Source organism: Mus caroli, unplaced genomic scaffold, assembly GCF_978045245.1.
Source record: "Mus caroli unplaced genomic scaffold, Mus_caroli_1 scaffold_11, whole genome shotgun sequence".
In the NCBI taxonomy this organism is placed as follows: domain Eukaryota; kingdom Metazoa; phylum Chordata; class Mammalia; order Rodentia; family Muridae; genus Mus; species Mus caroli.
The window spans coordinates 41188286-41259508 of record NW_028227266.1 but is presented as its reverse complement, the minus strand read 5'-3'; the positions used below and the strand labels follow the sequence as shown (position 1 = coordinate 41259508).

The 71223-nt window shown below is 49.9% G+C and overlaps 1 protein-coding gene across 2 annotated transcripts; it reads right to left on the bottom strand.

The window, feature by feature from the left end:
- Nucleotides 1–38843: 38843 nt before the first annotated feature.
- On the bottom strand, nucleotides 38844–64532 carry Trim29 (tripartite motif containing 29). Of its 2 annotated transcripts, XM_085828255.1 has the most exons (10): nucleotides 63662–64532; nucleotides 55950–56045; nucleotides 54789–55022; nucleotides 53045–53243; nucleotides 50484–50585; nucleotides 48229–48321; nucleotides 45721–45816; nucleotides 44383–44484; nucleotides 42919–42995; nucleotides 38844–39800 (listed from the first exon to the last, which is right to left on the bottom strand). In XM_085828255.1, exons 1-10 carry the CDS (start codon nucleotides 64466–64468, stop codon nucleotides 39738–39740), a joined length of 1869 nt encoding a protein of 622 aa, XP_085684381.1. In that variant the 5' UTR covers nucleotides 64469–64532; the 3' UTR covers nucleotides 38844–39737. The 2 variants fall into 2 exon arrangements, with proteins under 2 accessions (XP_085684381.1, XP_021028227.1); XM_021172568.3 differs by lacking the exon at nucleotides 44383–44484.
- Nucleotides 64533–71223: the final 6691 nt, after the last annotated feature.

The following is a 71223-nucleotide window of genomic DNA, read 5'->3' as shown; positions in this document are numbered from 1 at the left end:
GTATGTGCATGTGAATAACAATACCCAGGGAGTCCAGACGAGGACACCCTGGGTGCTGCGGAGTTGGAGTTATGGACAGCTATATGCTCAGTGTCAAGAACTGAACCCGGATCTTCTGAATGCATCCCGTAAGAAGAGTATGTATTTTTAACTACTAAGCCATCACAGGGCAGCTCCTTGAAGCACTGGGTTTAGGATCTCCAGGGTTAATGGGATCCGATGCCCCCTTCTGGTGTGTCTGAAGACAGCTACAGTGTACTCATATACATAAAAGAAATAAGTAAGTCTTTAAAAAATGGAATTGCAGGGTTGTCTAGAAAACACTTTTAGCAGACTCCTGGGGTGGCTTACCCTGTTTTATCCTCACCTTCCCTAATCCATCTGCTGGAGTCAGCTGAGTTTAACGTACAACACTGAGTTTCTTAAAAACAAGGAATATGACCATCGTGGGGCCAGCCAGGCAGAAGGTATACCTACCCATCATCTACCTCCAACTCTACCTCTGGCCCCAGGCAGCCTGTTCTAGTGATTGGAGCAGCTTTCTTCAGCATGGCTGTCACCTGGATGTTATACCTGTGGGAACACTCTCTGACATCGTAGAGAAGAGGAAAGTCTCTGTTCAATGGAATAAACCCACAGTTGTTTCCAAACACTTAATTTTCCCCTCTGCCCATGGGATCCAAATTTTTATCTGGACAAACAGCAGTCTCTGTTTTCAGCTAAATGTGGCCATACAACTAGAAATCTCACAAAATAAAAAGCATTGTGCACAATATATACTCACTGATAAGTGAATATTAGCCCAGAAACTTAGAATACCCAAGATATAAGATACAATTTGCTAAACGCATGAAACTCAAGAAGAACGAAGACCAAAGTGTGGACACTTTGCCCCTTCTTAGAATTGGGAACAAAACACCCATGGAAGGAGTTACAGAGACAAAATTTGGAGCTGTGACGAAAGGATAGACCATCTAGTGATTGCCATATCCAGGGATCCATCCCATAATCAGCTTCCAAACGCTGACACCATTGCATACACTAGCAAGATTTTGCTGAAAGGACCCTGATATAGCTGTCTCTTGTGAGACTATGCCGGGGCCTAGCAAACACAGAAGTGGATGATCACAGTCAGCTATTGGATGGATCACACGGCCCCCAATGGAGGAGCTAGAGAAGGTACCCAAGGAGCTAAAGGGAACTGCAACCCTATAGGTGGAACAACAATATGAACTAAGCAGTACCCTGGAGCTTGTGTCTCTAGCTGCATATGTATCAAAAGATGGCCTAGTCGGCCATCACTGGAAAGAGAGGCCCATTGGACTTGCAAACTTTATATGCCCCAGTACAGGGGAACGCCAGGGCCAAAAAGGGGGAGTGGGTGGGTAGGGGAGTTGAGGGGGTGGGTATGGGGGACTTTTGGGATAGCATTGGAAATGTAAATGAGGAAAATACCTAATAATTAAAAAAAAACGAAAAAAAAAAAGCATTGCGTATTTAATCGCAAGGAAGGATCTGAAGACAGCTCAGCAATTAGTGCTTAGTAATGGAGAGGACCTACGTTTGGTTCCCAGGACCCATGTGGTGGTTCACAACCATTCATAACCCTATTTCTAGGGGTCGGATGCCCTCTTCTGACTTCTAGGGCACCAGGCACACACGTGATGCACAGACACACATATAGGCAAAGCATCACACATAAAAATAAAATAAAATATTTCAAGAGGAAGAAAGGAAAAGGGGAGAAAAATGGAAGGGAGGAAGGAAGGAAAGAAGGAGAAAGGAGAAAAAGAAGGACAGAAGGAGAAGGGGAGGGAGGGAAGGAGGGAGAGAGAAAGGAGGGAGGGTAGGAGGAAGGAGGGAGGAGCAAGGAAGGAAGAGAAGGGAAGAAAGAAGGAAGGAGGAAGGGAGGAAGGAAGGGAGAAAAAGGAAGAAGGAAGGAGGGAGGGAGGAAGGAAGGGAGAAAAAGGAAGAAGGAAGGAGGGAGGGAGGGAGGAAGGAAGGGAGAAAAAGGAAGAAGGAAGGAGGGAGGGAGGAAGAAGGAAGGGAGAGGGGGAGGGAGGAAGGGAGGAAGAAGGAAGGAAGGAAAAGAGGGAAGTAAAAAAAATTCTCAGCTTCCCTCCCAGCTAGAGCCGTGTGACTAAACTAAGCATATTTTATGTGAGTAAAAGATGCACAAGTTATAGACATAGCATATGGGAAAGAAACGTGCCCTGCATTGCCCTCTTCCCTTCTTACTGGTTGGAATACATACTCTTGTGCCAGCCACATAGGGCCGAAAGAGTAGGGCAACTGCACGTGTGCCAGATGAAAAGACAGAAGGAAGACGAGGTCTGGATTTCTAAGCCTTAGAGCTCAGCCTTGTATCAGGAGAGGGAAATGCAACTCTTATTCTGTAAAGAGCATTATCTTGGAGTCCATCACAGTGACCTTTGAACTTGTATCTTCATGTCAGGGACTTGGTCTTCGGAATGTGCTTACCATGGCCACTTACTTCCTAGCAAAGCCAGCTCCCTAGAAAGTTCTATAACCCCCACCCCAAGTCATCAGAGCAGAGCCTGGGTCCTGTGAGTCCTTGTCCCTAGGAGGAGGGACACTAGCACCAGGGGCCCCCATCCATATTCAATGGTGCCTCACATGAACTCAGTCGATACTCTTGAGGGGATTTCTTTAAATCCTTTCCTTTATTTAATAAAATTATTTTTAGTGATGACAGTGAGATAAAAGAAATGATAGTAATAGTCAGAAAAGAAACAGTGAGAAAACCTTCTTATTGAACCTCATCTATATAATCATTCCAATAAAAGAATTCTTAAAAGTAATATTTAGGTAAATAATTGTCTAGCAATTAATAAGTGGGTTTTAATAAAACCCAAATATTTGCAAATGGCTCACTTTATGCAAATATTGAATTGTGCCAATGACAGAGTATTTTATCTTATTTTTGAATTCGTTCTTTGGCTCTCAACAATCAGCAGTTAATACGTTTAAAAGAATAATGAATTTTAATTTTAAAGAGATTATAAAGATAATATGAAGAAATAATGAAGGTACTATTTTAAAGACATCAAAGTTAAGCAAACTATTTTACATATGAACTAAAAAACCTGCATTTAATAAAATTATTCTTCATGGTTTATACTTTCATTGTTTTTCAAATACAGGTAAAAATTCAAATGGTCCCATACAGAGACAGAATTTAAGCAACTAAAGACGCGCGCGTGCGTGCACACACACACACACACACACACACACACTTCTTTCTTTCTTTCTTTTTATTGGTTAATTGTGTTTTCTTTTTTTCTTTATGCATGGTCCTTGAATGCTAGGCAAGCACTGTACCACTGAGATATGTCCCCAGCCCTTGATGGTTTTAGTTTCTGTTTTGATATTTGTGGGTTGTTTTGACACATTTCACTAAAGTGCTACATAGCCCAAGTTGCCTATCTAAAAATCCCCCTGCCTCAACTTCCCCATCCCAACCCCATGTGGCATTCCAGGTGCATGCCATCACACCCAGCTGTTTTCTGGGCTCTCAGTACAGATGTGCCCAGCTGTTGATGAACATCTGCTCATCCAGCTATGAATACATAGCATCAGCGATACATACACAAACTGCCCCATTCCTGGAGACTGGTGCCTGAGAACAACCACCGTTGGCCCCCCACCACTGGGAGGTAGTCCAGGAATATCAGGCACCAAATGAAAACTGGAAATCCCCGATATTAACCCCCAGGTGCCCTCAATGTTAATTAACAAGTTCATGATTAAAATCTACTAAGGTGAAGCTTCTAGAAATGTTAACACTAAGCTGTAACCACAACAATTATTTAGGGCTTGGGATGACCAAAGGCTCTTGGGGAAGGAAGAGTTTATCACTGACATTGATGGAACTTCCAGTGGTCACAAACTACAGACGGACTCTGAGACAGTGTCTTCCTGGTCCTCTCTCAGGTCCTCAGTGGACCTCTGGCCTCTTGCTCCTCCACCTCACCTCACCTCACCTCACCTCACGTGGAGGCCTAAGCTCAGCTGCTCATCTTCCCGAGGAAACTAGAGCCTGAAGCTTGTTCTGTGTGCTTTACTTCCCGTCTTGCTGTTGCAGGTGAAGGTTTGTTCTTATCTTCCAGAAGGAAGGAACTCAGCTGAGAGATGTCGTTTAAGCAGAAGTTTATTTAACAAAGCAAAGCCAAAGGAGAGCAGACCCCAGAGAGCTTGGAGCGGGATGACCTAACTTGGGGAAGGAGATGTCAGCCCACTGTGCTCGCCACTGTAGATTTAAAAAAAAAAAAGAGTTTTATGAATATTTATGAGATGGCTGGTGGCATATTCAAGCAGATAAGGTGACCCCTTTCCCCCTTCCAAATCACAGTAGACCAGATCTCCCTTTTAGGGTATTTCTTCCTATGATCCTCTGAAGAGCCTACAAAGCGAGTAAAGGAGACTAAAATCACAATGCAAATGATATTATAATGAGCCCAGGTCTTCTGAGGATGCAGATCCTTCATTAGCGCAAAGGCCTGGCAACTGGGAAAGCACCAAAGTTCCTGATGTGATGAGAAGCAGCTAACTACATCTCCAAGGATGTTAAATGTGTAGCTGGGGTTAGCCCAAAATGTGCCTCGTAGCCTTGGATACTAAGCTGTTGGGGAAAAAAATGAAAAGAAAAACATGGCAGGAAGCAACACAGCAGCTCCTCTCATTAACACTGATTCTCTTCAGAAGGTTTGCCTGCTATCCTCTCCTGCCCCCTGCATGCCTTGACCATGCCAATCCCTTGGGCAGAGCACTCCTGGATCCACAAGAGCAGGTCATCCAATGAGGCGATGACTCTGTGAATCTGCCTTCTCAGGAACCCTGGTGTGAACTCTGAAACTTGCAGAGTTGTATGAGCCACAGGCTCCTATGCAGACACAGGCCTGGCAGCCAAGGGCCTCTATGCAGGCGCAGGCTTCTATGCAGACACAAGCCACTATGTAGCTATAGGCTTCCATGCCGCCTCCTTCTCCAGGAGTTATGACTGCAAGAGAATCCATTCCACATAAATCCCAGATCATAACACACCTTTAAGGAGATCTCATAAAGACTATAGCCATAGGCCTGAGCATCCACGTTCTAGGCTAGGAGAGTTTGAGAGGGAGACGTCAGACCTTTCCCCTTTGACACCAGCAGGGGCAGCTTCATCTTATCCAGTAACAAAGATTGTGGAGGGCTGACCTGTGCTCTGCACCCTTCTAGGCTTTGAGAACAGGTGATAGAGACAAACAAATCCACTCTTTGATAGGGTTCAACTCCAATGGCAAAGGCAGAAAGCTAAAGAACAAACAGGTATGGGAAGTGTTGAAACTGCACCCTGGCCCTGACCTCAGCTGCTCAGCCGCCAGGAGCTATGAGCAGCATGGTGCATCTGTGGGCCCTGGGGCCTGGGGGCCTCCCACGTTCAGAGGCAAATCTGTGGGGAGACAGGCAAAGCAAAAAGACGATGGCTACTTTCTTCAGAGGGGTGGCCAGGCACTGGAAAAGAGGGCATGCATAAGTCATTCACACTGGGAGGAGAGGATCAAATGGCAATTAGTATGAAGCAAACTGGCCATCTGTCAGGCTGGCTGCAAGGGACAGCTGCATTTGAGGGAGGGATGGGGCTCAGTGGTCTCTACAGTGATTCTCTATACAAGAGCAGCCTGAATGTCACAGGCTTTCCATTCAGCCTTATTACTTTGCTGTGTGTGTGTGTGTGTGTGTGTGTGTGTGTGTGTGTGTGTAATTTGGGTGGGGAGAGTCACTGCTCTCACGTATCCCAAAGGCTCTTCAGGTGAATCTCAGACGAGCATAAGCTCACTCTCAGCTGCTTTTCAACTCCCACCAGGGCCAACAGCACCTTAGGCTTGAGTCCCATCCTACCAGCTGTATGTCACCACTAGCGTACCTAGGGCCGATCACTGGGCAGAAATACTGCCACCACTGGGGCAGCTGGCCCTCAGTGCAGCCAGCCATCTGAATCCTCAGGCTCTCACCCACAGAGTCAACCAATAGCCGAGAGTGAGTATTCACCAAGCTGGTATGATGGCACAGGGCTGTAACAGTTGTGAGGCTAAGGAAGGAAGAAATAGCTAGCACCATCCTAGCCTTGTCAGAGCAAGACCCTTTTCAAAGCACGCACGTGTGCACACACACACACACACACACACACACGCACGCACGCACGCACGCTTAAATATTTCATCTGTACCGAATATGTACAAACATCTTTTTTTCCCTCTAAATGACAGAACAAAATAACTATTGACATAGTGTTCGTGTTGTAAAAGGTGTTATGAGCATTTCAAGGTGATTTCAATTATAGGAACATGTGCACAGGTTACATGCAAACACTATGCCATCTTATGTAAGGGACTCGAGTATCTACAGGCCCAGGTACCCAGGAGGTATCCACGAAGGGTCCCGTAGTACCACTGCGGTGCTTCTCTTACAAAGTCAGACAGGAGATGCTCACATCACAGAATGCAACTCAAGAATGGTACCGGACAAGCTTAACCAGTTAGTCAAGCAAATCTTCCACACTAGTCTTGTCTTGCCATGCTAAGGTCACTACTCCCCAGATTTGTAATGTGGAGGTATACTCAAAGGTTCCCTATCCCAGTGACCCTGCAAAGGATTCATGGTCCAGGGCAGGTCACTTTGTTCCAGTGACTCACTTCCCCTGACCCTGGCTTCCACGCAAACACAACTGCCAACTCTGCCTGCATAGAGATCTCTGAAGCTCTGATTCCGTGACTACAGAGGGAGTGTCTTCGAACCCACATAAAGGGTGCTGTGCAGAAAAGATTTCTTAGTAGCCATGTTCAATAGTACAGTTCATGGACACAAGGGGGCTTCTTCATCATAGGCCAAATACAGGTCATCACAGGGCTGGGAGAGGAAGGTGTGAAGTCTAAGCAGTCGTTGTGATGGTTGGACCGGTGAGTGGTCTGTCTTACTATTCCTTTGTCACTCGGTGAGTGCCCCACCGTTGTCCCATGAGATCTGCTTCCCACACCAAGCATCACATAGGTGTATCTCTGCCAGACAGCAGGTAAGGTAAGTACGTGTGCTGGCTGGTTTTGTGTGTCAACTTGACACAGGCTGGAGTTATCACAGAGAAAGGAGCTTCAGGTGAAGAAATGCCTCCATGAGATCCAGCTGTAAGGCATTTTCTCAATTAGTGATCAAGTGGGGAGGGCCCATTGTTGGTGGTGCTATCCCTGGGCTGGTATTCTTAGGTTCTATAAGAGAGCAAGCTGAGCAAGCCAGGGGAAGCAAGCCAGAAAGTAACATCCCTCCATGGCCTCTGCATCAGCTCCTGCTTCCTGACTTGCTTGAGTTCCAGTCCTGATTTCCTTTGGTGATAACAGCAATGTGGAAAGTGTAAGCTGAATAAACCCTTTCCTCCCCAACTTGCTTCTTGGTCATGATGTTTGTGCAGGAATAGAAACCATGAGTAAGACAGTATATGTCTTTCTATTCCAAGCCAATCCTATGTGACTCCATGCATACACACAGAGAAAGAAGTTGCCCAACAATTCTAATAGTCACAGATGCCCTGACCCCCATCAGAAAGGCCCGAGGGTCAGCATATTCCTCTAGTGCTCAACATATGCCAGTGTGTGTAATGTGCATATAGTAAGATCAAGATTCCTACATGTGTACTAACATCACAAAAAATAAAATATCTTGAGATTCCTAATTCCTGTTTCCCCTTCTGCTCTACAGAATTCTCTCTGTGTCTGTGTCTGTGTCTGTGTCTGTGTCTGTGCCTGTGCCTGTGCCTGTGCCTGTGTCTGTCTGGGTCTGGGTCTGTGTCTGGGTCTTGTCTGTCTGTGTCTGTGTCTGTGTCTGTGTCTGTCTGTGTCTGTGTCTGTGTCTGTGTCTGTGTCTGTGTCTGTGTCTGTGTCTGTGACTGTGTCTGTGTCTGTGTCTGTGTCTGTCTGTGTCTGTGTCTGTGTCTGTGTCTGTGTCTGTCTGTGTCTATGTCTCTCTCTCTCTCTCTCTCTCCCTTTTCTCTTAGACTATAATCATACTGAAGTGGGGAAGAAGAGAAAGAACTTATCCAGGTGTTGGGTATATCATGAAGCCACATATACTGGGTGTGGGGTGGGATGGGCTTTGTGTGCATTAAAGTGCAGAAAAAAGAGTGGGGTGGGAAAGAAACGCAAACAAATTCAGAATCCTCCATAGTAGGTTTGTTTCTTACAGAGGAATGAACTACAGAGTTCTTCCTGACAAGAAAGGATGTATTTGTTAGGTTTCTGCTGCTGTGATAAAACACTGACCAAAAGCAACCTGGGGGGAAAAGGTTACATATCCTGGTCACAGTCCCTCAAGGAAAGCCAAGGCAGGAACTGAAAGCAGACACCTGGAGGCAGGAACTGAAGCAGAAACCACAGAGGACTGCTGCTTGCTGGCTTGCTCACCCTGGCTTGCTCAGTTTACTTTCTAATACCACTGGGGATCACCTGCCCATAATGCCATCCCAGGGATGGCACCTGTACATCATTGGGCCTTTCTGTATCAGTCGTTAATCAAAAACTGTCCTACAGGTTAGCCTACAGGCAATCTGATAGAGGCATTTCTCAGGAAAGGCTCCTCTTCCCAGATAACTTTAACTTCTGTCAAGACGATGATAAAGGGACAAAGGACATGTGACTACAAAAAGGGTAAGGGCAAAAAGAATCCTGGGGGCACGTGCTTGAGTTTGATGTGAATTTATGTTCCCTGAAGGGTGTGTGCATTTGAATGCTTGCCCAAGTGTGCAAACCTACTCACATGCCTTTGTGTACATGTATGTGCATATGTGCGTGGATACTTTTATGCACATACATGTATTTCTAAGCTCCACTCATTAACAGAACCAGGAAGCCCAGACACCCCACACAATGATCACACTCAATGTACAGGTCCTATCTCTATTAAAAGGAGCCAGAGCTTCTTAAAGTAGCCAATTCCAGGACTAGGGCAATATTGAAATAGAATAAGCCTACCCCTTCTTCTTACTTTGTGTAAAACAAGAACATGCTCCTCTGAAAGAAGACACTAGTCACACAGTGGAGGAGTCACATTGAAAGGACATCACTGGCCAAAGCTGGGGTAATTTGAACAACAAAACAACAATAAACATTAATTCCTTAAAAAATTATAAATTTGTGAGACCATATCAATAATAGATCCATAACAAATAGATGACTGAAGATGATAGCAGACAGATAGGTAGAAATTTAGTGGGGATGGAGAGATGAGTCAGTGGTTAAAGAGCCCCGACTGCTCTTCTGAAGGTCCTGAGTTCAAATCCCAGCAACCATATGGTGGCTCACAATCATCTGTAACAACCATCTGTAATGAGATCTGACGCCCTCTTCTAGAGTGTCTGTAGACAGCTACAGTGTATTTTCATATAATAAATAAATAAATCTTTAAAACAGCAATTTAGTGGGGAGAAATTTTGTTTTAATTTACAATTTTGGTTTATAGGTTATCGTAGTGGTAAAGTTAGAGCAGGAGTTTAAAATAGCTGCTGGTGTCACATCCACAGTCAGAAACATGGAGAAGTAAATGCATGCTTGCTTGCTTGCCTGCCAGCCTGCCTGCCTGCCTGCCTGTCTGCTTACTTGTGTTCAGTTGGTCTGGACTCCAAGCCCAGGGAATGGTACCACCCACAAAGGACTAGGTCTTCCTACATCAATTAAGGCAACCAAAACAATTTTCCACAGCCATGCTCACGGACTGAGCTGATCCTGACCATTCCTCAACTGAGATTCTCTCATTGGGTGAGTCTAGGTTGTGTCAAGTTGACAATGAAGGCTGACCATCACAATGATGAATGGATGGACAGACAGACATTCGTTCTCATTGTAGAATAACAAGGGCTAAGTAGTCAAAGTGGACTGGCTAGGTAGAGTTTGTGTGGGAACTAGAGTTGGGAGATTCGTATTTTGTGGACCACCATGACCAGGATGGTCATGAATCACTAATGGACATTAACTCAGGAGAGTCTGGGATGGGAAATGTTTGATGGTGTCTTCCTGCTGACAGCTTAGATGGGGAAACAGTAATAAACAGTAGAGAAAGCCACAGAGGGCTAGGTCTTCCTAGCTTAATTAGATCACAGGAAGGAACAGATGGCTGTCGTCTGCTTCCAGATGTGATAGCCCAAGAAGAACTCAGCATCACCTGGGTCATATTGTCACTAAGAATACCAAGGATAAATCATGGAGAACCTTCAGACCAAGACAAAAGAGGAAACTTGTCAATTAAAACTGGGGACTGCGCAACCACCAACATCCTCTTTTCCCATTGGAACCAGAAAGAGATGAAAACAAGCTGGAAACCCTCAGGGGGAAAGCCAGCGGGTTTTAAAGAGCTGAGGGGGTAAAACACCTCAGAGTGAAGTTTGCCCAAAAGTCATTTGAATAGGCAGGAGGATGCTTATCTCCTACAAAGCTTGGCTCCAAATGACCAGACAGTGAGAAAAGCTGGCAGTGTGTATGGACCTGTAGAATGCAGTGTGGCATGTGCCACCAGAATCAGAGATATCAGTGGTGTGAGCCCCAAGGTTCACAGGGTGTTAAACTCTCCCGGGATCCTCAACAAAACCTTTATTAAACCCCACATGGCTCAGTTACAGTGGACCGGGAAACTATATATTACATGGAGGGTTGGAACCTGAAGAGGATAAAGAACTATAACCTACAGAAGCAAATTGCCTTCAGAGATGACTCTGTGATTGTTCAACTGAGTAAGTATGGCGTCATCTGCCCAGAAGATGGACTCACAAGCTCTAGAGTATTGGGAAAATGCATCAAGGACTGAGTAACTTCCTGTGAGCCTCCCCACTATTTTCTCCAGAAGGAGAAATAAAGGAAAAGAGAAACCATTTTGTAGAAGGCAGAGAGGCTGCCAACAGGGAGGACCATACTGCCTGGCTGGTAAGAGAATGAACCGGGATATCTTACAGGGGAATTCTGTAAACTGTTCAGTTAATAACAGTGAGTGTCGGCATTGTATTCTTCAAAATGATTAATATTACACAAAATAAGGAAAGGCTATGGGGATATTTCAGATTAAAGGAGGTTAAAAAGACATGAGAAACAAATCACCTGTCCCTAGACTGGATGTGTGCAGGGAGAAAAACACTACAGAGACCATGATTATCAGACCAGACAAAACCCAGAACAAACCTATAACATGGATGACAGGTTAACCCAGAGCAGTCTATCAATATAAATCTACAGAAGCCAGAGACCTGCCTGCCTCTGCCTGCTGAGTGCTGAGATTAAAGGCCTGTGCCACCAGGTCTGGCTAGCTCCATAAAATTGCTAATATACTGAGGTGTGTAAGAGATTGTTCCTAGTCTTAGAAATTGCACAGGGAAATATATTCATGATAAAGAGTCCTAAAACACATAACTTAGCCAAAGTACTCAGAAAAAACCCGGAGTGTACACACACTGATATATAACTGTGTGTCCTGTGTTTGGGAGTAGGAAACATAAGGACAAATAATAAATGGAATAAACTAAAAAGAGCAGATAAATCTGGATGAAAATAGATGGTTACTCTTTGCGTTACTGTCGTGTGTTTTTATTTTGTTTGTTTGTTTAGAAGTCTGACATTATTTCCTGTAAAACATTTTCAAGTGCCTGGGGTTTGTTGGTCTTCCAGCAGCTGCTTGAGACAGACCAGGAGGCCAGGCGTTGTTACAATGTTTCCCATTTGACAGATTAGGAGGTGAAGGCCCAAAAACTCTGGCTTGCCAGGGTCACATCACAGCACCTGGAGCTGGAAACCACACCTCCTGGTGCTGGTCTGGATTCCCCGCCAGGATGCCCTACCCATTTTGCCGGTCTCCTGACCAGCCACTTCATGCCTTTGAAACCCAACACAAGTCTCTTCCTCCACATCTCCTTGACTCTGTATCTCCCTTATAGAGTTACAGTAGGTCCTCTGAGTTACCCCCAGCCCATACCCAACTCTGCACTCTCATTTTGAAACTGATTTCTGAAACTCCCCCTCCTGTTTGTTAGCCTCGGGGCAAGAACCAAGGAATAGTCTTCTACCACAGTCCCTGCACCAGCTCTGTGAATAGCTGCTGAATAAAATGCCTGGCTGGATGAAACTCCCTCTCGTTTGACCTACACTCACCTCAATCAGGTCTCTGAGTGAGTCTTTCATCACAGAGCGAGAATTAAGCAGCATTAACATGAGCCTCTCTTGCTCCTTCCCAGCCTTCCAGGGAAGCAGACAAGTCCCAGAGAAAGGCATGGACTCTTCCCTCCTACAACCAGGGCTTCCTGTTGAATGGGGCACGGCATGGAGGAAGAACAGCTGCCCAATAGATAGAAAGTAACAAGTGGGAGTGAGTTAGGGCCTGGGGGAGAGAAACATGTCTGAAGGATAGCAGGATGCTACTACTGTAACAGCAATCATCTTGGGTCAAGGATCTACCCTTAAGGATCTGAGAGTTTCTGTGGAGTGACAGGCAACTTGGCTGAGTCAATCAGCCCTGTGCAGCCCAGACTGCATCTCTGAGAGGGCCATTTCTTTTTGGGGCTCCTGCTTCAGAGACCCTGGCCAAGGTCTCCCTCCTTGATTTTAGCATGCTCCAAGACAGAGGGCTGAGCTCTTCTAACCCTGGTTCCACTCGGGGTTAGAAGATGGAACTCCTAAATAAACCCCTGGATTTGAACAGAGGCTGAAATCTTATTTGAAGGGATTTGTTTTCAATTTCATTTTTTTTAAATGTGTTTTTAATAACAAGGCTATTTCATCAAAAGAGGGAGTGTTTGACTGTTTGAAAGACCGGGGTGATATCCTTCAATGTAATTTGGACCCTTTCTTGAACTGTTTTTTGTTTTGTTTTGTTTTGTTTGTTTGTTTTTGTTTTTGTTTTTGTTTTTGCCAACTCAGATGTCTCTGTAGTCGGTAACTCACAAAGCCTTGCTGTCAGTGGTGTGGAAGATATTCAGTTAGGAACATCTCCAAGGACAGGGATAGGCCTAGCCTGCAAAGCAGGAGAGTGAGCCCTTATGCTCTGGGCACCAACAGGTGACATCATGGAAACACAGTATCAGATGGGATAGGGTCAGGAGTGGCTGTGGAGGTCAGACAGGCCCAGCCCCCAGCTCTTCATGAGGATTCATGCCACCAACCTGCTGGGCTACTGATTGCAATTGCAACATTGTATCGTAGGTAGTTGGCCAAGAACTTTTTTCTTCTTACAGGGAGGAAGACTACACAGGGCAATGTGCCCCTGAGGCATGTCATAAAGGTTCCTTATTTGGAGATCATGGAAGAAGCCCTTAGGTGTGATGTGTATGTCCTATGTGACAGGCATCTTATACCTAAACCAAGAGTACCAGGGTTGTGGTACACTATTAATCTCTTGTGTTGGGATGCTCCAAGGGGTGCTGCTGGCTAGTTCAAAGCCAGGAATTAAAGTCCCAGAGCTTTATAAATCTGCTTACACACTTGGGTGTCTGTGCAGATCTCTCAGTACAAAGGGAGCTTGTAATTAAGGCCCATGGACACTCAGGGCTGCAAAAACCTCAGGAGACTACAGTAGGGGACGCAAGCCCTTGGAGGTGCCCAGAATATCATGGGTAGATCCCAGACATTGGACAGTTAGAGTTTGCTTTTTGCTTTTTTTTTTTTTCTGGTTTTTTAAAACAGGGTTTCTCTGTATAGCCCTGGCTGTCCTGGAACTCACTCTGTAGACCAGGCTGGCCTCGAACTCAGAAATTTGCCTGCCTCTTGCCTCTCAAGTGCTGGGATTAAAGGCATGCGCCACCACTGTCCGGCTTGATTTTGCTTTTGATTGTGACTGTGCCCTGATATTTTTCCCTCTTGAAGTAAGAAAGTATTTTACTGGATTCCACAGTTAAGAAACTTTGAATTGTAAAAAGATATTGAATTTCAAAAGAGATTGGATATTTTAAAGGGATTGAAATTTTAATGTGTAAGAATTTGTAAAGACTGTGGATTTTTAAAGTTATTTAGATCTTGGAAATGAATAAAAAGGTAAGGGTTGAGGCTTACTAGTGATGTGTTTGTGTGTTGAGTTGACAAGGGGTCAATGGTACTGGCTGATTTTGTGTGTCAACTTGACACAAGCTGGAGTTATCACAGAGAAAGGAGCCTCCCTTGAGGAAGTGCCTCCATGAGATCCAGCTGTAAGGCATTTTCTCAATCAGTGATCAAGGGTGGGAGGGCCCATTGTTGGTGGTGCCATCCCTGGGCTGGTTGTCCTGGGTTCTATAAGAAAGCAAGCTGAGCAAGCCAGGGGAAGCAAGCCAGTAAGTAACATTCCTCCATGGCTTCTGCATCAGCTCCTGCTTTCTGACCTGTTTGAGTTCCAGTCTTGACTCCCTTTGGTCATGAGCAGCAATGTGGAAAGTGTAAGCTGAATAAACCCTTTCCTCCCCAGCTTGCTTCTTGGTCATAATATTTGTTCAGGAATATGAACCCTGACTAAAATACCCCTCCTCTGTTCAAATCACCCCTAGCTTTCCATTGGACCCAAACGACCTTTACAAGTTGTCACAGGTACCAGGGAAGTCTGGTACCCTAGGTCTTTGTGGCCCCATAACACCACAATTCTCTTCCCTGTCACTCCACTGCAGCCCTAGGGGCTCTCCCAGGCCTCGATCCACACAGGCCCAAATGCTGTCTACTCGCTGCTCCCCCCACCCCCACCCTTTCCTGAATCTTCTCCCAGATGTCCCAGAACTCCAGCACTGGGCTCCAGCAGTGTCTTCTGGGAAGACCCCTCTGAGGTCCCAGCTTAATTGTCTCACCCCTCACTCCCATAGATAGTTGTTTCTGTTTTAGTTCCAGTCCTTATGCACACCCTCATCTATGAGAACCAACGGAAAGAAGAAACAGGCAGGCCCATGGCAAAGATTCTAGGTACATGGTCGAATGAAGGAGGATAGCAATGACATGCACCACCCCTCCTCCCATCTCTCTCCTCCCTCCCTCTCACTACCCCCCTCCCCCGCAGCTCTCCACCCCACCCCCACCCCTATCTCAGCTTGGGCAACTGTTGGTCCAGGTTTGCTGGACTCCGCTCCCAACTTCCTGTTGCCTTTCCACCCACTGCTGTTATCTGACTCAGTTCTCCCTGGTCATGACAAGACACCAAGCATGTGAACCTAACCCCAGCTTGTCCCTCAGAAGCAAAGGCACCCATCTCCAAAAGAGCTTGCTGAATCTGCTGACTCTTGCTTGGCTTGCCGTACCCAACTCCTACCCATACCTGTTTCAGGCAAAGAAAGTGCAATATCTTAAGAAAAGAAACAAACAAAACCAAAACCCTCCTCTTTGACTCTGTCCATGCAGGTCAGCTAGGCTTTCCACACAGCAGGTGACCCTGCACCCATAGAGAAGCCATTTCCTGGAGGAGTCTAGCAGGAGCTCTCAGGGTCTCTTCTTGGAGTTGTGACCACCCATATGACCAGGACCCTTTTCTCCTTTCAATAACTCAGCATCACGCCATACCAAAGCAAGGGAGAGGTAGAGCCTGTCCCCCTAACCAAGCAGTTATACATCCAGTCTTAAAGCACACAAGAAACCAGATGAGAAGCTCGGGATGTGAGGGGTTGCCCTGTTCTTCTAACACTTGTCAGTGTTAGCATCCAGAGCTGGTCTTAACAGCCCCACAGCCTCCTGCAGTTCTCTGAGAAACAGAGCAAACCAGCAACTAGAGGCCGGCCATCGGTGTGGAGATTTTCAGGGAGGAAGCCACCAGAAGGCCAGTGTTTACATCAGATTGCAAGAGAATATTTGCCTTCTTTCCCTTGGGTGCTGAGAAGGATAAGCCGACAGATCCCCACCCACAGTATCCCGTGGAGTCCCTAGTTCTGGAAGCCCCCAGAGAGAGGCAAGCTTGCCAGAATGCCAAGGAGATACAGAAAGCCCTGGCCCAGACTATTCCCAACCACTCTGAGCCAAACTCAGCTGAAATGAGATGCTTTTCAAAAACAATTTCTGGGTAAGTGGTGGGGAAAATAAGAACACTCTAGACGCACAGAGGAAAGAAAGGAGCAGCCACCCGAGTGCAGAGCCGGGGCCTCGTTCGTCAGTGGAGCGCGCCAGGACAAAGCTCATTTCTCACACACCTTCACACAGCAGCATCGGCTGGGACAATGACTTGTGTGGGTTGTCATGACGATGAAATTGAAACTGGGATAAACAATAGCTACTCAGCCAGCAGCCTAACCTCTGGGCTGACCTGTCATTCTGATAGCAGCCAGTGGGCCTGTGCAGACATGAGGAGCTGAGCATCCGTCCCCTGGAGAGGACTTTGATACAAGTGGCTAAACATACAGCCAGGAATCAACTGGGTCTTTTGCCCCTTCTTAGGCTAGACTAAGGAATGGATAGGAGTCCTCTGCAAAGGTCCCCCGAGCCTATGCAGGAACAGACAAGAAAGCATAGAAAGTTAACACACTAGCCCCGGAGGCATGAGGCAAATCAGCAAAGCTAAGAATGGCTACCCCATCCAAAGTTCAAGATCCCTCGGAGATCCTGGCTCATTGGCTGTGAGTAGCACTTCTAAGGATCAACAGGGTTCCTTGGCATTCCTTACCAAATGGACCATGGCAAAATTTAATTATTGTCTCTGTTAGAACATGAAAACGCCTTTGCAGTTCTAAGGCAGAGATGAGGCAAATGCAGAGTATCTGCTGCCTGGGCTCCTCCTGCCCCCTCTGTCTCTGGTTGCTTCAGACACCTCTGCAGAAGCTGCACGCCAGGAAAGAGAATACAATATGCCCCAAAGGGTTCAAGTTGGCTTTAAAAATGGTGTCGTTATTTATATTTAATAACAACTCCCTGAAAAGCCACAGATCCTAGGGCACGAAGGAAATGCAAATGCTAACTGATTGTTATTCTTACAGAAACTTAGAATTCAAAAGTTTAATCATCCTCATTAGCATAATTTGGGCGACTTGAGTCCATAACCTTATCCCTGGAGTTGATTATTTATGGCGCCCTGAACAGAAGTCGAAAATTAACTTTGATTTAATGTAACAATTCCATCCCCGGTATCATTCATAATGCAGATACGTTCGTCAAAAAGTAAATTGAACCGTTCACCCATCTCGGAGTAGGAAAGCAAGAAGACGGCAGAAAGAGAATCCCTAATCTTCCCTGTCTGTGGCTGTTACTGTTCTCCTCAAGTCTGTGCTTGCCCAGGGACTTGCTCTGCAGAAGTGTGAGATCATCAGGAAGGAGAGAAACGAGGTGATCAGGCGGCCAGGCCAGAAGAAGGAAGTAGAGGTCCCCTGGAAGATACATCTAGCTTCTCCTTGGGGGCGGGGAGGGGATGTCTAAAGGACCCTGCAGCTTTCTAACTGAATTCAGAAGACACTCAAGCCAGCTAACCTTGAGAAGGCTGTGTGGATGGGTGTAACATCTTTCGAGTGGGTGGGCGGCCTGACAATTCACTTCCGCCAGCAGTGTGTTATCTCATCTTTGCTACGGTGTGTAGACAGGACTTCGGGAAACTGAGGCTCAAGGCAGGGAAACAACTCGTCCTTGTCCCGTGGCTCTGGAATCCTGGCCCCTTGTGCAGAGCTGATGTCAGCTCATGGAGATGGGCTGGGGACGCAGCCTGCCTTATTCCCTAGAATAGTGCAGCTCAAGGTGAGGGTTTGGAGTGGCAATGAGAGGAGATGGCTTCCAGAGGAGGCAGGCACTACCCTTAAGATACCATCAGCTCCCCAACTTCTAAGAACGCAGAACTGGCATTTGTCACCCTATAGGAAAAAATTTAAGATGTAAGTTCCCACATAATTGAGAACTACCCCCTAGCTGACAGAAACGGAGCTAGCCAAGGGTTCTGAGTGGATTTGCTCCACTACACAGGAAGGTAGCACTGTGCCCCAAGCTCTCAGCTAAGAAAGAGCTAGATCTCCCGACCCCTACCCCCATCCCCCATCAGGACATCGAACCAGATCCAGGCTAGGGTGAGAATCCTCTTCCCTGCTTCCTATGTCTGGACCACTGAGGCTGCCCAGACATGCCAAGTTGGAGTGGCAACAGGTCCGCCTGCCAATAACCAACATCCTTTCCCTCCTCCCCACAAACACCACAGGTTGGCAATGCCAACACACTACTTTCCATGCCAGGCCAAGCTCATGCTTCTCACCATGGGCAGAATAGGATGCCAGCAGCCTGAGCCTACCCAAGGGCTGGCAGGAGACTGACCATATTCAGACAATTCCATTTGGCTCTTTAGCTTCTGCACTGGAAAAAGAAAACTGGCTGGAGAAGAGGTTGTCAGAAATATGGAGTTTGGGTATCCTTGGTCCCAACTTAGTGGGGAGGACAGTCATGGGTTGGCATGCTCCCCTATGCGTGTGCACGTGTGTGTGTGTGTGTGTGTGTGTGTGTGTGTGTAAATATGCAGGCGTGTGTGTGTCCACCTTCCCTGTTGCTTGTTTTTGACAGCTGTAAAATGAAGGTGGAGCTAAGCCAAAAGGCTCATTGTGAAAGAGAGCAAGCACATCTAGGACCTTGGAAAAGAATCCCAGCCTGTCTTAGGCTGGGTCACCATGATACCAGAACAAAGAATGGATTCATTTAATTAGAACAATAAATTGGTTCATCCAACTCAAACTCCACCTGATCCCACCAGTGAGGAGAGAATGTCAGCTGTTAAGAGTCTCTGTTGAGCAAACACTCAAGGATTTGGACAAGTCGATGTTTTACCAACTAAAATTTGTGAAGCTGTATAGATACAACCCACGACCTCTCTGGCATCAGTTTCTGGGAGAGAACAGCATTTGGATGTCTTGATCGCCACTCCTGAGTGTAAGGTACCAACATAACACGGGAGCATGGGCGGATGGGTCCATGTGCCAGGAGCCAAGCATCCTGTGCAAATTTCACATACTTACTTTCCAATAATCCTTCGAAATTTTTGTAATCTTAATCATTCTGGCAGTACACGTGGGGGAACCAAGATTCAGAGAGGTTTAGTGATTTGCCGGAGGTCATACGGCTAGGAAGTGACATGTCCCAGGCACAGACCTTGTCCTTCTCCTCTTCACACATGCTCATATGTAGACCATCCTCTCCCCCCACACTCCAGTTAGAACATGCAGTCTGTGACAGAAGGGGCCTTATTGCTTTTGTACATTCATGGGTTCCAAAAGTAGAGCATAGGTGTCAATAAATAGCTACAAATGAAAAGATTGGCCCCATGTCCTGAAAGCCACCAACTGGAATCTACTAGTGCTGTTACTCCAGAGTGGAGAGTAGCTGTGATATGAGTCAGGGTGTGGCACTTCCAGAGAACAAGGCTGAGGTGTGCCCACACCTGCTGTTGACATGTCCAATCAGTGGGACTCCCATCAACCATCTCTCTCCCTTGTGAGGACCTGCGCTGGGCGCATCTTGTGCCTCTGACCTCCAGCGTCATGGGCTCTGCTTCACCTTGCCAAACAGCTGTTGGTGTAAGGCAGCAGATGGTGGGCATCTTGGTGACAGAGCAGGGCAAGGTTCTTTCCGTGCTTTGGCTCTGCTGGGGTCCAGGTGGGCTGGGGAGAGCCGCCTCTCACCTCTGACCCCTGACCTCGCAAGGCAGGGAATGGAGATACTCAAATGGTGGCTGGCAATAGGGGTGGGTACACACACTATCTGTGCATACAGGAGCTCGGGTCTTGCATTTGTCCCTGGCTTCCAGGGGAACCCACAGTAACTCCTCCAGCCACACCTGTTCTATGACAGCCACTGTTCTGCCACATTCACGACAGTGATCCTTCCAGGTGAGCAGGGCCACAGGTGAAGGGTGGAGACATTCAGCAGCAGGGTCACCACTCCCAGGGCCCACTGTGGAACAGGTCCTGGTCTCTGCCTCCTCCCCTTTCTCTTTCTCCTCCTTCTGAGTCTGAGTCTTGTGCCTATCTTGTCCCTTGGTCCTGGATGTGAGAGCCTGAATGAGGAAGGAGGTAAGCTCCACCCTTCTCCTGACATGGCTGGGAGCTCACTAGCCATGAACAGGAGCAGACTGTTAATGGACTTCCAGGCTTGGTAATACCTTCTATCTGCATCTTCAACCTGCAATGTAGGAATACTCTTAAGCCTATTTCACAGATAGGCAAATGAAGGATGGGCCAAGGGCTATCTTCTACTTCCTTGCTGCCCACATTTTGGGTCCCTGGAGAATGGGAGGAGAAGATAGTGATGTGAAGAGGTCACACTGGCAGCCTCGCTGCTCTCTTGATGGCCACAGGTCCCCCGTGCCCTGCTTTCTTCCTGTCCTGGAGGTCTGAAGCAGATGGGGAGTCTGCCAGGGTTCATCTCTATGTGTCAGTCTGGCTAGATCACAAGGTTTTCAGAAGCTTGGCTATCTCTTGCTCAAGGACTTTGTGAGTTTAGCCCATGAGGCTGAGTAAACCCTCCTCGCAAACAAGCCTTGGTTAATATGAGGCCTCAGATGGACTCTGACAGGCAAACTGACAGGAGTCCACGCTAAGCTGAGCTGAGGCAGGAGGCTGCCTGTCTGGCACCCACACAGAAAGGGAGTCGTTTCTGTTCTCTCACAGAGAGTCCTCTCACAAGCCACTCTGTCTTCCACAAAGTTTTTCTCCACAATCATTTACTAATGGCATACACACATGATCCTGGGGGGGGCAGGGTATAAGTATATCAATGAACAATGCAGACAACAGCTTAGATCATATTGCAAATACAAGGAAATTAGTCTATTGTGTTAGGATAGTGACTAAAACCCTGGTTGGGCCTTTATCAACAATTTGACACTACCCAGGGTCACCTGGGAGAAGGGTACTTCAATTGAAGAATTGCCTCAACCACACAAACTTATGGACGTGTCCGTAAGAAATTCTCTTGATCAGTGAGTGATGTGGGAGGGCCCAGCCCACTGTGGGTGGGAACAGTCCTATGCAGGTGGGTCTGCAGTGGGCACAAGCTGTGTAAGAAAATGGGTGAAGCATGAGCCAGCAAGGGAGCTAGGAAGCAGAAGGCTGCCATGGCTTCTGCTCTACTTCCTGCCTCAGTTCCAGCCCTGACTTTCCTCTGTAATGAACCGTGATCTGGAAGTGTAAACCTGGCCTTTATCTTGGCAACAGAAAACATTTTAGAACAGTATTCAAAAATGAGAAGTTGAACGGGGCCAAGGTGAACACATGTGCTGGGGTGAGGTCAACGGACCCTGGGAGAATGGACTCAAGGAAGACCTCAATATGGTGAAGAGATTTGAGAAGATTTGAAGGAGATGAGTCATTGATCCAGACAGAGATCTGGGGACTGACCATCTCAGGCAGAGGGAAATCTAGCACTGTTGGCCTGGTGGCCTCCAGGAGCCATGAGGAAGCCGGTCAGCTGGTGCAGAGCAGGAGGTGGCCCCAGGCTGGGTCATCCTGTGCTTCAGGGGCCCCAGCAGAGGAGCCCTGTAATCTAATGAGGGCCTGGAAATGGTCCCTGTGGCCACCTGTACAGGACACAGACACAAGAGTGGGCTAAAAAAAAAAACTCATGTTAAAACCCCAGGGGTACTGTGATAGGGCTTGGGATGGAGTCAGGCAAAAAGATGGGGACCCTTCCTAGGGCTGAGCAGGTAAAGCGATCCGTCTGCCCTCGGCTCTGCTGTCTCAGGACTCCAGGGGAAATTCCTGTCACTGCTAGGATTGGAATAGCTTTCTCTGGTGGGATCTAGGGGGGTCTAAAAAGAAAGCCTGGATCTGTCTTATTTGCAGCAACTAGAAGAGTTATTTTCATCTTGTTTATTAAAAGTTATTTTGTGTATGTCTGTGTAGTTGGGTGAGGTTGTGCACCATATGTATTCAGTGTCCTCAGAGGTCAGAGGTGTTGGCATCCTAGAACCAGACTTACAAGTGGTTGTGAGCTGCCATATGGTTTCTGGGAACCAAGCCAGGGTCTTAAACACTGAACTATCTCTCCAGTTCCTTGGTTTGGTTATTTTAAAGATAGGATTCTTGCTATGTAATCTGAGCTGGCCTTGAACTCCCTCATCCCTCTGCCTCAGTTTCCAGAGTGCTGGGATTATACACATGTGCATCACCACACTAGGCTGACAGAGTTATTAAAAGCTGTTAGCGCCAAGGCCAATGGCAGAAAGAAGATATTAAGGCACTCCTGTGTGTACACTCAGCTGTGTATTGTGATTTCAGTAATATAAAGATGCACAGCATATATTTTACAAGCTGTAATCAAATATGCAACACCCTTTACTGTGGAGGTTCATGCATGCCACAGGTTCTAGAACATTCTAGATGGCTTCTCCAAAACTCCTGGCATCATCACCAGCCCATGATTGCGACTGAACATGGACTGATATTTTCATTTGCATTACGGGGAGAAAAGGAAAGTGAAATGACAAAAATGTGCATGGCCCTTCTCTCATGCATCAGGGGTTTGAGCATCCTCGATGCTGTTTCAGGTAATGGTCCTCATTTTCTGCAAGAACATTTTCCCATGGGTGTGTGCCTGCGTGTGCACACACGCGTGTGTTGCCTATAAAGCAATATATATAACAGCACACTTTGAAGTTTAAGGTGTAGTAAGGTAGCTTGTTCAACTCTTGGCAAATAATGAAACAATGAAGCCCTGCTTACTGCACTTGCCACTTTTGTGCCTTGGCTATTCCCACCCTGGCCAACTGAGAGCCACTGAACAGACCGAACATCGGCTTGGGAATTAGCACATCGCTGTGTGCCCTTATATAGACGTTCCACCAGGCAGAACACAGTGCAGATAAATAACCTCAAGAGCATAGAAAATAGTAAAATGGAGTGAAATAATTAGAAAGTAATGAGTTTTGAGTATTTATTGCCTTTGTGGTTAATACAACTTGTTTAATTGTAACTTATATAATTCAGTTTGTACTGGTAGCTGGGTTGAAAACTAGCTTTCAAAATGACTGAACGTTTAACACTTGACTCTCGCCATCATGCAGAAACCAGCTCAGGGTCAACCCCTGACTATGTGGTAGTCAGAGAACCCCCATCCTGCTGACTGATGTCAGGAAGCTACTTCTGGCCAGAGTGAAGAAACTGGGGATTCAAGGGGTAAGATGAGTTACCCGACGCACCAAGCAGCTGCACTCTGGGCTGCAAGGGTGGGCTCCGGATGTGATGACTAGGGGGAAGGGGGGCAGCTAGGGCTGCAGAGAGGATCTGATGCAACTCCACCCCACACCCACATTGATACTTCAATCCCCAATCCCAGATCCTAGTGGATCTCTGCGGAGGTGGGTATACGTGGGGAAGTGTTATGGTTAAGTCTATGACTGTGGCCGATGAACAGATTAGCCACCAAAGACATGCCAATGGCATACCAATCAGGTAAATAGATTTGTCCACACAGGCATCCTAGACCACAGCTCACATGCTGATTCCGACACTGAATGGGGGGCTCATAGCTCCTCAGGCTACCGGCGAACACAGTGTGATGTCTCTCTCCCAGGAAGCAAGAATTTGAAATTCAGTCCAACTCAGCCTTGGGCACCAAGGAGAGGATGCTGGTTCAGGGAGCGGAAGCCCTGAGACAAACAGGACCAGTGTGGTGATGAAGCCGGAGAGGAAATGTGGATCAGCAGTCACTTTGCAATGAGAGCCATAGGTCACCATCATGGCTGTAGGAACATCGGGAGTCCAGACTCCAAGCCCAGAATGTTCTCTGAAAGGCCAGAACCTCAGCAACTCTTTGTTCTTCTAAAGAAAACAATTGAGGCTGGAGAGATGGCTCAGTGGTTAGGAGTATTGGCTGTTCTTTCAAGCCTGGTTCAATTCCCAGCACCCACATTCACAGCTGTCTGAAACTCTAGTTCTAGGGAGTCTCACAGACATACATGCAGGCAAAACACCAATGCACATTGTGTGTGTGTGTGTGTGTGTGTGTGTGTGTGTATTTATGTACATAAATGAAAAATTTTTTTAAAGTGGAGAATAGTGCTCCTTCCCTTGGTCCTATTACAGAGCCCCATGATGTCTTAACGCCAGGGCCACTGAGCCCCACCCCCACCCCCATCCCCTGCCCCATGCAGGGCCATGGAGAGCTGCACTGGGATCATGGTTAAGTCATTATCATTCTGAGCAGTATTAATAGAAAAGCTGGCGTGGATGTGGGAGCACGCCTGCCCCCAGGGTGTGGTAGAACAGCTAATGTTCTGTGACGCCTCACAGCATGGAGACCACATTTTCCTCATTTGTTCCCACAACAGAGTAGCCTAGGTAAGGCAGCGCTTCCCTCTGCTTCCCTCTCGTTTGTTTTACAAACCAGGACTTCCATGCTGAGGGAGGCAAAAGGATCTGCCCAGGCCACAGAGCCAGGTGCCCAGGGATAAGAACTTGAACCAATCTTGTTTCCACACCCTACCCTTTCTCTTCTCAGGACCTACTCTCAGGAGCTGAGCAAGAATTGGGCTGGATCCCGGGGAGGTGAGAAAGAGGAATGGGGTTTGTCATGAAGCTCCAGCAGTGTGGCCTTGGCTCCCCTGGACTGTGGGGCTCATGTGACAGGCAGCAGCCACCTCCATGGGCTGCTAGGGGACATTCGAAGAAGAGAACAGGAGGCTAAAGCATCCAGCACAGAAAGCGACAGTTTATCAGTTTATGGTCCCAGAGGTTCTAGAGAAAGAATAAGGGGTAGGTTACAGGAGGGGGCGGGACTATATCTTTTCTGTCACTCCAGAGGCAGAAGGTGGACACATCGACAACCCTCCCACCCCACCCTGACTTTACAGATCAGACACACAGATCTCCCCCCCCCACACACACACACCCCAGATCCCCTCTCTCCCCCATAGCACCTGGAGCTTCTTTCGGGGTGGGAGTTGGGGTGCTGGACTCAGTCAGGAAGTGCTAGGGAACTTACAGCCCAAGCGACTGACCTGATGCCTTGGGGGGTGGGGGTGGGAGGCTTGCCACCTGGAGGCAGTGAGCTCTCTTATGGCCTCGGCCTTGGAGCTGGCCCTGCGTTGTACTTTTCCCTTGAGCTGTGATTGGGGAGGAAATGCGGTCTCTGTGGTGAATGCGATCTGATAAACTTCCAACCCTACCACAGTTTCTTTAGCAGCACAGTGGGGTTACAGGTGGGTAAAAGTCGTGGGGTAGAATGGGGTGTCTGTCTGGGTAAATACACTGCCCTCCCTTTCCAAGGAGACCAGAACAAGCTCCAGGTGCTGGCTGTTTCTCCTTCTCATGAAGGTTACCAGGGTGAGCTCTTCCCAGCAGCAGGACTGGCAGAGTGGTGGGGAGGTGGGGTGGCGGTGGTAACAGGAGTATTCAGAGGCCTCTCCTGTCGTCCAAAGCAAGTGTCCCTCCCTGCCTATGGCTCCCAAACTTCAGACATCACCACGTCCATTCCGAGACTGTCCGTCCATATGCCCAGCCTCCCTCATGTACCATTTGTCCCTCGGGGTCACCTGAGCCCTTGATGCATATGGTCATCATGAGGCCCTCAGAAACGGACTTCAGCACAGGGCAGGTTGACATGCTAAGGCTCAAGACTAGGAGGGGTCCACTGCTAAGGAGTGTCATGTCGCCTGGGTCCTGTGTTTTGATTTCACCCAGCTGTGCCTGTGTGCATTTAGATTAATCCCGTTAGCTGGCAGGAGCGGAGCCACCGCTGTTTATCAAGAGTGCTTGTGTGATTCAGCCTGATATGCAGCCATCTTCCTGAGCGCCGCAGAACACTGCAGAGTGCCAGGCCCTTCATCTCTCCCTGGCCTCAGGAAGAGGCGAAGGGGTCGTGAAGAGATGACTGGACCCCCAACTCTGCCCTCCTCAAGGACCTGAGCATCCACTGCCTTCCTCCCCTGCTGTCTTCCTCAGCCCCTGCCAGAGCCACACTGTTATCATATCCAAAAGACTCCTAGGTCTGAGAGGTGCTGAGAGGACCCTGCCTCCTGCCTTGGAGGAGCTCATAGTATCTGTCCACGTCTAGAGGTATGTCCTGCTGGTGAAACCAGCCATTGTTGATGGTGTTCTTGGAAGCATTCCACTCTGTAGTTTCCAGGATCCAGCAGTGAGGATAGTCTGGTGACATACAGTCAGAGCAGGGTCTCGTCTTGACTTCGTGTCCTTTGGAAAGGTATCACACATATGGCCCCTCATTTCTTCATCTGATAATTGGGATAATCGATCCCTCATCCATTCATGGGGTAAATCCAAAGGCCAAAGCCAACAGAATTGGTTCCTGTCTGTCATTTTGCACTTAATATATATATATCCCAAGCTGACTTCAAATTCAGTATAAATACAAGGATGGCCTTAACCTGTCTCTGCTGAGATTATAAATATACATCATGGTTCCTGGTTTATAGAGTACTGGGATCAAACACAAGACTTTGTACATAATGATCAAACATTCTATCAATGTAACTACATGCCCAGCCCTTTGTGAAGGACAGGATTTTGCTATGTAGACAAGGTTAGCCCCAAACATGCAGCAAACTTTCTGCCTGTTCCTGCTGGGGGCTGGGATGATAGCCGTACACCACCGCACTCAGCCTTTATTTGTATTCTTGCTATGTGCTTTACAGCCTGCAGTGAGGCCTGGCACCCTCAGACACCTCTGGTAGGAAGATTGAGGTCAGAGGGTCGGCAACCATCCAAGGCCAAACTTGGCTCCACCCACTGGCTCCAAGCCCGTCCCACATGGTCAATCTTTGGGAGACCTAGGATCATGTATAGCCATCTGCACAACATCATAGTGATGTGATAGCTCTACATGGAGACAGTGCAGTGGGGCAAATACCGGCTTCCACTAAAACTGACCAGAGAGATTTTTCGGTGGATACCTTCTTGACAGAGACCATGGATGCTAGCAACAGGTCTGAGTTCAGCACTTAACTCCACTCTCTGTGGGTATATGACATCCCAAAAGAAAGTCCCAAGTTCCACTCCACCCAAAACGCCCATGAGCAAGGCCACCACTCCCCAGTCTCCACCACTCCCCAACATCTTGCACTCTGCTCAAGTTCTGATGTGGCTTCATCTGTCCTTTTAATAGCTTTTTTGATACAGATTTTAAATGCCAGCTAGCTCTCTCATTTAAAATGGGCAATTCCAGGCTGGGAGGTGGCTCAGTCAGTGAAGTGCTTGCCTGAGCTCGCACTTTGAGAAGCCACATTTAAAATGCCAGGACTGAGGCTCCTGCCTGTAATCCCCACAGCAGGGACGCAGATCCTGGAGACTCACTTTTTGGTTGTGTTTTGGTTGTTTGTATCTTCCTTAGCAAGATGCACACACATCCAGAGCTCTTGTCCGTATTATACCTGGGCACTTACCTGTTATTAGCTAGCTATGTTATTTATTTCCTTGTATTGTAAGACCCTTGGTTCAGATTTGAATACCTCGCTGAGCCCAGATGCTTGGTTCAGGAGGATGACCACAGTTCTGATTTAGACTGACTTGGACCCAGATTTTTCTTCAGATGCTTAACGGTGGAGTGTTTATTATAGAGTCCTCTGTGGAATAGAAAGAATCACGTTTAGAAAGTAATATGCACAACGCTCCTGTGTGTACTTGGTGCTAGGGCATTTCTCTCTCTCTCTCTCTCTCTCTCTCTCTCTCTCTCTCTCTCTCTCTCTCTCTTACATAATATATTTTATCATATTTTCCCTCCCCCAAGTCCTCTCAGACCCTCCCTATCCACCCAATTCCATGTTCTTTTGGAGCCCATTTTGTGTTGGCCAAGTACTCCTGGGCATGGGACCCGCTCTGGAGCGTGGTTGATGCATCCAGTGTCACCCTGTTGAACACGGAATTCCTCTTTCCTAGATGGCAAACAGCTCTTGGTTATGGGTGGGACTATGCTCACCTCCCTGTCCCAGTGCTGACACTTTGCCTGGGTTGAGCCTTCGAGGTCCTGTGTGTGCTGTCACTGTCTCTGTGGGTTCATTTATGTCCTGACCACTTCTCATCTTCCTCTGGGGTGGGTAGGGAACTATATTGTTCCCACTTTACAGATGAGAACACTGAGCCACAGCATACTCGATAGGGAGCATAATGTGGAAAATGGCAGAACTGAGACCTCAACCCATGTCTGTGAAACCCAGGGATGGATCCATGATGCTTTCCCAAAGTCCATAGTCAGTAGGTGACAATTGAACGAGTGTGTGGATACCTTCCCTGGCAGAGCCCCACTACCCCACAGAATAGTCTGCTGTACCGCTGGATTCTTCCAGTCACCACAAAAGTCTGTAGTTTAACAAAGACTTTCTGTCCCTATCACAATCCCTTCCCACCAGCCCTGGTTCTGCCCTCTGGAGGACATCGACCTGAGAAATTCTCTTCTCTCACACAGACACAGGCTTCCCTGACCCCGGGCTGAGTCTAAGGAGCACTAGGATGCCCACTGTATGCCGAGAGGGCTGGAGACATGAAAACAACCTTCAAAGGGGAGGTGAGACTCTAGCCAGTGGTGATGGAGCTCTGTAACCCCATCGGCTGCCAGTCCAATTACCAGGAACAAGCCTAAGGTCACAGAGTTCATGGCTGATGGAGAAGAGAGGGTACTCATGGAGACTGGCTCATGCTGGCCACACAGCAATCTTATGCTTGCTTAGCTCTTTGAGTGACACCACTTTGGAGCTAAGCCATTGTGGCTTAGGGACACATATGACACCCATCCCTGTCTATGGGGTTGGGTTTATCTTAGAGGGAACAGGGAGCATCAGTGAGTCAATGCCTCAGTGCCCTTCCACACATACCCAGGGCAAGAGAGACCCCCAAGCCCAGGCAAGAGAGACCCCCAAGCCCGGGCCAGACACCTGCAGCCTCACCTTCATCTTTGCAAGATCGTCCTCCTGACCCAGAACTACAGCAAGGGCCCACTCCGTGGGGGATCCTTTCCTGTCCTTAAGAATTCACACAACCATCTGAAATGGCACCTGGCGCTCTCTTCTGGCATGCATCTATATGTGCAGAGAGAGCACTCATACACACACAATATGTAAATGAAGAATTCAGACTCAAAGAACATGCAGACACCGTCACTCCAATGATTGAATTGACAGCAGGCCAGGCCAGGCTCAAACTGTGTTCTAAAAGCAGTAAGAGTTCCCTTTGCCTTGGGGGAAAACAGCACCATAAGACTGTGCCATATCTGGGAGCCTGGGGTTGGAAGACAATCAGGGTGGCCCATCCTGATATCCCGTCTTTTCAGTGAACGTTGCCGCTGGGCTCCCACCTGCATTGCTGTGAAATGGTTTAGTGAACCTTGTCTCGCTCACCAAGGTGTGAGGATCTATGAATTTTCAAGCTGGTGTCCAAAGCTCATTGACTTTATCTGGGAAAAATCAAAATTATAGACATGAGAAACAGCTGAGCAGAGGTTTCTACAGGCCAGGGAAAGGGGGTGTTATGGTTAGATTTTTTTAAATATTCATTTTTATTCCAACTTTTAACCATGTGTATGTGTGGGCTGGCAGGAAGGGGTATGCGCATGCGCACAGGTGCTCAGACAGGGCGGGAAGGGTATGTGCGCATGCGCACAGGTGCTCAGACAGGAGCAGAACACACTCTGAGTCGTCTCTCCAACCCCTGCTTTGGATCATGAATATCCCCTAATACTTAGGCTTCTTAGGTCTGGTCCCCTGTGCGGCAGTGTTCAGAGTGGGACTTTGGACACACAGGATCGTGAGGACTCTGACATCATCAGTGAGCTAATCCACGGTGGCAGTCACGGTCTACAGGGCTGATGGGAGGAGGTGGGGTCTATAGGAGGTGGGGCAACACATACACACACACACATTCACTCACACACACTTTCTCACAACATACACACACTCATACACTTACACACACACATTCACTCACACACACTCTCTCACAACATACACACACACATACACATTCATATACTTACACACACACACTCACAGCATACTCACATACACAGATACTCATACACTTACACACACACACATATTCACTCACACACTCTCTCATAGCATATTCACATACACTCACACACACTCATACACTTACACATACACACATTCACTCATACATTCTCTCACAACATACTCACACACACTCATACACTGTCACACTCACACTCACATTCATACACATACACACTCAAAACTCATACATTCACTCATACACTCACACTCTCACAACACACATACACACTCCCACATGATTTCAGCTTCTGCCAAAATGTGCTGCCACAGTCCTGAAAGCAGCCAGAGCCTGAAACCTGTGAAACCACAGGCAAAAACACACATTTCCTTTGCAAGTTGGTTTCTCCCAGGTATTTTGCCACAGCGATGGAAAGCTGGCTAACACAGAGCCTGTGGAAAAGCGACCCATTTTCAGCAGAGTCCTTTGGTGATAATGTTATCCTGGGTTTCGGTTGTACCAACTTCAACATTCTGGACATGATTTGTGCTGTTCCAAGACGCTAATATTGGGGAACACAATGAAGGACACCCCCTGAGTCTTTACTGTTTCTCACAATGCCCTGTAGTTTGACAACTATAAGTTATCTCGAAATAAAATGTTTAATTTTTTTTAAAAAAATGAGAGTTACTGAATAATGTCAAGCAGGGAATGACAATCTATGACAACATTACCTATTCCCCAAGGGCTCCTTGACAAGATAGTGTGTCCTGGGAATTTATGTCAAATAAAACCATCATGGCAAATGAGGAGAGAGGCCAAGTAGGAAGAGCCTGATCATAGATTTAATATCTCTTATTTCTGTGCCTGCCGAGAGTGCTTAATACAGGTGGAACAGAATGAATGAATGAATGGATGGATGGATGAATGGATGAATGAATGATAGAGCCAGTGACATGTTGATCAATGCATTAGAAACTCATGATCCTCCGGAGGATCTCAGGGGAACGTTCCCGTGCTGCCCTGACTTCTGGTTTCCAGATGTTATCCACAGGGACAGCTGCGGTCCTGCATACCTGTCCTGGGGAGGGAGGGGGGTTGTCATGTGACTGGAAATGAGGTAGATCTAAAGCAAAAGGAATTTAGGACTAAGCCAGCAGCACTCTTAGATCTGGATGAACCTGCCCAGGTCCTCCCCTCACCTCCTGCATGCAGCCCAGGGAGCAAGCTTCATGCCTGTGAGGACAGGGCGAGATGCGCTTTAATTAGTGTGAGAGTAAATTACATTGGACGAACAGAGCCCCGGCTCCTCCCGACGGCATGGGGAAAATGGAAGCCTAGCATTTCCAATTTAAGGTTTAGTTAGATAATGCCTATTGGTGCCAGTAGATTACAGAGTGGATATTAAATCCTGCAGGATTTGGATGCAGAGCATACAAATGGAATCCGTAAGTAGAGGGAAGCAGCCGGAAGGAGCTGGCCTGCTGTCCTCTGCTAATGAGGGGCCTTGCTGTGACAGAGCAGCTGGTATAGAACTAAGTCCCAAAGTGTCCACTCACAGACAGGTCTGGAGGATACAGTTGTCACAGAAATGCCAGGGCTAAGACTGGCTTTCCTCTCTAGCTCCTTGAGCAGGCTTGAGTGGACGGTTGGTGGAAGTGAGGAGCCTGCATCTTTTCCCCCTATCTGGTATCCCCTCCCCCTCCAGGCAACTCCTATGCTACCTTCAAAACACCTCAAGCATCTGCTTGGATTCCTGTGTGAGCTGAGGGAGCCCAGACTTGCCCTGACACTGCATCCACCACTAGTCCTCTGAGACCTTCTCTCTTCCTCACCTCTCACGCTCAGGAAACGTGTAATAAAGGCTTACCTTCCTATACTCTTTCCCAAACACAGAGAAGTACCTGATATATACACACTGCAAAAATAGCATCTCTGTCTCATTTGTATTTACCATTCAACAGCCAATGTATTTTGAATGCATGACGCTCAATGCATTGCAGACTCAAGACCCTCCAGAGGACCTCAGGGGAAAGTTCTCGGGCTGTCCTGCCTTGTGGCTTCCAGATATACGTGGGGACAGCTGTGCTCCTGTGTACCTGCCCCGGGGGCCATTCTCTTCAGCCACTCCAGTGTATCTGCTCCTTTCTCCCTTTCTTGGCATAACAGCAGAAATCAACACACACTATTCCACTGCATGGTCTTCACTTGGGAACCTTCTGCAGGGGCAGTGGCGTGTCCCTATGCAGAGGACAGCACAATGTTTCTGCCTATTTCTGAGCCAGGCTCTGCTCAGAGGGGATGAGAGCCATAACCAAGAGCTGCAAAGATGGACTCCTGGGTCTTCGTTTTCCTTCAGAGAGTGCACATTGGTCCCTCCAAATCCAAGAAGGTCTGGTTCCAGGATGCGGTGGATACCAAAGTCCATGGATGAGCTTGTCTCAAGTACACAGCAGTGCATCCTTCCGTGCAGCCCACAGTACTGTACTGCAGATCTTCCTGTACTGTATCCTGTATACTACACATGGCATCTGATGACTTATAATGCCTCAGACAATGCAAATGCTATGGAAATAGGTGTCGGGTGGTATTGTTTAGGGACTCATGACAAGACAAAAATGCCTATACATGTTTAATGTAGATGCCGTCCTTTTCAAGTAATTTTCTTCCCCGGTTGCTTAGATGCACGGGTACAGACTCTGAAGATTCAGTGAGCCGGCTGCACAAAAGTTGATTGGCGTCTTTTGATAGCCTCTGTGGTATTCCTGGACCAGCTTTGAGCAGGAAAAATGAGAAGCCTGGGTTGTGTGGACCCAGGGTCTAAAGGCTTGGGCTGAGACAAGGACATTAGCAGGAAGCATCTAGAGTGGAGATGACATCACACATGCTCAGCGAGAAGGGCTCAAGGAAAGTGGGTGGGATCTTATTAGTCTAAGCAGGATAAAATGTGTAAATTAATTACCCCGGCCACCCATGCGTGTATGTAGCGGCCAGCCCTGCACTCTGGAAGGAGCTTGGTCTATGTCCCTCCCGCTACCAGACACAGCTCAGGGGACCCGTGGCTACACGCCCATGGGGAAAGGAAGGGCCCAGGCTCAGGCTGGCCACAGTGTGCACAGTCAAGCAACATCAAAGATTATTCAGTTTCTGAACCGTCACCACAAGAACAGTAGTCAGAGAAGGGGAGGATGGGGCCACTATTCATTTAGCGCCTGTCCACCCCTGACAGCAAAGTGCCAGGCACTCTGTGGACCAGCCCTTGCTTCATCCTTACATTTTGGCACAGTATTACTCCCATTCTGCAGACAAGAAAACTGAGGCTCAGAAAGGAAACAAACAACATATCCTTTTCTTTTGCAACAACATGCAGGCATAAGGGAGGGGTGATCTCTATATAATATCCTCACTACCCCTTGACAGTTGAGGCAAAGTGTCCCTCACCTGTGTTAGCATGCTTTGCAGCCGGGACCTGCTGCCCTACTTGCCTGTCCTGCACATCAGCGCTTTGCCCACAGCTACTTCCTGCTCAGCATGGGTCTGCTTCCCTGACTGCGTGCCCTTCCATCTCCACAATGAGGCTTGTGGATGACGTCTCTGCAACCATTCTGGTCTATGAGGATCTCTGCTTTTGGTGTGTGCTGAATCTCCTCTTAAATGCTCTGCAAGCCTCTGTGGAGACAGCCACTATACCACACCACATCAGCTCACCTCCCCCCGGGGAAAGCTAGACTTAGGTCACCTCCACCTTGCAGGCTCCCGCCCTTCCACCCACCACCACCCCCCGTACTTACCTCTTGCCATGGCTCCAATAATGTCACCCCTTGGTGCCTGGCAAGGATTGATAACAGTACCCAACCCCCGTGATCCACAGACACACAAGCTACGTGTGTAAAATGCTGTGGAATTTGCATATATCCCACACACATCCTCCTGTACATTTCAAAACTTCCCAATTACCTGTATCTGATACTGTGTAAGTGCCATGTAAATAAGTGTATTATTTAGAGAATAATGACAAAGGATTAAAAAAAAGTCTCCATGTTCCATACAGCTGCAATTTTTTCCATAACATTTTTTAATTTGCCTTTCGGTGAATCTGCCAATCTGGAACCTCAGCTGCAGACAGCATGGGGGCATGGCGGGGCAGTGGGCAGGCTACAACGATGAATGAATGGAGTTTTATTCTCTGGTCTTGTGTCTTCCCCCAATCCTGTCACTTCAGAGTGACCCCTGTATCTCTGTCTCAGCTGGGCCCAGGAAATAAACATATCTGGTTGAGCTTGCACCTCTTAGCTATTGTAGACACGGCCCTCACCCCAAAGCCAGTAGAGTCCTATTGAACACAAGCTCCCCTAGCTAGGCCTCCCACTACCAGATCAGCCTCCTGAAGGTAGGTCATTGTCAATGGGCTTGCGGCCCATCAAGGTCTTCAGGTAGTGATGGGCCAACCTTAAAGAAGTGCAAGGCTCTACCAAGGACTGACGGCCCACCAGGGAAACAAAACACTGTGGCCGATTGCTATTTATATATTGATGACCATGAGCCTAGCAAAAAAATCTCCCTGTCCCTCCCTGCCCCTCTCTGCCCCCTCCCTACCTTCTTCCTCCCCCTCTCTGCCTCCCTCCCTTCCCTAGAGTCCTATCCATCCTTGTGAATCTCAGGGACTCTGGAAATATTTTCATCACCCTGGGGAGATTTGAACTCAATTACCCCTGTAGACTCCTCATCTACCAGCCCCCAAGGGACTGGCTCACACCCCCATCTTCTCTCCCTTAGCCTCTTCTGAGCCTCAGCCTTGGCAAGGTGATGGATTCCGAACCAGCAGTTGGCACATTCACCAAGTAATTAGTGTTTATCCTCCTTGTTTATGTGGCTGAACAACAGCTCATTCCCAAACTTAATAGTCAATACTCAGAAAGACAAAACTGCCTTGGTCACTCTTGGGAGATGACTTGAAGATGTGATGAGAGAACAGAGATGGGCGGGGGAGGGGGGGGGCGCAGAAAAGAGCCTGGTATTCCCACAGCCCCATCGCAGAGCCCACTGTGTCATGCACTGGTGGGTCAAGGGACAAGTCCTTCTCTCCTGCTCAGGCCAGGGGTTTACCCTTCACCACAATGCTTCCTAGCCCATCTTGTCAGGGACAAGAAGATCTGTTTAATGATGAGGGCTTTGTGGGTGCAGCCTGGCCCCCTGCCTCCCCTGCCTAGGCAGATGAGTACTTTTTGTGCCCATTAATGATGGTGAAATGCTGCCACCTTCTGGCCAGTTCTAGAATTCCGGGAGCCTGAGTCCAGGAGTCCTGTGCCCATCACTAAATGCAGGCTCTAAAAAAGAAAGAGCAGGTGCCCTAGCACAGGCCTGTAGTCCCATCATGTGACACTCAGATTAAGAGTTCAAGGTCATTCTTGGCTACATAGTGAGTTTGAGGCCAGATTGGGCTACAAGAGAGTCTCCAAAAAAATAAAGTGTTTTACCAACCCCATACACTATTGTGGATGCCAAGAAGTGCATGCTGAAAGGAGCCTGATATGGCTGCCTCCTGAGAGGCCCTGCCAGAGCCTTACAAATACAGAGGCAGATGCTCACAGCAAACCATTGGACTGAGTGTGGGATCCCCAATAGAGGAGTTAGAGAAAGAACTGAAAGAGTTGAAGGGGTTTGCAACCCCATAGGAAGAACAACAGTATCAACCAACCAGACCCCTTGGAGCTCCCAGGAACTAAGCCATCAACAAAGGAGTACACATGGCTCCAGCTGCATATATTGCAGAGGATGGCCTTATCATGTATCAATGGGAAGAGAGGTCTCTGGTCCTATGAAGGCTCGATAGATGCCCCAGTGTAGGAGAACTAAGGGCAGGGAGGTGGGAGTGGGTGGATGAGTGGAAGAACACCCTCATAGAAGCAGGGGGAGGGAGGATGGGATAGGGGGTTTCTGGGAAGGGGGGAACTGGGAAAGGGGATAACATTTGAAATGTAAATAAAGAAAATACCCAATAAAAAATAAAATGTTCTGAAAGATGAGAGTGTATAAAAATGGAAGAATATATACTAACAACAGCAACAATGCTGAGAACGGTAAACTCGAGAGTCTGACCACGACATCATTATTGTTTACTGCTGTTGCTTTGATGATTATGATAAAATCACAGTCTCTCAATTATAGATCACTCACCAGAATAATCTTTACAGACAGGGATTCAGAACTCATTGTCATCTCTTAAAAGTTCTTCCAATGATGTACAGATAGGTGGGACAATGTGCCCAAGGCCATGGAATTGGTATATGGAACAACCTGGACCCCAGCCCAGGCCGAATGGCTCTGACTATGCCCCCTCACCTGGCTCCTCACATGCAGAGAAAGCAGCCCCAACACATCAGTGCACATCTTCCTAGATACCCTTTGTGTCTGATGTGTCTTCTCTTTGTGTTGTGCTTCTCTTCAGGTGACTGCTTCTGAGCCTCCCCCCACCCCCAAGCATGCCCATGTGTGGGAATCAATGTTCTAGGACATAATGGCACTGTTCCTAGGGTCCTGGGTGCCCAGAGCAGACCCCAAAGCTTGCAAGGCCCCAGCCTTCTCTTCTGAATGAAAGGGTCTCTTCTGGGTTGAGGCCCTGAGTCAGGTCTAAAGAAAAGAAAGGGCAGTTTTGGGCTGGGGAAAGAGCCCAGGGATGGGAATTGCTGCCCGGATCCCAGCCTAGCTTCCACTCCAGTCCCTGCCCGTGAGCCAGGCACATTTCCCAGTCCCATCTGACCCTCTTTGCTGTGACAGCTGAGAATAGACCCTAGTAAGGATCCAATAGGAACACTGGGAAAGGCTGGACCCAGAGAGGGTGAATGGCTTGCCCAGTTCCACAGAGATCACAGGGCCAGGGTGAGAAGTTAGCTCACAGCTGCCCAGCTGGGGCTTCCTGCTGTACCCCAGGATAGCCCACATCTTTCTTGTCTGCTAACAGAACCCAGACAGAACCTCCTATAACCCAGACCTTTGCTCTGGGTCTGAGATGAACCCAAAGTGACCAGAGCTCTGCTTCTTCTGTTCTCTCCCTCCCTCTGGAAGAGACACTTCCTGTGTCCCGGGGCTGGCAACCAGTCTCTCGGAGGGAGGTGGCCTGGGAGCTGGGAGAGAAGGTTCTGTGGTTACTTTATAGTCACAGCTGTGGAAATGGTGTCAGTGGGGGGATTGTTGGGGTGGGGGATGCGCTCAGTGACGTTGCCACCTGGGTCCCTTTCCTTACCTCCATGATGTAGGTGACAGTGGATAGGCAGTGGTCCAGCTGCCCCACCCCCATGACTTTTCCCCTGGAGAACTCTGGTTCCTAACCCATTCCCTCCTCTGCAGTGGAAGTGGGAAGAGGAGCCCCCAAGACAGGGAGCTTCTAGGGCTGAGAGCATTGTTCCTAGAGTCTGGGCATCTCAGCTCCAAAGCACAGGTCCTAGAAAAGGACAATGGACTTCGTAGCATTAAGTACCCAACTGCTAGGCACTCCTTGGGGGCTGTTTGTTAGGGAAAACAGCAGCAAGATTGTGGCCTAGGAAGCTTCAGCCAAGTATAGGAAACTCTGTCTTCGCTCTCGCAGGTGACTACCAAGGGCATCAGAACAAGACGGCAGGTCCTTAGCAGTGCTGAGGGCTCTTCACAGGAGCCTATGACCCCTGCCTCTCTTGAGCCTTTTGAGTTCTCCCCGCCTTATCCTTTCTTTCTCCCCTTTTTTCTGGTTCCCAGGGGCCTCTCTTGGGAGGCCTGGCTATTGAGATCTGAAAGCTCCCCTGAACCCATAGGCAGAGGGATAGGGAAGGGGGTGCGTATTGCTGCTCCAGGGACATGAGCTGAAGCTGATTTAGATTCATTTCACAGTGTGCAGTGTGTGGTGTGGAGGATGCCCCCCTCCCCGTCAGCATTTTGACAGCCTGGGGTAGGAGGGAGAGAAAGGACCATGAGACCAAAGATGTATGATGCCCTGGCCCCACCAAGGGAGAGCTTGTCAAGTTTGTACTCTCTCTATCATACCATGCTTCTGTCTGCTTTGATTACCTCTTCCAGGAAGTCCTCTCTGACTGTCCCATAGGCTCCTCTGGGACCCTAGGGATTTGGATGGTGTCACCCCCTTCCTCTGTACCCCAAGCCTAGAATCGTGTTGCTCCTTGGGAGGCAACCTCTATTGTGGTCTCCACCACCCAGGGCATTTACATGGAGAATGTCCTTGGGCCATGCCTCTGGTACACCTCTACCACTAGGCTCAAATCACAAGCTCAAAGCACCTATGGAAGACCCTAAGGCAGCATTTCTCAACCTGGGAGTCATGACCCCTTGGGGGTCAAATGACACTTTCATAGGGATCACCTAAGACCATTGGAAGACACAAGTATTATTATGATTCTTAACAGTAGAAAATTACAGTTATGAAGTAGTAAGGGAAATAATTTTGTGGTTGGGGTCCCACAACATGAGGGACTGTACTAAAGGGTGACAGGGTTAGGAAGGCTGAGAACCACTGTTCTAGGTCTCTCGGGGTAGTCAAGAGCTCCCTAGGCCTCTGTCTGTTGTGTTCAGTGCTAAGGAAAGGGGGGCCTCAGAAAGTTCCAGGCTTCCTTCCGCAGAGACCCAGGCTAGACCCAAAGGCAGCATATTTTCAAGATACACTGATACATTGAGAATATCAATGGGGATGGCGCACGCCTTTAATCCCAGCACTCAGGAGGCAGAGGCAGGAAGATCTCTGTGAATTTGAGAGCAGCCTGGTCTACAGAATGAATTCCAGGAGAGCCAGGGCTACACAGAGAAACACCTGCCTCAAAAATAAATAAATAAATAAATAAATAAATAAATAAATAAATAAATAAATAAAAGAAGTAATGGGGGGCTGTAATACAGGCCCCTGTGACCCTGAGGGACAATCCACTCAGGACTAGAGTTGTTGTAAAGAGACAAACGGTTTATTCAGGGAGGGGGAAGCATAAGCCAAAAGTGCCCCTCCCCACCCCTGCAAGCTGGCTCATGAGGCCCTGTCAGCCCAGAGTGGGAGACAAGCTCCCAACATCCAGTGCTGTTCCTGATTTGGCTATCTCAAAGCCCAGTGACATGTGACATGGATGGAGGCTGGCTCTCCTGATACGGGTGGTACATCTTAAGTGACACCACTCTTACCAGCCCTCCTGCTGGCCATTACCATGAAGAGCATCAAATTCCCATAGTAGTGAACATCTACAGGCCAATTTTCATGAGTGAATTGTGGCGCACCTGGGGAACTGCTCTTCCAAGCAATGGCAGAGAAAATCTAGGCTACAATCCTCTTGCCAGATAGGACAGCCCATTCTCCGGTTTTGCAGCCTCAAAGAGGACATGGCAGAACCTCTCCACTGGACCAGGAAAAAACCAAGATGCTGAGAGCATCCTCTAAGGCGTGGCCAAGACCAGCCATACTGTAGTAAGGAGGATGCAAGAGGACATGCGGGACCCATCTCCTCCTGACAGGCTCAGGCTGTCAATACAACATGAGCCCAAGGAACAGGAGCAAAGAGGCTGCCGTAACTAGGTACCTAGTGGAGGGAAATGGTCACCAAGCCTGACGTGACAGAGCCTGTGCAGGTGGACAGACCAGCACTGTGTGGGCCTAGTATATGGGAAAGGAGCCCAGCTGGCTCACGCCCCTGTGGTAGGTCTCTTGGCTTCACACCTAGAAGTCACAGTGACTGTCTGTCACCAAGCAGAAAGGAGCAGAGGAATCAAGAGTGCCCCGTAGGGCTGCCAGAGACTATGTGAGGGCAGGGTGGGGCTGGGCTCCTGCCCGGGAGAAAGAGCAGCAGCTTGCAAAGCAGGAGCAATGGGAGGATGGGGGAGTGCAGCTTCCTCCGTCCTGAACTCAGGGCGCCTCGTTGGATCCGATGCCACTGCCCTTGTTGACGTAGAATGGCCGGTAGTGAGACTGCAGGGAGAGAGGATTGGTTAGTGTACTGGCTATTTTTGTGTCAACTTGACACAGCTGGAGTTATCACAGAGAAAGGAGCTTCAGTTGAGGAAATGCCTCCATGAGATCCAACTGTAAGGCATTTTCTCAATTAGTGATCAAGGGGGAAAGGCCCCTTGTGGGTGGTGCCATCTCTGGGCTGGTAGTCTTGGGTTCTATAAGAGAGTAGGCTGAGCAAGCCAGGGGAGGCAAGCCAGTAAAGAACATCCCTCCATGGCCTCTGTATCAGCTCCTGCTCCCTGACCTGCTTGAGTTCCAGTCCTGACTTCCTTTGGTGATGAACAGCAGCATGGAAGTGTAAGCCGAATAAACCCTTTCCTCCCCAACTTGCTTCTTGGTCATGATGTTTGTGCAGGAGTAGAAACCCTGACTAAGACAGTTAGGATAGCCGGATGGTCTGAGAAACCCCTAACCTGCCCACCCAACCTAGACTCTGAAGCAGCCTGCAAGATCTATCTTGCTACCAGGAGATGGCTGGTGATAGCATAACTTCTGGGTCCAAATTCTAACTAGAGTCTGTCCCTGCCACTTAGCATATGAGCTTGGACATCATCCCCTGCCCCACCCACCCACCCACCCACCCAATATCCTGATGTCACCACAGCCACCGTGTGCTATAGCATTTTGTGTTCTACAAAACTACACAGCACCGTGCCAAGGGCTTGCCATCGACAGACTCAATTAGGTTTTACAACCGTCCAATTAAATAGGCGACTATGATCACAGCCACTTTGTAAGTAAGCAAACCAGGGCACAGAGAGGCTGGGCAACTTGCCTAAGTCACCAGCTAGTTGAACAGGGGGAACAAGATGAGAGACCCAGAGACTGGACTCCAAACCCCACCACCCCCTGCTCCATTCCACTTCCTGGTATTATTCTTGGATCTCAAGTATTTCATGTGTCGGATTATGCTCTCTCTGCTGACTCTCGCTGACAGAAGGGTACAGAATTAGCACACCACTATGCCAGGTCCTCCCTCCGCTGTGCTCCCTCCCCACCATCCACAATCGTGGAGCTCCAGCCTCTCTTGCCAGAGCTTTCCTGACCTCCTCTTTGGATCATGTCATATGGCAATTTCAGGGAACTCAGCCCCTTTCTCCCTTCCTCCTAACCCCCACTGAGAACTCAGCCCCCCCACCCCCGGCTGGCATGGAAGAGCAAAGAGATGTCCCTGGCCAGTACAAGCACTGCCAGCCTCTGGAGGGTCTCAGGAATCAGCCTTGTCCCTAAGTGGGTCAGGCACAGAGCCACTCTGGGCCTCCCAGAAGCCCTGGTCTGACACCCTTGCATAGTAGAAATCAGGCGTAGGCAAGGCCAGGGCAGGAGGGTCTTCAGCCCAGACTCCAGCTAAACCATTGATTCCCAGAAGACAAAACTAAGGCTCAAGAAGGAAAACAGGGCATTGACAAAGTTACAGGGCTACTGTAATAGAGCAAAGCCTAGAGCCAGGTCTCTCTAGCCCTCAGGTCCATTCCAGAGCCCCAAAGAAGTCCACCGTGCTTTGGGTAAGGTGAATAGGCGAGAACTTGTCTTTCAGAAAGGCTGGGTCAATAGTGTATGGATTGCAGGCAGTGAACAATGCAGTGAACAATGTTGCTGTCTGAGAGGCAGGGGCAGGGGGTGAGTGGGGTGCTCATTTCCATCCCACATCCTCATATGTGGGGTCACCACATGTGAGAGTCAGAAGGACTATGAAATCACCCAAACTGCAGAATTCATGTTAGAAACGGGGAAACTGAGGCATGGAAGATCGACTCACACAAGATCACATAGGAAGCTGGTGCTGGCTAAGGCCTAGGCACCAGGCAGCCTGGCTCTCAGTCCTCCTACTACACTGGCCTCTATCCTCCCAACACTAGGTGTCACAGTAGGACAGCACAGCTTTGTCCTGCTGGAGCCTTGGAGGCTGGAGAGCCAGGAAGGTGCACAGGAGGGAGAGGGATAACTCTCCCATTATCTGTTTCCCACAGTCCTGCTGCTTCGACACCCTTGGGCCCAGCTCTGCATTACATGCAATCACTTAGCTCTTTTCGCCCACAAATTAAAGACTTTTTTTCAATTAAACCAGCCCCAGCCGCTCTTTGTAGAACAGCAAATCCCATGCTCTGACCTCAAAATGCAAAAGCAGCTGAAGGGAGGGCTCTGACCCCCACCCCCATCTCAACAAAACCCTGGTGCTACCTGCATGGCTCACTGGATGGCCTCTCAGGACCTAGCAAGCCGTTGTGAGGGAAGCATTAGGGGAGATGAAGCCTCCAGGGTGGCAGTCTGTGATCAATGCTATTCCCAGGCACGGATAAGACTGTCAGTCCACAGGGAAGCGGGGGGCACTTCATCTCATCATCACGTTATAAGGATGAAGAGAAGGCCTGGAGAAATGGCTCGGTGGTTAAGAGCACTGACTGCTCTTCCAGAGGTCCCGAGTTCAATTCCCAGCAACCACATGGTGGCTCACTACCATCTGTAATGGGATTTGGTGCCCTCTTCTGGTGTCTCTGAAGACAGTGACAGTGCACCCATAAATACAAGAATGAAGAGAGTCTTGAAAAGGGTCTGTGGTTCTGAGGTGCCAGCAGATGGTCTGGGTCCCTCGGCCACATCCCCCCTCCAGTGCTGCTTTCTAATAGCCCCAGCTTAGAGTTATTAGAGAGTAAATTCTGAATATACCTTTCTAGCTTTCCAGCTCCCCGGCCCCCATACACACACCATCACCCCTAATGGCCTCTATGCTGTCAGAAATAGAAAGTAGCCCTAGGAGTGACGCCCATCACAATCACATGCCTCTTGGTGACCAAGCCACCATCGATACGCAGTGATCATTTCAAATACAAACATGGGATGCCCGTGTTACAGGCTCTAAACCGAGATCAAAGGCAGTGTGCAGTTACTGGTCCCCTGCCTGTAAGTCCATTTCTCTATCTTTGCTACATGTTGGTGTAAGGGTCACTGCTGCCTCCCATGTTCCCAGCATGGCCCAGAAAAGTCACTCTTGTCAAACAGACTCAGAAAGCCTGCACAGTTGCCAGGTCCCTGGACACGCCTATGTTTGGCAACTCTCCCGGTACACCATACTCACCAGCAGAGTCTGCTTGCCAGATTTCCAAGTCTGAGGCTGGGCCTTGGGAACTTGGCTCCGGAGGAGGGAGGGATAGCCTGGGAAGACAAAATGCTCCAGTTAGGAGGAGCCCTGGATGGCAATCAGGGAGCCCCATAGACGGAGCAGCTTCGATGCCTGCCCCAAAGTGACCCCCAAGCATCATCTAGCCCAAGACCAAGTTCAGCCACCTGCAGAGGTGTGCAGCAGCTGGGGCGGTGCGGTTGCCAACTGGACATCCTGAGAGGCAAAGGAAGGAGGCAGCAAGACAGACAGAAGGAGGAGGAGCCAGTCAGATGGATGAGGCCAGACATCAGGAGAATGTTGTCGCTCAGTCTAGGTCTGCACTGTGCTGCCAGGATCACCACCCACTGGCCCAGAGGGCTTAACAACCATAGACTTGTCCCTTTGCCAGAGTCCAGGACAGTCATTCAGTCAGTCAGCAGCCCCTGCCAACACTGCCCAGAAGGAGGGACTCCTGGCTCTGCTGTGAGGGTCATTTATTGAGCCCCACTTGTGCCAAGCATCATGTGAGTGTCTGCCCCTGCTTGGTCCTTTCTTTTAGCTCAGCAGTTTGCCCGCAGCAAGGAGCTATCAGAACTAGAAACCAAGGCTTGCCAGACTCCAAATCCATCATTCCACTCCTTCTGCCTGGCTCTGGTCATCTCACATCTCACCAGCAGCAGACCAGGAACCCACAGAAGGTCAGCCATTGGCCAGTGTGACTGTCACTCAAGGCTAAGACAGCAAGCCCAAGGTCCCAGCAGGTGGCTCTCAGTACTTGATGAGAAGCGGGTAGCCAGGGTAAGGCTGCCTGCCTCCCCACCCTCCTTCTCAGCCCAGGCACTCTATAAAGGGAGACACAATGGAAAGCCTGCTCGGCGGCAGGGCAGATCGCCCATGACTTGGAGAATGAGAAGCTAGAGAGATTCACGGGGTCAGTATTTGGCAGCCACGATCCAGCGAGGCTGTGGCTGCATGCAGTGGGCCCTACCACCTGCAGAACTTCCCCCTGCACTGAGCAAGAACCCCTGGAGCTGTCCCTGCACCTAGGGTGGAAGCTGCCAGAGAAAGAGAAGATTCTACGGGTCCTGGGTGACAATGAAAACTGGAAGTTGAGACCTGGCCTCTCTCTTTCCAGAAAGAAAAACCCATACCAGCCGTAAGAGCTAAGGGTGGGGACGGGGTGGCCCAGGAGACCAGCCTTGGCAGCAGACAGAAGTCCAAAGAGAGGGAGCCAGGATGGTGGGGACAGGGGACATGCATCTCTCTCTCTCTCTCTCTCTCTCTCTCTCTCTCTCTCTCTCTCTCTCTCTCTCTCTCTTTCTCTCTCTCTCTCTGGAACAGGACCCAGGACTCCCTAGCAGTGGCAGAGACCCCCCCATAGCATGGCCCACCTGCCCTTCTATGACAGAGGAAGGGGAGGGATGGGGAGCAGGCAGATACCGGGATTGTTTTTAAACAGCCCACTGCGGTCCAGGGGCTTGGAAAACTCGGCAGTGGCCTGTCCCAGGGTTGTGAACTGATAGGGGGTTTTCCCAGTGCCTGCTGGGAGAGAGAGAGGTGTTAGCAGTGGTGTGGGTACAGGCTTCCAGGAGGCTGAGGCTCTAACACCTCTCTGGGGCCCTGTGCTCCCCCTGTGGACTGGGCAGAGGGTGTGGGAGGAGGGGTTCTCAGAACTGCGGGCTATGCTGGCACATAGGGCAACTTGGCTAGGCCATCTCTAGTCAGCTTGAAGGTGCCTGCCATGAACTCGCTGGAAGTGAGAAGCCCTTCCAAGGAGGGCCTCAGCAGGAGGCTGTACACAGTCTGATGGGAAATGTCGGAGCCAGCCAGAGCTGGAGCTAAGAGCTGTTGCCCTCTGCACCATGTGACCTTCAGACTAGGCTTGAGCAAGGAGCAGGTAAGCACCTGGGAGCCAGCCTACCACGGAGTCCCACAGTGTCCCTAGCCTGCCACAGAGTCCCACAGTGTCCCACGCCTGACCCAGATACTGGACTTCCCTAGGGTCTCTTGTGCCCTAGCCTGAACTGGACCACAAGGTGATGAAGCCACTTCAAAGGCCACTGTTTGCTGGAGGGGAGGGGATGGAAGGGCAGTGTCCCTCTCCATCCCAAGAGACAAGCCTCTGCTCCTTCCGGGATAAGTGTTTGGGTGTAGTGAGAAGGGAAAGCCCTCCTCATCACAGCTGCCTCTAAGGCCTAGAGACAGACAGGAGGGCCCTGACCTACTCTGACCTACTATACACTCAAGATGGCCTAACCCCAGAGAAAAGGAGATGTAGCCCATTCAACCTGTTCAAGACCCCCAGGGATAAAGTAGGTAGGTGAGGGCCAAGTATAGCAAAAGAGGGTTAGGCCTGAGAAGCCTGTTCGCCCCTTCAGGCTGCTACAAGATGTCTATACAGGAAGTTGGGGGCTGCTGCATGACCTGGGGTCTAGTCAGCTGCTGGGAGTCACTGGGCAAACAGAGGTAAATCAGCTCCATAGCAGAGAGGCTGGGGAAGCAGCCCAAAAGAAGTGTCTGGGCCAGGAGGGGTACGGAGGCAGAGTGAGTACTCTCCTGCTGTCCCAGCCCATCTTTAGGACCCAGTATGTGTGTCATCCCTAAGAAACACCACCATAACCCAGCCTCCTCCCCTGCCTTGGGACGCACCACAGGCCCGGCTTCCATCTAGGTTGGCACCCTCGCCTCCAGAGTGTGTGAGGGAGGAACGAGCCAGAGAGGGAACAGACTCAAGCAGGGCGGCCTGTAAGCAAAGCGAGGGGCAGGAAGTGAGCTCACCTTTCAGGGAGAAGGAGGAGTTGCCTTGCACCGTGGGCATGTCCTCAGAGTTCTGAACCGTGGACGTGTACTCCCAGACCCTGGAGGTATAGTTGCCTGGCGGGACAGAGAAGGCACGTCAAACCCAGGTAGGCAGGCATGGAGAAGGACCAGGGCATGATCAATCAGACCCTTGACTCTTGGTTCCTTGGCTACCTCCGAGGTCAGGATGCCACTATGCCTACATCACCTGTGCCCAGCCTTCCCTGCTATGGAAGGTGTGTGAAGGATAGGTGTGCTCCTATAGGCCACCATCCTCAGAATGAGAGGGTGATCTGTACTCTTTAGTAACTCATAGGGGATGCGGAGTGGCCTGTGTTACAAGAGGATGCCTCTGGGTTCTCTCCATCCACCTTTACATGGGGTCCCAGGGATCGAACTGGGGTCATGAGGCTTACACAGCAAGGGCCTTACCCACTAAGCAATCTTGCCAGCTCCTGTTCTCAGAATAAGGGCACAGAATAATGACACAGCCCACAGGTGCCCCCCATTCTCACCCACTTCCTGACACCCCAGCCAAGCTGTGACTTCACTTCCTCTAATACTAGCTTCAAAATGAGCCTTTACGTGGGACATGTCCTTGCTCCCCATCCTCAGCAAATTGACATAGCAGGTCTCCTTGTCACCTCCCCTGAGTTCCCTGTGTGCCTCTACCTGCTCCCTCCTGTCACCCTGACCTGTCTGGACCCTGGGCTATAGTTGGCTGTTTAATTGTTCGTCTCCTATGGTGCCAGGGATAGGTTTGGTTGGCCCTGCATCAAACTGACGCCTACCAGAACACACTCACCACATGATTGATGGACACACGTGCTAATAAATGAGCAAATAAATACCAATACATCCTATCACTTGGGGACAGAGACTGTTGACAGAATGCCTGACATCCTCTGTGTGGGGTGAACAGGCTAACAGAGAGCCATGTGCAAGGAGATTTCTGTGGTGTTGAGGAAGAGATCTTAGGGAGAAATAGCTGGGGCATCAAGATGACATTGGAGTCCCCACTAATGGGACATGCTCCTCAAGTTCTTTCTTCCTCAGCAGCAGAGAGCCTTGGGTACCTCCTAAGTCAGGCTCCATCTGCAGCAGTGGCCACAAAGCCCATGTATTCCTCTTGTCCCTGAAGGATGAGTGGAGTGAAATGGGGCAAGTAGCCACTCTAAAGTTAGATTTAGGGACCTCACTCAGCAAGTGTCAGGACACAAGGATACACCTCTGCAGACCCATGTACCGTCACTGTCTTGCTGCTCTCTCTCCCAGAGATTCTTGCTGGGTTTGGCCACAGCTGTAAACCTTTTGTATGTGGATGGGGGAGAGGTAGTGGGCGGGCCGGCTTGCAAGCACTGAGTTTAATATGCCTGTCAGCTGTAAGGACCTCTGGTGTCTCCAGTCACTTTCCACATTGTTTTGGGGACAGGGTCTTCTGTGAACCTGGAACTTGCTTATTTGGTTAGGCCGACTGGTCAGTCTGACCTCCAGACTCCCCATTTCCATTTCTCTAGCAATGAGATTACAGGCGCACAGAGCTACGCCCAGCTTTTGCACGGAAGTGGTGGGAGTCAAACTTGGGTCCTTGTGCTTGTGTGGCAAATACTTTACCAACTGAGCTAGCTTCCCCCGCCTCCACAGTTGTGAATCTCAACAACCAGTAAAGAGGCGGGGCGTCGCCCTCTCCACCAGATGGCAGTGTAGTGACCTTCCAGTTTTCAGGGGTCTGTTCTTTACTAAGGGGGTCTTCCTAGGACTGTCTCTGGGTTGGGGGTGCCTAGCCGAACTGGCCCAGTGCTCTCTGTCCATGACAGGTAGTACCCAAAAGCTCCATCGCAAAATCAGGCCCCCCAAAACAGAGGCTTCGTGAGCACACCACGATCCTGACCTGGAACAGTGTTCTCCTTAGCACTCGGAGCAGGATGTATCTGACAGCTCCCCTGGGAAAGGCACCCCCTCCCCCACACCCAGTTCTGTATAAGGAGCTGTTGTGATTTCCCGACACACACGTGTCAGGTCAGGCTTTCCTTTCCAGTTGCATTTCATTTTAGCCACTACCGGCAAGTGCAGAAGTCAACTCAGGTTCGTGGGCCTTCAGTCCTGATGCTCACTAGGAGAGGCTGCCACAACTAACCTCAGAGTAGACACCCCATTCCCCCCAACCCATCCTTCAGGGATGAAAAGAACAAGCGGCCTGGGAATTTTTAAAGATGCGGAGTCTTACTAGCTCCTCCCCAGCCTAACCAATGACATCATGCAGTTCTGCATAAGGCAGTGCAGTTCTCTCTCTCTCTCTCTCTCTCTCTCTCTCTCTCTCTCTCTCTCTCTCTCTCTCTCGGCTCAGGAGGCCCATCCTGCTCCCTCACTTCTTTTACTGGGTAGTCAAGACATTCTATCCATGACTCAGCCGTGGCACCACCATCCCAGGTTCCCACCTGCACACCTACACTGCCCCTGCCTACTGTAAGCTGAGTCCCTGCCTACCTTTTGTGCCATACAGATTGTTGAAATTCTTCTGGTTGGTCTCCTTGGAGAGGCGGCTAGGCGAGGATGGCTGGTAGGATGTCCGGCCCCCACCTGTGGGGCAGAAACATCATTGCAGAAACGTGGTCCTGACTCAACTCGGGACCTGTGGACTCCCACTTGCTGAGGGGACTCTTAGTATCCTAAACATCCCCCTCCCCCCCAGAGCCCTTTGGACTCTTCCATTAGGAACAATCCCTGGGTCTAGCCTGAGGTAGTCACAAAACTCATCACCCAGAAGGGGACCCTTTGGAAAGCAGAGGGGACACTATTGGCTACAGTGCCCAGAGTACTAGACTTCTGGGTGTCTTGGGTGCACTAAGATGCTCGGTCACTCTATGGAGGAGTTTTGAGAGCAGGAGGCTGAGACGCGACGCTCCTGCACTGCAGAGGCTGGGATCTGGGGTCATAGGAGGAAGAAGAGGCATGACAACAGTGGGGGGAGGGGGGGAGGTTTTGTGTCCTCCCCCAATGACCTAGCCTCCTACGAAGGCTAATGGACCAGCTTGGATCTCCTGTCAACACAGCCTGTGGCTTCTCTCTGCTCTCCCGCATTGTGCTCCCACACAGCCCCTAGTCAGGGCCCTCCTGTTGTCTCTACCCTCTCGCCTAGTCACCGTACACCCAACCCACTGCTGACTCACCCGGCCCTGCCCTGCCTGTCCATCCTTTGCCATCACAGCCCTGCCCCCTCCACTGGGCAGAAAGCCCTCCTTCCTGAGCCTGGGAACTAATTTCTCCAAGGGAGGGGGGTCATAGTCACTCTAAGCTTCCAGGCTCAGCCTTCGGTGGCCCCATTTCTCTGGTCCTCTTGACGTCTTCTCAGATCCTCCCATGCCTCTCCTCTACCCTGAGCCTGGGAGTTGCAGGTGTCCTACCAATCCTGTCCCCACAGGGCAGGGACACCAGAAGAACCTGTTTCTTCTACCTATAGATGTCACACAACTGACTCACAGGCCCAGAGTCAAAGTCAGAAAAGCTCCTAGCCCTGGAGTCTCACTGCCTCTCTTCACACAGAAGGACACAGGCCAAAGGGAACAGTGACCAGCCTCAGGCTGATTCAGCCTGGCACTCTCAGGGAGCTGTTGTAGGAGGTTGCACTCCCTACACCTGGTGAACAGCAGTTGGACCACTCTGTCCCTGGGTCTCCCTTATGCAGAGAGAATCGAGCCGAAGCCAGTGGAGACTGAACGGCCCCATCAGTGGGGTTTAGACACTATCATCTGGCTAGCCCTTAACCACACAGGGCTGGAAGCAGAGAGACCAGGCTGGTAAGAGGCAGACAGGGACTTTTAAAGAGAGAGATGTTGGGGATCTGGCCAGCACAGTTTGTCCTTTCATGAAACTGGCTAAGTAAGAGTGGAGGTCTGGGCAGAGAGAGGGGACAGGACTGATGTCAGAGTCTGGTTCACCCTAGGGATGTCAGAGGGGAAATCCTGGCACCTCTCTGCTGCCTAGAACCTTCCAGAAAGTCCAGGTGTTGTTAAGAAAGGCGGGGTGCAGAACTTCCTGTCTGATGAGCTCATTTCTTCCAATCCCGAGTCCTGTGGATTTATCTATCTGTCAGCAACTGCTCAGAGCCTCTGGCTCCACTCTCCAGCTAAACACCTTTCCAGATCTTCCCCCTCCCGCTCCACCCTCCATTCTCTAGCACCCTCACTTTTCTCTAGACTCCCTGGCTCCCACATCCACCTGCATACCCCCTCTACCCTGGGCCTGTGGTGTGGGACATCCACCCTTATAGCAACATGCACTGTTGTGTTTTGTTGCTGGCCTCTAAGAATGTTCCAGACTATTCTAAACCAAGGGCAGGCAGATCCTGGCCTAGGCTGTCCCCCTGGAGGGCAGGCTAAGGAGGCAGGTGACTCCGGGGAAAATGCAGAGGGGCAGATTGGCCCTGGAGGCAGCAGCTCACTACCCAGGGCTCACTGCTTGCAACTTGGACAGAAGTTCTACATAACTCTGGCCCACCAGAGGAGAGTCTGGAAGACACTGAAGGACAGAGGCTACAGGAGTGACCAGCTGCTTTAGGGGACTGATGCATCTAACGAGCAGCACGCTGAATAACCTGCCACCAAACCAGGACACGTGTCACCCCTGAATGAATGGAAGCACTAATGCAGGTGCCAGACACACTGAGTCATCGTCACTCTGCCCAGGAAGCACCAGTCCGAGAGGGGCTTTGAACGGCTACCGTTGGTAGCACACTCCCTCACCCTTGGGCGTGAGATACATGGAATATCTCTTCATGGTGTCAGGCGTGCTCCACTCGTTCCCATAGCTGCTGGTGTAGCTGTTCATGTAGCGATGGTCCCCACCTGGAAGAGAGGGTGGGCAGGTCAGCAGCGGGAGAGATGGGAAGAGGAGCTAGCCCACAGGAAGAGTCAAACCCTCACAGAGAACATGACGACACGGTGTCCATATGCACCCGGCTCCTCCAGTGAGCTACTTTCCAGTCACACGTCTCCTAGCGAAGGCTATTGGGTACATGGTAGATACACATTTCTTATTTGATCTCTACGTCAATTCTTGGGCAGATGTGAATGGACATCTCCATGTGACAGAAAAGGAAATCAAGGGGTAGTGGATTGCTGCTGGAGATAGGACTAGTCAAGGGGTTTGATCCCTCACTCCACTTCAGTCCCAGCCACTGCTGGCGGTATCAGGTGGTGGACTGAGGTTCTCTCTTGGCCTCTGTAGTCCAGGGATCCAGTCAGCTGTGTAGGGTAAGCTGCACACAGCTGCAGACTCTCAAATCCCAACAACCTTGTCTCTCGGTGTCCAACTCTACCCTTACCTTGCTGCCTTCCATCCCTCTCCTATCCCTACTTCCTGGCTGCTGTTTTCCCCAGCCCTCCCATGCTCTCTCAGGTAAGGAGTAGATGGCTCAGACCTATCCTTCATCTTCATCTTCATCTCCATCTCCATCTCCATCTCCATCTCCATCTCCATCTCCATCTCCATCTCCATCTCCATCAGCATCTAGCAGGATCCTGGTGCCCAGTAGACTAAAGGTATTTGTCCAGCCCTGGTCCCACTAAACCAGGGATCTCTGAAGGTGACCTGGTACCTCTGAGCCCTGGGCTTGGGATGGTGCAATGCATCCCTGGTCTGGAGCAGCAGATGGTCACTCCAAGGCCTGACTCACATGCTACCCAGCCTCTATCTCCTATAACAGATACCATCCAGCCAACAGCCAACGGTAACAAGAGCATGACATTGGCAAGGGAGGCTTCCCCGGGGCCTGCAGCACAGGTGCAGGGCAGCTTAGTCAGCACACTCAGCCTCGCCCCTGCCACCATCACACTCCACACCTTATATAGGACGCCGGACCACACCTGCACAGAGACTGTGGCAAGAATCATCGTGACCTAGAAATGGGATGATGAGCCACCAGGAGGCTGGGTGGTTCCTACGAGGTCCACAGGCTATCCTACCCTAGCTAGGACTGTCCTCTTGCATCTGCCCAAACCATACCCAGGGAGTCTCCTGCAAGGTTTGTGCCACAGAGAATATAATGGTCCTTCTTTAAACCACGGCTGCTGCTGTCAACAGTGGTAGTGGCCCAGTTTAAGATGAGAAGCCATAGCATCCAGATGAACAGTGGGAAACCCAACACTATGTCCTCCCCATTGGCTGGGGGCCCTTTGAAAGGCTGCTTCTCCAAATAACAACCTGGACGCTTGCAAGATGCAACACCCTACCAGGGAATAGAGAAAGGCCAAGGAAGGAAAGAACTCGACATAATGCCTACGTCCAGGGGAGCCCTCAATCACACTGGCTGTCACCAGCCCCATTAGGATCATGGCTATTGCCATTAGGAAAAGGCTGTCAGGATCTGAGTGCCATTCTAAGCCAAATGATTGTCTTGCTAAAATGGCTTATCTGTCCTTAGGTGTGATTGAATGCTCACTCCCCCGCCCCCATATTTCACAAGGACACTGTATGGGATAATGCATGTGTGGTCCCCTGCACACTCCTAGCCTTCTTCTCTGAGAAGAATGATACGTTGCACCTGGAGACCAGACAGAATCACTCCCACTGGTGCTGATGGCTACGAGGGCCAAGGGAGCTGCTTTGGAAGATCTTGCACTGGGCCTGAGCCATTGGGGCTTGGCCTTGGAGAAAGTACCCAGGCTTCAGGTACTCCCTAAAGGGAGTGGGATTGGGTGGAATAAGGGCTTAGCAGGGCAGGTTCTCAGGAGTCTTTCTGTGAGGTATTTCAGGTGATCTCCACAGAGGAAAAGCGTGACGCAGAGACGGGCTGATGAGTCAGAGAGACACGTCAAGTCACCTCCAACCCACCACCAGGCCAATTTTAGCCTGTGGGCTTAACACTACTCATCACGGTCAAGGTGACAGGCCTCCCTCCCTCCAAGCCCAGATGTAATTCTGGGTTACTTATGAAGCCCTTAACTCACCCACTCAAAGCCAGCCCATTCAAGCAGCAGCAGTATACAGCTGCCAGATTAGAGCTGACAGTCAGATGGAGACTTGAATGAAACCAGCCCTTGACTTTAGTGAATGGCCCACAGAGGAGGCACCTGTACAGCAGTTTCCAGAGGCTCTTCACTCTAGAATCCTTTGTAATAGCTGCCAGTTTGATGGGGGGGGGGGGGTATGTTAGAATCCCTGAGCCTGAAGCTGAACGTGTCCGATGAATGAGTGAACAGGGACCATGAGGTGTCAGCTAACCAGGTTCTTGTCTTATATCTGGTAGCAGGAATTGGCTGAGAAACACACTCAACCTCGGACCTGTAGACAAGGGAGGACCTACCATTTTCCATATGGTTCCTCTCGATGAAGTTGCGGCTCAAATCAGCCTTGCACATCTTCTCGACATGACGCATGCACACATTGAGCAGGTCATCCTTGCAGTTGCCAAGAGACTGTCCCAGCCCCTCTCCCTCCAGCAGGACATGGTAGGTGGGCAGAGGTGGAGGGAGAGAGTAATTGCTCATCAATGCACCAAATTCCTATGGAGAAAGAAAAGCAGTCATTGACTCTGCCGGTCTTTGTGAGCTCTGGGGAGTTTGGTCTGCAAGGGAACTCTCAGTTTAGCTGGGGACTGTGCGGAGAGCCAGAAGGGCTGAGTTCTGGGATCAGCTCAATAGCTAGCCTTGCTTTTCCTCACTGGACAGATGAGTCAGCTAAAATCAGCCTTGACCAAATTAGCATTCAGATGAGAGATTCCAGGGCTCCCAGCACCGATGTGTACGTAACATACATACTCGGGGAGTTGTGAAAGTGACACAGACTGTGTAGACTTTAAGGGGAAAGGTAAAGAGGTGGGTGAAAATACCAGAACAGTGTGTGTGTTTCCATCTTGACAGGCTTACTCAATCCTGCCTCAGTCTTTCTTGGTTCTTACATATCCCTTCTCCCTCTCCTGAGCATCCCTCCTCCTTGAGTCGTAAGCAGCCTGCAAGACCCTTTCCAAACTGCACCTCCTCTTCTAGGTTGTCCTTAGTTTGCTCCAGCCCGCCAGCCCTTCTCTGAATTTCCATAGGCACTTATCTCCTGAGCCACATGCTTTATCACTTAATTACACACTTTTCCATATTGTTCTCTAATTGTACATGTCTTATCTTCCCAGTTGGATTGCAGCTGCCTGGGGGCAGAAACCATGTCTCATACTTCTCTATTCACCACGGCACCTGATAGAGTCCTGCCTGCCCAGGAGTATCAAAACATTCTAGCAGACAGAAAGATGGATGCATGAATACACAAACAGGCGAGATCAAAGATAACAAGTACGAAATGCTCTCTCATGCCACTCCTCCCTTTCCCAAAGCAGGCATTACTAATTAATCACAGAACTCTTTCTTATCAAGTCTAGAACACTGTTGGTCCATAGCAATTGAACTTGGTGCAAGGTGACATTTGCGTGCCATCCTTAAGAGTAGTAGAGAGGATAGACTGGATAGAAAATTAAATAGACGGGAGGATTGGTAGTGAATGGATGGATAAATAGTGGGTGGGTGGGTGGTAAGTAGATAGATGAGTGGGTTGGTTGGTTGACAGTGAGTGGAGGGGGGATGGGTAAAGAGTGGATGGGTGATAGGTGGGCATATTTGTAGGCACGGATGGATGGATGGATGGATGGATGGATGGATGGATGGATGGATGGATGGATAGGTGTATATGTGGGTGGGTGGATGGATGGATGGGTGGGTGGATGGATGGATGGGTGGATAGGTGGGTGGGTGGGTGGATGGATAGTGAGTGTATGGTAATGGGTGGGTGGATGGATAGTTGAATGAATAGTGAGCAGATAGGTAATGGGCGAGTGGATTGATGGTGAGTGGATGTGTAGAAATGGAAAGAAGAACGAATGGATTGACAGTGGGTAGATGGATAGGTAGTGAATGGCTAAGGAATGAGTGGATGCATGGATAAATGGATGGATAGTGGGTCAATGGGCAGTGAGTAATCGTACATGGATGAATAGTGAATGAGGGCCTGAGAGACTGGATGAGATGAGCATTGGGACCGAGGATTTGAATGGTGGAGTTGTCTACCTGCAGGAACAGCACAGAGTCACTGATGTTGTGCAGCTGCTCTCGGGTCTGCTTGTCCTCATGCAGCACCTTGGCCCTCTCATCCAGAGCATCCACGATCACCTTCACTTGATCCACAGCATCCTGCTCCCGCTGCTCCAGTGCAGCCCGTACTTCCTCCTTCTGCTTCTCCAGCTCCCTCACCAGGTCCCTGAAGTTCTGCTCCAGGATTGCCTTCTCGTTGGTGGTAAAGCTCTAGGTCCAGAGTCAGGGGAGGGAGGAGGAAGAGTTGCATTAAGAAAAACCCCCTAGGTTTCTAACAGACCAGAGAACCCCAGGACCTGACTTGACAAGACAGTTGTCTGCAATCTCATTTGAAGGCATCATTGGGCGATGCCTCTTATGGATAACCATGCCAGTGTGTATGTTATTGTTTTAGGTGGATTGCTCTGTTATTGTTGTAGCTCGAGACAGGATTACATGTAAACCAGGCTACCCTCAGACTTCTTATGTAGTCAAGGTTGGTTTTGAGCTTCTGATCCTCCTACCTCTACCCACTGAGTGCTGGGATGACAGGTGTGTGTCACCTGCACATCTGTCTGCAGGTGTTTCTTATGGCCCACTCTTCCTTATTTACCTTGGCTCTTTCCTGTGGGTAGGTCAACATGAACCTCTATTCCATGCTCAGGTGACTCTCTACAAGCCCCCACAGTCTCCCACAAGTCAGGGTGTGCTTGCCGAAACCCCGACTAGCGCAAACATTATTTGGAAAGTAAATCAGTTGGCTGTTCCTGAGGCCAGGCTCCGCAGTCAGTATCTTTAGATGGGTTTGCAATTATCTAAGCCACAGCAGACATACTGCTTACCATGCTGGCCCAAGTAGAAAAGAATGTGTATTTAGTAGCTGGGTAGTCTGGTGGGCAGAGCAGCCATTAGATGACATTGGAAGATACGTGGAGGAGGAATGGCTCTAGGGTCTTGTTGGCTGGCTCAGGTGATAGGGAAAAGCCCACCTCAATGTCCTAGGCTGAGAAGGGAAGTGGGAGGGAATGTCAAAGGGGGTGGGAGGAGCCTAAATATGGGTATCGCCCTGGGCCAAAGCCTGGAGCAGCAGCAGAGGTCTGCTTCTCTACAACAACACAGGCAAGTGAGGGCATAGCTGAAGAGCCTCGGGCTGCTCACCTTGATCCGGTCTTTCTCCTTTTGCCACTTCTCAACGTCATCTTCAATCTCAATGATCTTCAGCTGCAGCTGTTCCTTTTGCAGTGACAGCTCGGTCTGTAGGGAAAGCATAGAGGTTGCAGTTGTCAGGGACAGAGAGGGGTGGGGGAGACAGAACCAGAGACCCAGGCTCGTGATTCACCGTAGAGCAAACTCAGGCACATTCCCCATGCATCTGTATAGCTCTTCACTCAGCTCATGTTATCAGTACCTCAGATCTGCTGGGCTCTGTGCTAGTGACTAGGAATCCAGCAATGTATCCAATGCCATGCTTCTGTGTTAATGGACCACTAGGGCTGAGCAGTTTGGCTGTGTCCTTATAGGACCTAAGCCTCCTAGATCCTTCCTACCTAACCCGAAAGGTGGGAGATTCTGGTTCCCTTCAGTGGGCCTAGGCCATTGGTGAAAAAGATGATCTGGACTCAGCCCAGTCCAGTGGAACCCTGCCCAGGGAGTGTCTTGTAGCAGAAACCCTGTGCAGCGTTTCTGTGGCATGACGCAGGCCTGGTGTTGCAAGCAAGAGCTGGGGTTGCCGCCGGCACAGACTCCGTCTAGGCAGGCACAGCTGTAAACCTGTTTATAAGAAAGGGAGCGTATCTGCAGTGTAGGCAAGATGGGAACACTCCCCCAGGCTCCCTGAAGGAAAAAAACTACAGGGTGAGACCAGGCAGGGGAGGAGAGGACCTGAGACCCATGTTCAGAGGCTCACAGAGTGTCGGACCCTGTGGTGGGCTTGGAAGAAGCTCTATCAGGAGGGCACTGAGACATCAGGATTACGCTCACCCTTGACTTCCATGTGGGGAAAAGCCCTCCTCTGAAAAGTAGCTCTCACTGGGGCAGATTGGAGGTGTGAAGCTAAAGCCAAGGCTATCCGATGAGTCAAAGGCACCTCTGTTTTCCTCCTGAGCCTCACTTGGGCTCCCAAAGCCCTGTCCAGCTTGGAAGATAAAGAGGTGATCCTTCAAGGAGGTCTTGCATGACTCAGAGCTTCCCAGAACCACTGGGGTTCGAAAACAGACTCTTACCCGTCTCTCTAGCCATCTCCCTGGGAAACCTACAAGAACACCTTGGCTAAGGTGAAGAAATCACAAGCCATGAGGCAGGTGAGCTCTCCTGGCAGGGCGTCATGAGCAGCTGGGCCTGCAGCATCAACAGCTGCTTTTGAACAGAATACGGAACCAAGGAGCGCCTGTAGCCGAGGCTGAGGGACTGCCCTGGGATGGTCGCAACAATCCCCAGAGCATGGCTTCTAATGGTAAATAGGTTCCCATTGGCTTTTTAAAAATGGTGTCCAGAGGTGTGGAAAACAGGGACTCAGGAGCCACAGACACCCCCACCCCCAGACAGGAAGTCCTGCTTCCATGACCTGTCCACCACCACCACCATATTCCCAGGCTCTCCAAGCAAAAAGAGTCTAGGATGTTCTCAGTAAGCACTTGTCCCACCGCCAAAATCTGAAAACCCATAGCATGGAAAATACCATCGCCAGAGAGGAAGACAGGCTTGCAGGAGAAGATGAGGGTGGGGACTTGGCTGGGTCTCTGGAACAAAGCTTGAGAGAAGACACAGTAGCAGCAGGGGTGGGGGAAACAAAGAGAGTAAGCCCTCACCCTCCAGCTCTGCTCCTTGAGGTGAAGAATCAAAATGCCCAGGAAACAACACTTGTAGAGCTAGTGATCTAAAGACCCTAATGTGGTCCAGGCCTGAGCAGAAGCTCTGTACCCTGAGGAATAGGCATAGAAAGTGTGTAATAAAGATAAGGATAAGGGATGTGTCCCAGCAACTCTTCCATCCCTAAAGAATTCCTGGGGGAGACCAGGGTCCAAATAGAGCAGGAGGCCTCCCATCTTTTGCAGCTAAGCCTTTCAAATAGGCTCACTCAAAGCTCGTGAATAAGAATCCAAGATTGAGACCCTTAACCGCCACCCGCAAGCAGTCTGTGGGGTCTTATAAATTCCTCTGCTTCCCTGTGCTCTAGCTCCATTTGTGTTGTGGAGGAAACCTGAGCACCCATACCCACTACCAAGGGTGTAGGAGAGAGATGGGGATCACCAAGTGACGCTCTCAGAAAGCACCTGGCACAGAGTAAGCACTGACTGAGTAATGTCCCCATGGCCACTTCTCTACGGCACCTCCCAGGTGGGGCAAGACAGTAGACATAGCAAGTAGGGTAGTGGCAGACGTGCTCAGGTGACTGAGACATGTTAGATGGTGAGGCTGGTACGTGGGGACTGATGGAGTCCAGATGTGGTATAGACACAGTCAGGATGTGGGCAGACTTCAGAGTGGACAGTGGCTGGGACACCAGACTTAAAAGTGTAAGATATCCCCTTGCAAGGAGGACCCTGGTGGAAGCAGGAAAGAGGTAGAAAAGGTGGAGAACAGGCAAAGCCCTGCTAGTGGAAGAAGATAAATGGCAGACTTAGGAGCTGGAGGTGAACAGTAGTACCAAAGACACCTATCAAGAGCTGTGTGGCCAGCCTACAGCTGGTTGAAGGCTCTACCTTGGATTGGCTAGCCAAGAGGAAGGAAGGCAGTCCTGAGTCCAAGGGATAGAGCTCAATGCAGTTTAGGCCATGGAGCATATAAGCTAAGGACAAAGAGATATCAGCTCCTGGGAGTCCACAGTTATGAAAGACAGGGAGGGAAGGGGGAGGGCAGGGGCCATCTGAGGTCTGAAGAGGAGAGTTGGGGTGTTGCCCAGCCACCTATGTTGGCAGGAGGAGATGACCAGCCTGGGCACGTGCAAGGGCAGGATCAGAAGCGGAGACAGGCTGTCTGCATCAGTGGGTGGCAGAATGGGTCAGGGCAGAGGAGAGACTGGCCCTCCTCTTCTCTGAGGTTCTAAAGTTGTCAGACATGGGCTGGGAGAGGTCCAGTACCTACACCATGGTCAGCAAGACCAGACCTGCAGGATACAGTGTATTCCTGGGGCTGGAAGTAGTGTCACAGTAATGGCTCCTTTTCTATCTAGGGGGGGGTCTTGTCCCATTGAGGACATGTGTTAGAGCCAGATCCTTAGGGATGTGCCTCAGATCTTCTTAGTGTTTGTCAGGTTTATTCTGCATAGAAAGTAACAACAGGATATCCAAAGAAACCATGATTATAGATAGGTAGAGGAAAGGCATTGGGCTACTGAGCATCTCGTACAAGCCAAAGACCCTGTGGAGGTCAGTGGTGTTAGCCACACACTGCAGAAGCAGCAACCAAAACCTAAAGGGGCTATGTAGCCGGTCCAAGTGTGCACATTGAGAAAGAGATGTAAAGGCAAGTTATAATCAAGGGGCTCATTTCTTGTTCTGTGGTCTTCAGAAGCCCCTTGTGAGGTAGGAGTCTAGACATTCCTAGGACATAGACCTTGTCCTTTAACGAATTCCTTCCTCTTTGGAGCTGGTGAAGTTCAGCAATCCTCCCTTCCTACTGCACACACACACACACACACACACACACACACACTAGCTATCACTCTTCTACTCCCCTTACCCCTCCCCCAGATGCTCCAGATGACTGACAGGCCCCAGTGTTCCACCCCTCCCCTTTCCTCCCTCCTGGCTTCCTCCCACTCCTCGATTCTTTCTCTACACCCTGCCCAGGCCTGTCCCTAAATGCTTCCTTTGTTCCCTTCTCCCACACTGTCTGGGGCCTCTCCTCTGTGAAGGCTAGGATGACCTTTGTGGTGGGTCGCTCAGCATTAAAATTCTTGTGGCCTTGAGTAAGTAGAAGCCCCCTGAGAGTAGAGGGATGGCACTTCCTGAGGTGCTTCAGCCTAGACTGCCGATCAAGTGTAGACACAGTCAAGCACTAGACCCGTGGACCAGCAGGGCCCCGGGAAAGAAGAACCTGGCCGGCCAAGCTGTTCCGTCAGCCTGGATTAACTGCATGGGCCCTGGGCTGTGACATTTACCAAATGAGCCAGTTAATTGCCAAATTTGTACTCTCAGACACATAATAATTACCTGGATAAGGATCTGAAATGCTGAATAGATTTCATATTTCTATGCTCACATGTCAAATGGCCTCCTATCTGTCCACCAGCTTCACTGAGGTGTCCCCTCTCACTCCCTTGGCTTCCTCCTGCCTCAGGTTAAAGGATGGTGCCAGCTAGAGTTCGAGGCTTCATCCTGGCATCTGCAGACCATGGAGGAGCCCTACAGCTGTCACTACCCACCCCTTAGCTTCATTTCCCTTGTGGTGAATTGGGCTACCTTACTCTGCCCAGCTACACATTAGAATCCGGGGGAACCAGAATGTCTCAGAGCAGAGACTGGGACTCTGTGTTCTAACAGATCACCGAGTGACCCCCGACTTGCAGCCTGTTGTTTGGAGGCCCCTAGATTTGATGATCACAAGAAGACTCTTCTAATCCTGCTAGGGAAAAAGGTTTGAAGTGGTAGAGAGAAACCCTCCATCCCACCCTACCTCAGCTCTTCATCCCTGGCCTTTGTATGAGTCCCTGCATCACTGAGCCTGCCCTCCATCCCTCAGGACTGCTTCATTTGCAATCATGCAAATGCTGAGCCCAACCCTGACCCACTCGAGCTCCATAGAGACTGGATGGCCAACCACCTGCCTGGTTCTCACTTTCCAGTCCTTTAATAGATTCCCCTCGTCATCCAACTGATCATGCCCCCATCTTACACCTAGACCCTGAAAATGACCAGGGAGATTCTAAATAGCCCAGCTTTTAGTCTGGCTCCTCTTCCTGAACCCCAGTCCCCACCATCTGCTCAAGGAGCTTTCCTCTCCAAATGAGCACAGCAAGCAACCCAAGGACCAGTGGCGGCATTATCCTGGTACCCTAGTGGCTCAGCCTTGCTCAAAGAATTGGGCAAGAGGATGAGAAATCAAGCCACAAGGCAAAGTAAGAGAACTGAGTCAGATGAGGATGTCTAGAATGTGGACAGGTCACTTAGTATGAGCCCTTTGGGGTAGCACTCCAGTTTGAATGTCATCAGCGTACACTTTCCTATGCCAACGATGTCAACCCAGAGACCAGGTCAAATGCACCTTAAGACAGGGCCACCTGGAGCAGGCAGCTGTAGCTGGAGGGACTCGGAATGGTTAGGGAGGACGATGGATAAATAGGATGCTGATATCCCTCTTCATCTTATCTCCTATCATAGCCTGAGAGAACACAGAGGTATAAGCTGGACCAGTGAGCACCTATGGGACATTGGGACATTGAGAGTAGAGAGGGAAGCACTGAGATTCACTAGAGGAAAGGGCCACTATTATGTGTTACAACACATGATCTTTTCCCAGCACAGTCTGTACTCCAAGTCTGTACATAGGCTGGAGGTCCGGGAGATGAGTGCCCGTGGCCCTGGGTGTCATCTTCAGCTTTGTGCAACTAACCTAGACATTGCCTAATGACCTCACCTGGCCTCACCAGCAGGCCTGCAGAGCTGGTTCTGCCTGCTTCCTTGCACAAAGGCATGCAGGAGCTGGTGTTTGAGTTTGGTTCGGAGGCCTTCAGAAAATGCCAGAATTGACACTCTGCTTCACCCCAATCCATCAAACCACCTCCCCTATTCTGGGTCAAAGTCCCCCCAAGTCCAACATCCCATAATAGCCAGCCCCAGACTGTTTCCATGCTGTCTCCTGGATGCTCAATCCCACTCCTCTCTGTCTATCCTAGTGTTGCAAGAGCACAGACAGGTGAGTTGTTACCCCAGGTTACCCCAAGTTCCCACCATAGCAGCTACTCCAGTATCCCTTTCCCTCCCAAAGTGGGACTGAGGCACAGCTTTCTCCAGCCAGGTTCCATCCTTCCCTTGGGTGTGCCCTCCCTCCATCTGCAGGGTGAACAGGAGACCGAGAGACTGAGAATGCTCCATTAAGCCTGGTATTCTCCCTCTGCAATTCCGTGTTTATGCTTCTGCATACCTGGGAGGGTGTCCCATCTTGTTTGTATGTCTGAGACTCTGTTTCTTTACCAAGCCATCGGAGTCAAGGACTCTCCGAGCCCTACAGCAGCCCCTGGCTGAGAATAGCAAACTCGGAAGCTCTTGAGTCTCTAGGCTAGAATGCCCACACCTTCCTGCCCTCTGGAATCAGCCCTTCAGCAGATGCTCACAGTGGAACCAAAGTTTGCCTAGAAAAGAGGCCAGCATGTATACCAGGCTTTGGGGGAGTTGGGACCTGAAACCTTTGCTTTCTGTATCTGCTTTGTCCCCCTTCTCACCCCAGAGTCCTCAGAGACTCTTCGGCTTCACAGAGAAACATGAACGCAGTCTAGAGCAGTGGTGTTTGTTTGTTTGTTAAGATAGAGACTCACCGGAGGGATCTGACCCACAGGTTGAGAACCGCTGGTGTAACCCATGCCTCGGTCTCACATGGAGGGAGCTTAGTCACTGTCTTACATTTCATGACTGGCACCGTCTGTACACCAGGCCTGAGACTGCTTCCCGGTGCCTTCCTTCTGTCCTGAATTCCCCAGCACAGTCCCTAAGAATGGCTTCACGCTCTCTCTCTCTGTCTCCCATCCTGAAGCTAAAGGCCAGGATGGAGCCAGGGGACACTGGTGTCAGAGGACACTGGGGCCAGGGACAGGAGAAGCTGAAGACACCTTTAGAAGCCAAATGAAGCGTCTAGAGAGGATGTCTGAGTCTGTTCCCACCTGCGACTCAGAACCTGCGGCCCGAGGGTAGTGGCAAGAGGCACAGAGTCAGTGACCGGCAAGCATGTGATCACGGAGCTAGGTAAAGAGGAGCCCGTTGGGGTACAAAAGCTGACAAGAAAGTAAAGCCCCTGCCCTGGCCACCAGGAAGGTTTGCCCCTGGGCAGGCCACATGCTACTGGGTGAGTGAGCTCAGGAAGGGACAAGGCCAGTGGCCACAGCTGGGCCTTAACCCAGAATACCGTCCCCAGGTGCAACACACCCACAAGTCTCCACTTGCCTTGCCTCTGCTCCTCCCCGTGTGCCTAATTGCACACAGGGAATTCACACAAACACACTTACGTAGCCCATACATAAATAGGGGCAGACACCCACATTCGCAGACACCCGAGTGCGTATAAAACACACATTTACATCCACCCACCCACACATGCTCTCGATCCAATGTTGTCCACCCACAGGCACAGACCTGTCCGCTGGAGCCACACAAACAAAGGGCACAGGGCCCAGCTGAGAGCAGAGGAGGGGATGGGGGTGGGGTGGGGTGGGGTGGGGTGACTTCCAGATTAGGGCAGAGCCAGCAGCTGCAGGACTGTAAGTGCAAACCTGGAATCAGAAAAAAAGGGTACTCAGGAGCCCTCAAGTCCCCTCTTAGAGTCTTCCTGCCTTAGTATCACCTGTGAGGACAGGGGGAGGGGAGGGAGAGAGAGAGAGAGAGAGAGAGAGACAGACAGACAGACAGACAGACAGACAGAGGGACAGACAACAGATCAGCCAAGCAGAGAGTTCTGAATCCTTCCGTTTTACACTCCAGCCCGACTTAGGATTCATCTGGTGTGCTTTGCCTAGCGTGTAATCTTCTGTTGGCTCGAACGGGATGTCCCTCTTAAGATCGTTGGAAGTTAGAGAGTGACCTCTGACCCTCCCCCCCAGGATGAAGATGAAGAGGAGGAATAAATGTTTCCTAAAAGCAGAGCACCATGAAGCCTTAAGTCCCCAGTGAGGGTCCAAGTGGGAGGGTTAAGGGAAGGCAGCGAGGGGCCTAGCAAGTCACCTCCTTCTCTGCTTTGGCCTCCTCCACCGTCACGGTGCTGTGGTTCTTGTGCTCCTGGAACATGCAGAGATAACAGATGCAGGTCTGGTCGGTCTGACAGAAGAGCTCCATAGTCTTGCCGTGCAAGGGACATTTTCGGGCCTCGAAGTCTCGGATGGGCTCGAGCAGCTGGTGGTCCCGGAAGGCAGCGCCCTCCAGGTGGGGCTTCAGATGCAGCTCACAGAAGGAAGCCTGGCACACCAGGCAAGACTTGACGGCCTTCTGCTTGTTGCCGATGCAGGAGTCGCACAGCACCTCCTCGGAGCCCGACTTAGCCCGCGCCAGGAGGCTGGAGTCAGCCCTGGGGTAGCTATTTCTGCGGACTTCCCCGGGCTCCACGATGGTCACCGTGGGTTTGCGGGGCTCGGAGAAGATGGACTTTCGCAGCTCCCCCTTCTCAGCAAAGGTCACAGGAGGTTTCTTGGAAGCCCCCAACTGGAGCCCCGCATAAGGGGACCTCCTGCCTTCCGCAGAGTCCATGCTGAAGTAACTGGAGCCTTTGTCGTCTACAGACTCCACGAACTGGATGATAGGCCTGCGCCACTCATTGCTGGAAAATAGGCCACTCTTCCCCTCCCCTGACTTCAGGGCACTGCCCAGGGTCTTGCCCTCTGTCACCTCCCCACTGTGCCCGTTGGTTGTCTTGGTGTCCTTACTGTCTGCTTTAATACCATTCTCTAGGCTGCCGCTGGGACCCGGTGGGCTGCGGGTGTCCCTGGCTTCCGGGCTGGCCCCATTGCTCCTGCAGGCATCGGCGGCACCTTCCATGGTAGGTCACTTGCTAGCCTGTGTCTGCTGGTTGGGGTCTCCTGGCAGGTGACTTCAGCGGATGTCTCGGGGCACGGAGTGGGGCTGGCAGCCAGAGCCCAGGGACACACCTGTGGGGAGAAGGTGGGGCAGGAGGAGGAGCCATAGGAGGAGCAACCTGACAAAACGGGCCCAGAGAGACAGGCGGGGCAGAGTGGTTAATAACCTGGGCCACGCCTGCACATTCATCCCTAGCCCGAGATTTTAAAGAAGTGTTTTTTATGTCCCAGTTTTATTACTTCCCACCACTGACAACCAGTTAGGCTGCTTCATCAGATGCACTTCAGGCGGGAAGGCGGAGCCTCTTCTTTCACAGGTGGGCAGGCTTTGAGGAGGTCATTGCCCCTGGGGGCAGAAGGTGAGGTGTCCGCAGAGGTTCACGGGACAGAAGGCTTCTTAATTGGGTCACACAAGCCAAATCGCCTTGTAATTTGCGGGCTTGACATCAAAAGCAAGTCTCCACCCTAGGACAGCATATTCTGAGGGAAGCTGTGGCCCGGGTCTTATATGCACAACTGATTCTAACCAATTTGCAACTGATGTCTTAGGTATTTTACATGTCTGAGCCTATTTAAGCCTCTACAATCCTCAGTCTGTCTCTCTCTCTCTCTCTCTCTCTCTCTCTCTCTCTCTCTCTCTCTCTCTCTGCCTCTGTCTCTCTCTCTCTCTGTCTCTGTATCTCTCTTTCTCTGACTCTGTCTCTTTCTTTCTCTGTCCCCCTCCCGTGTGTGTGTGTGTGTGTGTGTGTGTGTGTGTGTGTACTCATGCCTCTGTATGTGTCTGTCTCCCAACATCTAGCTCGATTGCACATCCCTTTTTTGAGGCAGAAGCTCATGCTGAAGTTGGAGCTGGCCATTGGATCTGCCTGTCTCTTTCCTATCCGTGGTACTACAGATACAGGACACCACATCTAGTGTTTACATGGTGCTAGAGAGTGAATCAGGTCTTCATGCTTGCCCAGTGAACATTTCACCCACTGTGGTATCTTGGAGGTCATTCCATAGGGCCCGGCCAAGAAGAGAAGGTGTGCAGGTTTTTCTGAGTCATACAAAAAACCTGCTGTAGACAAAGGAAAGAATCAATGTCTGGTCTCTGGGGAACCCACCCCCAACCTGGCTGCCTTTGCCACCTGAGTCCCGGCTATGCCTTCTGACAGAGATAAAACTTAGGCACTAAGAGGACACTGGCTTCAGCCCATTACAGGCCTGGGATTGTAGTCTGGGCCTTTTGAAGTTGTGAAGTTCCTTTTTCTATCCCTGGTTCTTAGAGCCACCTAAATAGCTCATTAGAACATAGCTGCTGGAGGTTTTCCTATGCTTGCGGCCCTAAGAAGGTGCACATGCAGGTCTTGGGTATCCTCTCAGAGCAGACCAGAGCCTGCTTGGGGCCTGTGGGCCAGAGACACAGTGGCAGCGAGGAGGTGATGGGGGGGGGGGTCCCTGGAGACCAGACAATTGACTTCCCTTTCTCTACAGTAGGTTTTCTGGCATGAATCAGAAAAACCTACACACCTTCTCTTGGTCGGGACCTATGGGATAACCTCCAAAATGACACAGTACAGTGTGGGACTCAGCTCTAGAGACATGAGAACTGCCAAGCTCTCTTCCTCCCCCATCCCCTAGCCAAGGACCAGAAGTTCTGTTCTTACAGGCAACCTGGAAACTGCTCCCCCGCAGAGTACAGAACTGCCCCCATTCCCCTTGGGAATGGATGGATGGATGGATGGATGGATGGATGGATGGATGGATGGATAGATGGAGTAGAATGTGGGTGTGGCTGGAGTAGAAGGTTCTGGAGTGTGTGCAGGGGAAGGGTCTCCATTCCTTCCACTCAAATTCAGGTTAAATCCTGGGAACTCCACCCCTTGACTCAAAAGGCTGGCAGCTAAGCCTTTGTTATCACAGCCCTGGGGAAAAGGCAGACACACTAAGTAGTTAGAGGAAAGAAGAGATGTGTACTGGAAGTGGGATTGCTGGCTTGTATCTGTCCTGGGGCCTCATGGGAACTCCTTTCCTTTGAACTCATGAGGCTTACCTAAGAACTCATGAGGCTTTCTGGGTTGGGAAACCCAACTATGTTCCAGAAGCCAGGCCAGAGTTTGTAATGGCTCAGGGTTGTAATCCACTTGGGAGGTAGAAGTAGGAAGATTGCCACAAGTTTGAGTCCAGCCTGGTCTACATAGTAAATTCCAGGCCAAAAATAGATAGATAGATAGATAGATAGATAGATAGATAGATAGATAGATAGATAGTTAGATAGATAGATAGATAAGAGAGAGAGAGAGAGAGATCCAAACAAAACAAAATGAAAATGAAAAAGAGAAAGGAAAAGCAGAGAAGTAAAGAGGAAACAGGAATGGAGAAGGAGGTAAGGCAGGAAAGCCAGGCCAGGTCAATGTCACTACACTACACTACACTACACTACACTACACTACACTACACTACACTACACTACACTCTTGCCTGAGGCCTAGGAGAAGCAGGGAGGGAAAGGAAGATGTTGTCCTGGTCTTTTGGTATAGACATGTCCCCTCCTCACCCACTGAAAGTCTCCTCATCCTAAGGGACCAGATGATGAGGACTAGAGAGGAAGAAGAGCAAGAAAGGATGGGAGGAAAGCCATTGGGCTCCCTGCCATCCAGCAGCTGCTTCTGATGCTTTGAGTTCATACACCTGCTTCCAAAGGTCAGGGAAGTACTAGAAGCCTTAGGACTAAGCAGATACACAGATGTCCAGACCCAGAAAAATAAAATAAAATGAAATCTGTGGCTAGTTGTCTGGGAAAAAGAAATCAAAGGATGAATATAAGTAGAGATGGGTGGGATGGATGGTTGGATGGATGGGTAGGTGTGTGTGTGTGGGTGAATGGGTGGATAGGTGGATTGGTGGATGGATGGGTGGGTAGGTGGATGGATGGATGAGTGGATGGATGAGTGGATGGATGGGTGGATGGATGAATAGATGGATGGATGGATGGATGGATGGATGGATGGATGGATGGATGGATTGGTAGATGCATGAATGGATGGATGCATGGATGGATGAATTTCTACACAGATAAATAAATGATAAAAATAATTGGAAAAGGAGGCAAAAGGAGGATAGGAGAGAGGGAGAGAGACTAGAGGGAGGAAGGAGAGATACAAACAGTTTGTAGGTGAGTGAGTGACTTACAAAGGTTTGCTAAAGGAGACTCGGCATCTGACTGTTCCTACAAAGCCCTAGCCTGTGGAACTTGCTTCTTCCTCCCACCCTGCTATCACCATCTTGAAGTGTCAATCTGCGCCTAATACCTCAAGATGCTGACAGTACTTGGTGCTCTCCTGAGTCAGTACGGGCCTGCTCCAACACATCCCAGGCCTTGGGCTGGTGAATGGATGATGGAGGTATACAGATGGACTGTAGGAAGATGGATAGATTGCAGATCCTGGAGTAAGCCATGTTCAGTTGTCCTAAGTTGGGGAGGGGAAGTACGTTAGAGGGCCCCCATGTGCATGGGATAAAGAGCTGTCATTGTCACTTTGACCTCACAGCTCCTGCTTCCATCCTAGCACCTACCTGTCCCACAAGAGACATCTAGCTCAGACCTGCCTGTGTTTGTTAGTGTTAGTTTATCCCCACCTACTCCTGAGTACTACTGTGTGCCTGGCATTGAGCAGGAATCCATCATACAGACAGGAATGAGTTCTTGATCTGCATTGAGGAGCTTGCAGTGTCATGGGAAAAGAGTAAAAAAATCCATTCAAATTTTGGGTGAATGGCTCATAAGAGAATAAACACAAGGGGGCTTGGAATGCCCAGGGGAGGGAGAGCCCCAGGCCACTCTGAAAGTGACCTCTTGTCTACCAGGTTGAGCAGGTTCCAGGTCTCCCTCAAAAGCACCCTCCCTAGCCACCACATAGTCTTCAGCTTCCCTAACAGAGCTGCGGAGCTGACCCAAAGAGGTGAGGCTAAAGCTGGGACTGTAACCCAGTAGGGAGGGTGCATGGCTGGCATTTATGAAGCCCTAGGTTCTGTCCTCAGCATAAATGAGCATGGCAGTACACTCCTGTAATCCCAGTACTCAGAAGGTAGGAGAGGAAGGATCAGAAGAAGTTCAAGGTCTTTCTCAGCTCCTTGGAAAGTTGAAGGCTAGCCTGGGCTATGTCAAGCTCCAACACTGAAGTGGAAGAAGTGCCCAGGTGTCCAAAGAAAGGTGACGATTCCTTCACTCCCTGAGGGTTCTCGCTCTGACTCTACACTTGTGCCCATGCAAGGGCCTAACTACAGCCAAGTACCTATCATCCTTCTACAGCCTAGAAAAAGTCACTGCATGACGGTCCTCTGAACCTATGTGTCACACACAAACTGCAAAAGACTCCCAAGGACCAAAGCAGAAGGATCTTTGTATTTTAAAAAGCCTTAAAAGGAAAAGGAGCCTTGTCTGGCCTTCTCAGTCGTTCATTGCCTGTCTCATTCTGCCCACCCTCTGGTCCTCCTTAAAGCCTATCATGCGATTTCAGTGCTGGATCTGACAAGGGTTAGGACACTGAGCTGTGGCTTCCAGAGAAGAGACCTTATGGAACAGGGACGATTTCTGTGTCTTCCCTTGGCTCTCAGGACAAATGCCAGGCTGCCCTGTCTGCCAGCCTCCACTGGGCTGCCTATTCCCACGCCCACCAGTGGCTGACCCTGGACTCCTCTCAAAGCCCTTTCAAGAGGAAGCTTGAAGCTGGTCCCCCTCCTGATTCAGCGGGTGGAGCAACCTCCTCCGCCTACTTCTGGTGGCCTGACTGCTTCTGACTCTGCCTCTAACTCTCCTGTCATAAAAGAGGAAATTCCTTAAAAGGAAAGGGCTCCTCTGCCTTCCTGGGAACCCAGGGTGGGAGGGGAGTGGCCACGGGGCCCATTCTCCTGTCTCTGGACAAGACTCTCCCTAGAAAGTCTTTTATGTATGTGTCTCTTAAAGGATGACAGACCCTTAAAAACATGGGAGGAAGACACTTTGCGATCTTCCCCTACCACGCATCCCAAGCTCTATGACAATTTAATCTGCAGGCAGTTCTCCTTTGAGTCTAGCTTCAATACGCTAGAAGTGACAGTTGACTGTGCATGTGGAGTTGGGGAACTGGAGTTTTGGTCTTACTAAAAATGACTAAGTAGCCATCAGGACTGTGAGAGAAAGTTCAGGCTGGTCTTAAAACATCTCTGGTTTTGACTTGGGAGCCACTGTTTCCTTTTGTTCTGTTTTGTTTTCGTTTATGTCTTATCCTTCTTGGTTTTGAGGCAAAGTGGTCTCACCTGGTAACTCAGGTTGGCCAGTAACTTGAGGTCCTCCCAATTTAGCATCCTGAGTGCTGGCATCACAGGTATGCACCACCAGGCCCAGAAATTGGCTGATGTTAAATAAAGACTACCCTAGATGATGTAGTGTGTCTCCTTTTAAGAACGGAAAGCCGGGAAGTGTTAAAGACAGAAGCTTCCTAAAGAAGATGAAGTCCAGCCCAAGGCTGCAACAGATCTCTTGCTTCTCCATGCCTTCCAGGTTTCCACGGTGACTCCCCACAGCCACCGGGCAACTGGTAGGAATAAGGCCCTCCGTAAGTTCACAGTTATGGAGGCTGGCTCCGAGTCGGTTTGAGCTCCTGACTTCCTGAGCTATTTTCTGCAGGGCTGTGCTCAGGGCCTATGTGAGACCAAGGAGTTTGGGGGTGGCAGGGTTATAAGAGTGGATGGGGGCAGAGCTTGGGGGAGGAGCCCATGACTTCCATTTTCCTGAAATTAATTTTGTTATGTTTTAGCCGGGCGTGGTGGCGCATGCCTTTAATCCCAGCACTCGGGAGGCAGAGGCAGGCGGATTTCTGAGTTCGAGGCCAGCCTGGTCTACAGAGTGAGTTCCAGGACAGCCAAGGCTACACAGAGAAACCCTGTCTCGAAAAAACAAAAAAAAAAAAAATTTGTTATGATTTGCTTGTTTTGTTTTATTTTTTGAGTCAGAGTCTCTTATCCCAGGCTGGCCTTGATCTTATTATATAGTCCAGGCTGACCTTGAACTTGTGACATTCCTCCTACCTCAGTCTTGAGTTCTGGGTTGCAGCCATGTTCCAACCAAGCCCAGCAAGGGACTTTTTCAGTGGGTAGATCTGGGTAAGTTACACAATCTTTCCGATACAGTTTCCCTGTTTACAAAATGAGGCTGACCCTCACTACCCAGAAGGACTGCTGAGGGTTAGTTAAGAGTAGCACTGGCTGCGGATATTCAAAAGCCCCCCACCTCACCCCGGGAGGTGGCTCTTTCCCTATAAAGGGACCCAGGCAAGTTTCCCCTCTGCTGGAGAAGCCTTTGGGAAGGTCTGAGAAGGGCAAACGACCTATTCCCTCCCCTGTGGGATGGCTGGGGAGGGCAAGGCTGGCCACCTCTGTTGCTGGCCCTCCTCCAGAGTCTATCCAGGTAGCTTGGAGCCCTGAAGTTCTATGATTATAGGGCTGTGTTCTGAAATTTGGACATGGGCAGCCAAAATAATTAAAGACTTGGAAAACAGGACCTAAGAGGAAAGGGTTAAAGGCGCTAGGATTGTTTAGCCTGGAGAGGGGGTGGCTTAATGATACCCTTCTGACCAAGGCTGGGCCAGCTTCCCTCTTACCCTCTAGACTAACTGCAGCTAGAGGGACTCCAGTCGGACAGCTAAGTGAAGGCCTCGCCACCGAGAGCGCCACTCACCACAGATTGTGCCACTC

Bases quoted from the DNA above. Each gene is read 5' to 3' on its own strand.
- Trim29 (XM_085828255.1), bottom strand. From the start codon at position 64,468: ATGGAAGGTGCCGCCGATGCCTGCAGGAGCAATGGGGCCAGCCCGGAA. The intron at 48,322-50,483 runs GTGAGGGAGTGT...TCTGCCCCACAG, and splicing joins CATGTATCTCACGCCCAAGG to GTGGGGGCCGGACATCCTAC. The intron at 45,817-48,228 runs GTAGGCAGGGAC...CTGTCCCGCCAG, and splicing joins CAATCTGTATGGCACAAAAG to GCAACTATACCTCCAGGGTC.